The sequence below is a fragment of the Chiroxiphia lanceolata genome, chromosome 6 (genome assembly GCF_009829145.1).
Source record: "Chiroxiphia lanceolata isolate bChiLan1 chromosome 6, bChiLan1.pri, whole genome shotgun sequence".
In the NCBI taxonomy this organism is placed as follows: Eukaryota; Metazoa; Chordata; class Aves; order Passeriformes; family Pipridae; genus Chiroxiphia; species Chiroxiphia lanceolata.
Window position 1 is genome coordinate 23,905,616 of NC_045642.1, and position 72,089 is coordinate 23,977,704.

At 37.5% G+C, this 72,089-nt stretch overlaps 1 long non-coding RNA gene across 2 annotated transcripts; it reads left to right on the top strand.

The window, feature by feature from the left end:
- The first annotated feature begins 20,280 nt into the window (after nt 1-20,280).
- Nucleotides 20,281-49,355, top strand: LOC116788727. Of its 2 annotated transcripts, XR_004357746.1 has the most exons (4): nt 20,281-20,375; nt 33,550-33,629; nt 43,517-43,634; nt 49,252-49,355. It is a non-coding gene; the product is annotated as an uncharacterized LOC116788727 (long non-coding RNA). The 2 variants fall into 2 exon arrangements; XR_004357745.1 differs by lacking the exons at nt 43,517-43,634; nt 49,252-49,355 and adding an exon at nt 37,774-37,882.
- Nucleotides 49,356-72,089: the final 22,734 nt, after the last annotated feature.

Below are 72,089 nucleotides of genomic sequence, written 5' to 3' on the forward strand. Positions count from 1 at the left end.
AGCCCAGACCCCTGTGCCCCCAAATCTTAACACTGTCCAGTGTTGAGGAATTCACAATTTCCCTGGGGAGATTATTCCCATAACTGATAGTGAAAAGTTTTTCTCCTGTGTCCAGGAGTAATTTTTACCCATTATTCCTTATCTTTTCCATGCAACTCCTTGTAAAAATGGAGTCTCTATTCTTTTTGTATCCACCCTTTAAATATTGGAACATGGTGATAAGAGATCCCTTAAGTCTTATTTTCTCAAGGCTGAACAAGCCTAGTCCTCTCAGCCTTTCCTCACATGACAGGCTTCCCAGTCCTTTGATCATCTTTGTGGCCCTTCTCTGGACCCTCTCTAGCCTGTCCACAACTTTTTTTGTATAGTGGGGACCAAAACCGAACACAGTATCCCAGTGTGGCCTGACAAGCACTGAATAGAATGGGGTAATGACTGCTTTATCTCTGCTGGTAATGCAGCCCAATATCCCATTGGTTTCTCTGCTGTAGCATCACACTCTTCACCTACGTAGAGCTTGTTGTCCATAACTCCCAAGTCCCTTTCTACATAGCTTCTACTCAACCAGGTGGATCTCAGCCTGTGCTGTACTCCTGGGTTATGTTTTCCCAGGTACACAACCTTACACTTGTTTTTGTTGAACTTTGTAAGTTCTTGTTAGCCCATTCTTCCAGCCTATCCAGGTCTTTCTGCAGCAGGGCTCTCTCAGTCAAAGTGTCTACTTCTCCACTCAGTTTGAGATAATCAGCAAACTTCATCAGGGCACATTTGATCCCATCATCCAGCATTGAGCCCAGTATCGATTCTTGGGGATCCCACTTGTGACAGGATTCCAGTTTGAAATGTTGCTGTTTACCGTCACCCTCTAGGTTCCACCTGTCAGTCCATTCCCCATCCACTGCACAGACCACTTGTCTAGATTGCAAAGCATCTGCTTCTCTAGGAGGAGCCAGTGTGAAACTGTATTGGAAAACCTGGAGAAATCCAGGCAGACAATATCCACCACTTGCCCCACATCATCTGACATCTTAATATGTCTGAAAAAGTGCTGAAAAGAATGTACTTTCAAACAAAGCTTTAAGACTTGAACAGTTACCCATTAGATCAAGGACTAAGTCTCAAGTTCAAGTCAAAATTTACATACACAGCCTTACAGCTCAACAGTTACTGAAAAATATTCCTTGTATTTTCTTTCATTCCTGAGGTCTTAGCTGAACCTGTGCTTGTTGACCTTCAAGGGGCACAGCAATATCTTTTTTACTCAGGCCTTGCCTGAGGGGTGATGCAATGACAGACTGAATTGTCGTTCTGGGAATTTGGTTGGCGTTGTGTCAGTTTTGCTTCACATCAATTTAGATAACTGTGGCTTATCATGTGTCTCTAGAATGGCATAGGTATATGACAATATTAAATGAAAACTGTATATGTAAATATATCCTAGTAACTGGCAGCAAAATCATGTAAATGTCAACTGAAAAGCTCTTTCATATCATTAAAGATGAATGTGTGCGTACTGGGATTTTTAACCCTCTACCCAAGAGTCATATTTCCACATGCTTATATCATACAATCCATGTGCAATTGCTTTCTTTGTGTGCAGAAATACTCCTATAATGAGTAGAGGTTGCAGAATAGGGAATTAAGTCTTTGTACCCAAGATAGTTGGTAACCCAATTTCTGTTAATTTTATTATTTTTGTCTGATAACCATACTTGTAGTATTAAATATTTTGATAAGATGCAATACTTACCAGGCAACTATGGACTCAGACATTGGATTTATCAATAGAAAGTTTTACCAATTTCTAGAAGAAAGTTTGGGAAAAGTAAGTTATTATGCAAAGTTCAATAATTCAAAAGTATCTTCTTTTCAGAGGTTCTAGTGGGTCCATACTTCTGGTAAAGATGTAAAATTTGGAAGTAGGGTAGCCTTTATAACAGGGTATATCTGCTGTGAAATTTGTATTCAAAAGAGTCCAAACTTGGTCAAATTACAGAATATATACTTCTAAGAGTTTTACAGCCATGATCTTCAGCATGCTTAATCCCTTTATAGCTCTTACTGGTGTCCAAACCACGTGTTTATTGCTGAACAGAAGGAATACGTATGATTCATTCTCTGACATCTCTGTTACAGCACTGGAATGTGTATGTAGAGCTACACAGTCACCTTCTGCTTAGATTGAAGTACAGGGAAGTACAGAAAATGAGGAAGAAATAGGCTAGGGTTTTTTTTTTTTTGTGGGGAAAAGAACCTGTAAAACTAAAGGAAGGGGAGTGAAGATATTAGAAGCCGAAAGATGAAATTGGTACAAGCGGGAGTCTGTGCCTGGCTGGGAGAGGGGAAGCTGTGACAGCATCCTTGAGAGAAATGGAAAAAATGATGCTAATATCCCTGTTATAATAGGGAAGAGGTTGAAGGTCTCTTCAGTTAAACAGCACTGACAGGGCAAAAAAAAAATTGAGAGAGAAACCTGAATGGAATAACATGGAAAAACTGATATGATGAGGAGACAAAGCAGGAGCCTGTGATTGGTAAGAAACCATCTGGTAGAAGGAAACAAAAAGCTGAGACAGGGAATCCTAGTCTGACTGTAGCAGGGCATTGACCACAAGCATAAAGAGTTGTTTGATGGCATATTGCTGTTTTAGTTTATTAAAAAACCAAACAAGCCAAAATCAAAGCAACAGGGAGAGTCCTGTGATGAATCTGTGAATGCCCTGGCAGGAAGCAATTTGCAGGCCTGCAAAGAGGATAGGAAGCTGCTGGTATTTCTTATTCCACAAGCTCAAATGCTTGAGGTATGCATGGTGACTGTGCCAAGTCCAATGCCAGGGTTGTCAGCTGCTTTTACAGGCAGCATTTTCTGTTTTTCAGCTTGCTTTAAAAATGCAAGATATTAAAGATACTCCAGAGTCAAAGAAGGTTTTTTTATAATTAAATTTTGTTTATAATTAAACTTAATTTTCCACTTATGAAATGTATACTATGTTACTGCTTCAACTTGGTTACTGAACTTCCTTGCCATAAGATCTCCATATCTTTTAGTCTACTGGATGAATCATGCTCACTTGCTGAAAAATTACTCAATGTTTTTTTTTTACTGCTTTATTTAGTATGCGCTACAGGCCTCATAAAGGAGCATGATATTCAGCCCCACGCTATGAAAAGTAAATAGTTTTTTTCCCCTCCCTTTGTAAGCATTACAAACATATCTAAATGCATCATAAATGATAATGCATTTAGTATCATAATGGGAAGAGTTTCCCTTATTACTTTCAGTTGACTGATGGAGAGCCTATTCACAGAGACTGAGGTGAACAGTGCCACATACTTGTAGTTTTACACTATCATGTATCTGTGGTATAGTTTTTAAGAGCTCTCTGCATTATACAGTCTATTATATGTTCAAAGCACAATTCAATTCCAACTGCAAATGCTCAACTGTTGCACTGAGCAGACCTGGAATAACAACACAAGCACTCTAAAAGTGAGGGAAACAACATGTAGTAAGTGCTCAGGTGTGAAAGGCTCAGTTTGAGTGACTTGTCTGATACTGTCTAAGTATTCTGTATAAGAGACAGGGGAAGAGTCTGATTTTATAGGGAACTGTTTAGTTGGCCTAAACTTGAAACTGCTCTTTCTCCTCCTGCAATCTCGTAATTTTTTTAATTGGACTTCTTCTTTTCCATGTTTTTTCCTTCCTGTGCTCCTCCTCTCCATTAAACATTCCTACTTTTCCACAAGGTGCCTTCCTTTCAGGATTTATCACATTTAGAAAAATGTTACTTTCACTGTGTTTGAGACTCTGAGTAAATAAAGAAAACTATTGCTAAGATTTGTTAATGTCAGTGACAGTGCAAGATACTAAAATTTTTAAGATAAAACAGAAATATTGAATTAATAATCTTGGGGGAAAAAAGCTGCAAGAAATTTTAAATATAAGTAAGTGGAAAGTATTGCTAATAATCCCAAGTTTTGAACTCTGAAGTAAAAGGAAACAGCATTATGAGAGAGACACCTAAAATAAGCATTATTAATTATGTCAATGGCTTGTCAGTTCAACTGTCATAAACTTTTAGGAAATGCCATAAGAGAGGTTTATTTTTATGCCTCCAGAGAACACCAAGAGTAAAAATCTGTAAATGTTTCCTGTTACATCCTAGCAAAAATGCATAATAGATTGTTGATGTATATGTAAAACTACTAACTTACTGAAGGAAATCCTGACTATCTGATCAAAGAATTGTTTTTAGTTCATTATTACAGGAGAAGAGAAGACTAGATGGGTGGAATAATACAGTTACAATTGTTATATGCACACTTCTTACTTTCTGCTCCTTTTTCCTGCTGTTATGCTCACCCTTCTGCTCTTTTGAGTTCCAACATTAGTGGCTTCATTCCTGTGTGTAAGGACAAGGCCATGATGAGTCACCACTATGTGGAGTCCTTTACTGAACACAAATGGTGTTCACGTTTATGTTTTCTTCTTCCACCCCCCAGGATCTGCTAAGGGTCATATTTTTTTCTTAGCACACTTTTATGTTTTTGCTCACTCTTCATTCTTCTGCAGCTTCACAATACATCTGAATTTACTATATATGACACTTTATGTGGTTTAGATACAATTTCTTCTTTCTTTATTTCTAGCACCAGTTCTGTCCATTTCTAGATCTGCATTTCTATAACTTCTTTAAGCATTGGTGAGTTGTTTACAGCCATGTGATCTCCAGTGCCAAGTCTGTTGCTGTTACAACAAAATCAAGTAAAGCAAAGCCAGAGGAAGATCAGAATGAGTTCAAAGTCAGCCTAGCAAGCCATAGCCCTTAGACCTTCCAAACTTACAAAGCTTGTGGTCTATGAAAGCCTGTTAGCTATGATATAACTATGTTATAATGCTGGGCTACAAAGTAACACTAGATTGTTAAAATTCATTTAAAGAAACAGGGACAATATTGACCATGGAACTTTTTGACTGACCTGTAATTCAGATTCTAGACTGCTTTTTCTGCTCTCCATAGTATAATATAGCATTTCCTACGGTGTTTTGAATCATCCCTTTGCCTAAAGATTTATTTTAAATGCTCTTTTGGTGTTTAAAAGGTTTTCATGTGGATTTTTTTGAATAATATACTTTTTTTTAATTCTAGTCCATTTCTTTAGCAGTTAGTTTAGCATAGTTTCATTCTCCTTAAAGAATGAATTCTTTGTTAATTTACACAATTTTGTCAGTGTTGAAGGGTACTGAGAGGACAGAGAAGAAGCACAACATATTAGGTTGACCCATATTTTTGCTAGAGTGGTTATATTCTCTTTAATGTCTTTAGAAAGCATTTTTAACCAGTCTTGTTTAAAGTGTATCCATGCACAGAATCTACTGTGTGAAGTTTTGATGCAGCATTACATAGGCCGTTTCAAATCTGTTTTCTTGAAATTTGACTTGAATTCCCTGGTTTGTTTGGATCCTACTGCTTATGGTTGTCTTTAAAAATTGTGCTAAATAATTGCATCCAACTGAAGAGAAGAAGGCTCCAAGGAGACTTTATTGTGGCCTTTTGAATACAAAAAGGGGTCTCATAAGGAAGACATACACTTTTTACCAAGGCTTGTAGTGACAGGACAAAAGGCAAGAGTTTTAAACTGATAGAGGTAGATTTAGAATGGACATAAGGAAGAATTTTTTTATTGTGAGAGTAGTGAAGTACTGGAACAGGTTGTCTAGAGAAATTGTGGCTGTCCCATCTCTGGAAGTGTTTGAGGCTGGGTTGAATGCAGCTTTGAGCAACCTGGTCTAGGGGAAAGTGTCCCTGTGCCTGGCAGCGGGGTTGGAACAAAGTGATCTTTAAAGATACTGTGCTGGTTTCAGCTGGTTTCCAACCCAAACCGGTTTTGTAAGTCTACATTTTCATTTATTGCCCATATTTTCACATTTTGTCTTGTTACAAAGGAGCTATTAGTTATTTTGGATAAGCCAAAGTAGACAAACTACAGTAGGTAAATTAGTGAACCTGACCTATCAGTCTAAAACTGAGCACTGGGAGGGTTGGGAAGATCACTTTTCTTAAGTTTGTCAATTCACTTTAAAAGTGCATAAAGAATTAGGTCTTTTGCCTGCAGAAATCTATGCAGCAGACCATTTGTGGCCTGGTGCTGACTAACACTTACTTTTTTCCCCAGAACACTTCTCTCAGATTGGTCTTGGTGGAAGGGGAAGGCTGAGAAGAAAGAGTAATAGGGAAAAGGGAATGGTAAAAGCATAAAAAAAGTATCTGTTTAATTTTGCCTAAATGGGGTCTTGTCACTAAGTTTAGAATGTTTTCTACAGTGTAAAAGACCTTTTCTGTCACAATAGCCCCTGAAGACTCCATTCTTTGTTCTTGGAGAAATTTAAATATACTTGCCCTGCTTTGAGTAGAAATTTGTTCCAGATGACCTCCAGAGATTTCCTCAAAGCTGAATTGTTCCCTAACATGGGACGGTATTCAGCAGTCATTGTTCACTGGCATACCTTCAGCAACAAAATGTATTAAGTGAAATCAAAGGAGCAAAAAGTCTCTTTCTATTCTCAGCAAATCCCGTGTTAGTTGCTATACTAGGACAGTGTATTTCTCACAAATCACTAGCAACTAGTAACCTCACTAGGACTTGTGACATAACAAAATTACAGTGTCATGTAAAGATGGAAAGAAAAGTGGAGTGCTGTTGCTGTAGATGTCATTGTCAACAGGAAAAAATGGATCACGTACAACTTCTCTGTTCTTTATTGCATGCACTTTTCTCCACTGAATGGATTTTGGAATCTAAAAGCTGGTTGCAAGCTGTTTAATTTTCTGAACATAATGGGTCCTACAGAGGCAAATGGATTCAAATAGTTCAGCAAGCCTTAAAATAAAGCAGACTGAAAAAAGAGTTTTACATGAAGAGACACCTCTGTTTAAAAAGACAAGCAACCCTGTTTGAAAATTGTCTTAAAGAAAGACTTTTGAAACCTATGCCTTATGCATAAGACCCCATAATTAAAACCCTGAATTTTGTATTTAAGGTTTGGAAGATTCTGATAACAAGGGAGTAGTAAAGGTGTCATTAAAAAAAATTATTTTCTCTTTGGCTGAAATCATTTTTGTGTCACTACAGGCCTAAATTATTTTCATGAATTCGTGGTATCATCAAACTGTGTATGGTTGAGAAAGCTGAGGAAAACTTATTGCTTTAATGATAACCTTGAGTGGACTGTGTGAGTGAAAGTACGTGAGAAGGTTATTTACATGTGACTTCAAGCCTTTTTTTGGAGGGTTGAGTTATATCAATTTGTTAGGAATTAACTCCCATATTACTCCCATCTTGCAGTTTTGTTATAGATAAGTTTGTGCTAAATACCCATTCTGCTCAGTGCTTTATTGTAAGTGTACTGATGTTGAGCTAAGGGATACTAATGGATCAGAGAGTTTTGAGTGCTTCACTGCCTGGCAATACATCTGACACTAAGCCAGATTTTTGCCTGCAACTATCAGCCGGCGCATATTTGCCCCAATGAGACAGATTTCTTGTCAGATCCACGACTTAGATGTTGGGTCATCACCACATAAATCACCTGGGTAAAATAGATCAAGACAGAATCAAAATTCATTGTGCCCATTAAAGACAGATGTCATCTCATAAAATACATAACATGTCAAAGCTGACATAATGTTCACCGAGAAAGTATAGCCCATCTATTTACTAAATGGAATAAATGAAAAGAGGGAGAAGAGAATTAAACAGGCATCTCTGCTATCTTTAGCACAGGAAAGGAGAATTCAATTTTAGACAGTAGGTATAGAACTCCCCTGCACTTTCCTGGTGATTCATTGCTCTCTTACAAATTTCCGACAGCTGACAGCATCACCATGTCACAGCAATCTCTGCATCATCCAATCATGGCTCTTGAGCTATGAGTTCAGCTCCAGCTACTGAGCATTTCACAGACACCATCTAACTGCCCTAACTAGCCTACTACTAGCAGGATTGAGTAATTAACATAATAGGTATTTATAGAATAATGTATGCATTTACACATACATTTGCTCAGTCATCACTTCTCTGGAGGCACTTAAACTCTCCATTACTATAATCACTCCAAATGAAATTTATGTCATTTGAAAGAGGTTGTTGGGGGTGAAGTGGAACACTGGGAAGCCTCAACTTCCCTCCTGGGAGACTCCAAACAGAATTCCAGAGCCCACAACCCCGGAGGGTCCTTAGCAACCAACAGACAAAATGGACCATGGCACAGCCAGCATTGTGGCTCCCAGTGAGTAGCCCCTGGGCCTTCTTGATGTTCTGGCAGCATTTTGTCACATTTTGTCCATCCTGAAACCTTCTACCCTCAAGGTAGGAACCAACCCTTACCACTATGGCCTGGGGCAAGAGTGGACATGACCCATGGCAATTGTTCCTATCTCCCTTTCCCGGCTCAGGCAACCTATGCCAGCTGTCCATGCAGAAGCAGCCCTTCCCTGCAGCCTGGACAGTCCAGGCAGGGGTGGCACCCCATGCACTGGCAGCAGATGTGGCACCTCAGACATCCCTAGCACCCCTGGTCCTTGGCATTTTTGGGACAAGGGCTCATCAATCCTGTGAGAGCATACCTGCCCTCACCTGGGTGATGTATGCCCAGTAAATATAATTTACAGAAAATTTTCCAAATGTTAGGGTCATATCTCCTGTTTCACTTCCTGTAAGCAAGTCTCTCCCCAATCTGCAGCCCTGTCCTGCTGGCCAGCAGCTCACTCTGCAGGGATTGCTCCAGCCACAAGCTCTCCAGGTGTCTGGCACAGAGCCGGGGCACAACACTGATGGGGGCTGGCTCAGAGGGTGCCCTGGAGGGTCCCCTGTCCCAGCACAGCTGTAACTTATCACCCACAGAGGGTTCAGATGGCTTCATCTGGCTGCTTCTTTGATGTCTGGGTCTTCTATCTGCAATGGACAAGCACCAGCTTGCTTCCACCAGCCACCTCCACGCTCAGTCACTGCATTGCATCTCTGCCATGTGCTGTCCTGTGGGGCTCCTGGGCTGCAGGACCACTCTGGCCTGGGCAGTCCCCGGGAGCCCCAGGACCAACTGCAAGGCTTCAGGCTTCAGAGAAGAAAGCTGTCCTAAGCCTCTGCAGTGCTGCCACTGTGCTTTCTGGGCGCCAAGACATGGAGAGACAGTTGATTTCTCTTTCTTTTTACCATTTGTATTTCTGCTTTTCTACAACTGGTTGGTATCCGGTCCCAGGAGATAATGAGCATCCCTAAGTCTTAGTGTTCATAACTGCCCCTTGAAAAAGCTTTCCAGGATTTGTTTTTTGTTTGGGTTATAAAATCAACTGAAATTAAAGAAGTCCTAATTTTATCTGGTGACTCTGACTATCAAAAGCACGTTAGTAAATTTTGATAAACAGCTTCAACTCTTCAGCTAAGCAGAGATTTTATGTTATGCAGCTGAGGATCTGGTATATAACTTCATGCAGATTTCCTTACAATATATTTCAAAGCATGTAGTAAGAGTTGAAGTAACTATTTGATACTTTGCTTTTAATAATGTGTGCCTTTTCTCCCAGTCATGGCTTCTCATTAACTGTCCCTGATCTCACTAAAATTTTTGTTTTCTTATATTGTGTCCAGCAATCTGCACAGTTTTTGCTTCTGACAAATACCTTCAGGGTCCTTGTTTCAGCTGCTGGTGCCATACAACAGATCACTTAAGTGACCTGGAATGTTGTTTCTGTCCTTTCTAAAGAAAAGTGCCTTATTAAAAATCTGAACCTTTATAAGCAGGAAAAGGGAGAGGATTAAAATAAGTGAAAAATATAATGAATTCCCATGTTTCTGAATGGGTAAATCCCTTGCTCTTCTTGCAAACAGACATTCACCAAAGAATCATATGAATAATAAACATTTGCCCTCACATTTTGGAGCATAAGGAAACCATAGCTGTGCTCTGACATGTTATATGTAGAACCCATCACAGCCTAGTTTTGTTCCCCCTCTGTGATTCAGAGCAGAGATATTCTGCAGTCCAAATTGCAGATCTGGCACTGTGGCAACAGGTAATCATGGAACGATTACCAGGGTATAGGAAACAACTACTGCATAGGCTATAGATGTAGTGTTGAAAACACTTGAGTTTGTGCATGGAAAACACTTGAAAAAATGACATATATGAAGGTATCCATAAAAGACAGTGGAAAAGAACTGTAGAAGGATTTTGGGGGAAGATAAGATTCATCTGTAAAAGTTAATGTTATTGTGGTTGCTCATGCAGAGTAACAATTTTTATGGAGTTCCGTGTTAAAGGATAAAAGGATATTGCATCTTTGTCAGCCTGTTCTGTATGGATATTACTTGAGGCTGAAGCAGGTACCATGCCTGATCACTAATGGAAGGACAACATGTACTGATTAAAAAAAAGTCCAGTTCATGTGTCCTGAGTGGGAGGGCAATAGTGAATAATTCTTTCCTGTTTAAGGATATTTTTGGTTTATGAACCTAAGGACTCCTTAAAGACTCTGATCTGGTTTCTGGGAGCCAGTGCTGTTTATGCCACACAAGCCTGCAGGATTTTATGCAGGAAGACACTGCTGGTGAAGGAGGCACAAAATGCTATCCTTCTACTGTCCCAGTAAGGTCAACAAAAGTGAATGTCAAATAGCTCAGATGATTACTTATCCTGGGGAGCCATTACAGGCAGTAGCCAGGATTAGACTTTCAGCTGAGACACTGCTCCTGAGAACTGCAAAATGAGGGATTATTTAGGTGAAAAGATAATGACTGAAAAAGCATTATGAAACCTCAGAGTGGGAGGAAAAAGGCCAAGGCTAGAGTCAGAACAGAATAGATTAAAGGAGAATTGCTGAGATAAAAATGACAGTGTAAAAAATATATACCTGTGTCACTAAAAACATATGGGATTATTAAAATGGAAGGCCTTTCAGAAATCTAATTTATCCTTCCACTCTCTGGTTTTCAGATAACACTATTCTCTATTTCCTTTTGAGAACAGCAGACTGTGTTTTTAATAACCGTTTAAATTTAAACTTTCTAATTTAAATGAAAAAAATACATTTGGTTTGTGATGCTTTAAGGCATCTCATGATTGAGCTTCAAGTAATGATTGGGGTCTATATTACATGCCTCCAAATATGTCTTGTTATAAACTAGGTACACAAGCTGATTTGAACAGCCAACATTTCCAGCTCTCTTTGCACTGTGAATGGAAAATGAGTTAGTGATCAGCCTATAAGGTTATTTAAGAAAGGAATTTTTAGAGTTATTTTTGTAGTATTAAAAAACCTATAAAAGGGAAGGAAAAGGGAAGGGGAGGGGAAGGAAAAGGGAAAGGGAAGGAAAGGGAAAGGGAAAGGGAAAGGGAAAGGGAAAGGGAAAGGGAAAGGGAAAGGGAAAGGGAAAGGGAAAGGGAAAGGGAAAGGGAAAGGGAAAGGGAAAGGGAAAGGGAAAGGGAAAGGGAAAGGGAAAGGGAAAGGGAAAGGGACCCCCCAAGTAAAATAAACTCCCTTACAGAATATGTGAAAAATAATTACTTACTCTAGCTAGCATTGATAAAAGAGTAAAGCCAACATAAATTAAGCAGCAAATAAAATATTCACCTTATCAAAATGTATGTTAGTAACCTGTTTCTCCTGCATTTGTGATTATTCAAAAACAAATACCCTTAATGCATCAATTTTTGATGCCAATTTTTTGCATCACACTTCCAAATTCATGTCAGTATTATAAGTTCCAGGTTCTGAGGTTCCCAGGGCAAACGCATTTCCAATTCTCTGGAAATTACAGTTCTGAGTCTCCTCTGCCCAATATTCCTGAAATGACCTCTATCATTGAGTAGCAGAGTAGGAAAGACCTTGCATTAGTACAATATCCAGTCACTTTGTGCTGCACTCAGGAATTCTCACCTTCATTCTCATCTGCTCTGCACTAGTGGCTAAGGAGATCTGAACTACCTCAGATTGATTATCACTCATTTTGGGTGAATACTTTACAAGGTCATCCTGATCCTGCAGGAGGGGGCAAAGAATGAAGAAAAAATACATGATCATGATGAACACTGAAAAAGCTGCATTTTTCTTTTATTTTCCATGTCACAACAGATGGTCGTGAATGTTCATTCTTGCAGAATCAGTTTTCATGAATATTCCATATGGCTACATTGAACAATTACTGTTTACCTGTATTTATGCTCACTACTGAGAATCGGAACCGAATTACAGTGACATCCAGGAGTGAATTGCACAAGAGGCCAACATTTAGGAAATAAAAAGCATTCATTGTTCTGTGAAATACTTACTGGGTATCAGTATGAAGATTCATGGAAAAAAATCACTTTAGCCTTGGATATGGTTTGTGGAGGACAATGCAACAGATTCCACAACAAAATAGGATTTTGTGAGCCATGAGGTATCTTTATAAGCCATAAAGGAGACAGCAAAGAGGCAATTTCATTGAAGTATGTAGACTTAATGGTATCTGTAATGTCAGTGTGAATTATTAGAGCAATTCTGGCCCTGATGGCAATGTGGAAGTTAGAGGGGGGGAGCATGAAAATAGCAATGTTATAAGAATTAAAAAATAAAGAGTTGGAAGGCTTATCACATAGTGTAATCATTGAAATGCTATTCTGTAGAAATGTTATTCCAGTTTGAAAACATCTGTTGGAGTCCAAAAGACATAGTTAGACCATTAAAGGCAGGAAAGAAAAGGTGCTTTGGGGTCACACAAGGTGCTTTCAGAACAGGACTTTGATTCCTTCGAAAGGCAGTGGGGGATTTAGCAGCCAAAGAAAAATTCTGCCAAATTTTCCTCCGTTGGAAGTCCTGGAAATGAAAACTTTATTTGAGTTCTTTACTGACAGGTCAGTATTTAAGGTCAATACCTCTGATATTGAGGTCATAAGTAGTTTTTAAGTTACTTTTATAATTACATTTAGAAATTATGTAGAAGATGCAAAGTGAAGTGACCCATTTAGGATCCAAGAGAAATCAATGTCAATGCTGGCAATAGATACCATATTAGGGAATTAGCAGTTGTTGGCTTTAATTTAGGATATGGGTTTGAATCCAAAATTATAATGATAAATGCTTGGACTGTAGAATTAAGAAATAGTCTTCCAGCATTTATTCATGGTTTTACCTCCATGAGAAAAGACCTGAAATAGGATGGTAAAGGATAGTACTCTGGCAAGTTGTGCAACTGGCAGTGTCCAGATACACACATTGCAGATTTTTCCTTCTTCAGACTTGGAAGAAATTTCCCTATGACAGCGAGCAGCTAGGACTTTTCTCATTGCCTGCAGAAGAATAAACTTTGAGAAATTCATGTGCTGCCATTATGTGAGCCTTGGTTCTAGATTTACTTTAAGTTGTGTAGTCAATTTGTTCCATCTTTACTGTGCATGAGCAGCATACTAGGAAGCATTCATTACATGATACATACTCTATATAATAATGCACTGAGCAGCATGACATTATTTTACTTCCTAATGAGTTGGAGGCTCTAGCCTTGTGATCAAGCTTCTTTTAGGGGAGGAGATATTTGATCATGTCTAGATTTTACACCTTTAACATTGTTTTGTTTAATCAAGAAAGAGGGAAAGCCGAAAAAGTGATTCTTCAAGCTTCAAGTAAAGAATTAGAATGAGTGGAGAATTCTCAGGTTGGTCAAGGTGATGAGAAGACAACCACATTGTGCAGTCTGGTTTGAAAGCAATAATTGGTAGAAACATTTTGCTTGGGATCAGGGAGCTTGGGACAACAAAGGGTTGTGTGCTCTTTTGAAGACAATGGCAAGGCAGAAAAAAGACACTGTGAAAAATTCGTATGTGAGTTATTGGTTTTGTTCTTCCCCCCCCCCCCCCATGATTCAGTAAGACAATTCTGCCACATCTCTGGTCTGGTTTTGCCCTTGCATGCCCAAGTCTGACACAATATAATGGCAGATGTCATAGAATCTAAGACTTTATGTGGAAATGTTTCTGTAATGCCTTTGTGAGCTGGTACTGTAGGGCAGCTTCCTGATACAAGTATTTTTAGAATTATAATAATTACATATTTGAAAAATGCCACAGTAAACTCTGATCTCATAACAAGATGAGTTTAGCTCACAGAGAAACTTGATTGCTTAATTTTTACTGTATTAGGAAGAAATTCATTGTAATATTAGGGATTCAACATCTATACTAAATGAGTAAGTAACTATAGTCCTGTCCAGGTGAAAAGAGTAATACGTCTACACTTTGGACACTTAAGTATAAAGAAGTGATTAGGAATATGGAGTTAGAGGCCAAAACCAAGGGGATGTGTGGTAGGAGAGAGGTGTAAGGAGAAGCACATGTTTCAGGCTGGCATAATTTAGGGAAGATCAGAGGTGTTACATGTGTAACCTTGGTCTTGCTGTTAAATAAATTATTTTATGGGATTCTCTGATGTACTTTTTAACAGGACAATAGAGTAGAAATTAAGAACAGAAAAGTGGAGAACTATACAAACTATGTGAACACATTGATTACTGGAAAATTTCAACATAATTTCTAATGTGAAAAGGCTCCACACCTAAAGCACTTTTCATAAAGTATTTCTTAACTTGAAAGAGTTGTTGATTTTGGTTTTCTGTTGCTTCCTTCCCATACCCCAAGGGAAACAAACTAAGATTTCCATATCTTTCTGGCAAAACTTCTTGGTTTCATTTTTCAATTTGTCTCCTAGCTTTGGAAAAGAATTGTTTTGAAAATCAGCCTTTTTTTTTAATAAAAAAAATTCCCCCAATGGGAAAAAACAAAACAACTTCAAAGTATTTTTCAAAGATCTTTGATAATTTCTCAGACTATGCTTTTGGAGAACATAAAAAGTAATACAAAATTAGAAAATAATAATCCAAATTGTCTAAAGTAAATGGGGACTGACTTATCTGAATTTTTGGGACATTGTTTTTACTGTTTTTCACAACAGCCTTCTGAAAATGAAGCTTCATTTTGCTATCAGCTTGTATACCAAAAAGGTATAGAACTTGCCAATAATCTGAAAGTTTACCATTGCTAGAGATAAAGTTGATTTTCATTTGGACTTCAGCTTTTTTAATGCCATTTGATAAATGGCTGACAGAACATGCTCTCAAATGTATGTACTGTTCGGTAGATCTTATATATGCCCGTGGAATGTCATTTTTAGAGCCAGAGAACATAACACTTTGACACTGATTGCAATGATTTAATTTTTAACCTCAAAGTATAGACACAAAACTTCATAGTTAGGATTTTAATTGGTGGCTGTTTCATATACTTATTACTATAATTTTTAGTAGGGCTGCAGGAAATTCAGCAGCTACGTGTTTCTGTCATATTGCAGTGTTTTATTTCATTTTTTTTAAACTGTCCATATTGCACACTGCACTGTAGTATGGTGATATGCAATTCTGTCTTTAATGAGGTAGCCTAGATATTGGAACCAAACTGTGCAGTGCATCAGAATTCTGTAAATTAACTGATGCATAATTCTGTCACATGGTTAGACTGCAGTATAACTGCAAATGCAGTAAAAAGACCTACAATTGAAAGTAATAGATCACAGAAGGCAAAAACTCTATGGAATGAACAATGCAGCTCTGAAATCTGTGAATGTTGGTGGATGTGAAGGTAAGTGGCATTAATAGCAACAATACTTGTCAGGATGGTCCTGGCAATGTTGCTGTTAATGGTTTGCAAGAACAATTACTTCTGATTACAGTTACAACAGCAATACTGTTTGTCTACGCCATAGAATAGATTGCACAAGGATGCTTGGACACAAGGAAGCTTTGAAGGAAATTCAAAGTCGAGGTGTGCTGAATGTACTGGTACTAGATTGGGAGAGCTGGACCGATGGATACACTAGCATGATGATGGCAGTTTCTTGGAGGGTGTTAGCAGTGACAGGCATTGCTACTACTGTGGCACTAACATGTCAAGACACCATGCGTAAAGATACCATGACAATTTTTCTGTGCACTTTTGCTGCACTGTCCTCCACCTGGCCCCTGCATCAGTAGAAGAGACTATACATTTCTCATTAATCACCTCTGACATGCACTTGGCTTCTCATCTCTGAGAATAGGTTTCTTAGAGGATGCACCAACTCCCAACTGCAGGAGATTTCAAAGTATATTCAGCAAGTATCTTTCAGATAAGAGAGAAATTTGACAGCCTAAAAGAGTAGCTACTTAAGGCTTATAATCTCTATAGTAGGGAAATATTTAAAACATTTTAATCATCACTGTGATCCTCCTTTTATTTTCAGTTTGTGATTGTCTTATCCCCATACTTCTGTCACAAGAATATATCATTAAAATAGAAGGATTTTCTTGCACAGTGTGAGAAATATATTTCTCTTAAAAACATTTGCCTTACTTGACTAAGGCAAACATCTTATCGCCTTCTTGTACATTCTAGGATACCAAAATATCCACTCCTAAAAACATGGACAGCCTTACTAAAGACTTATTTTACTGTAGAAATGTAGTTCAATGTCTTCTGTCAAAAGTTTTTGTTGTGTTGTCACAACCCACACGATACAGGGCACAACGTTCATTCTTGTCAGACTGAACAAAGACGCCAGTCCACCTGTCAAGGAACTCACTCTTTTATTGTATAATCATCTTAACTCTGGCAACTAACCCACTATTTAGTCTCAAAAGTGTTGGCTAAGAGGCCCTTGACTTTTACAACACACTTCAACAAACTCCCAATCAACAAACTTCTCAATTGTCAGCTAACAAGCCCTTAACTTTTACAACACACTTCAACAAGCTCTCAACTCCCACAACAAACTTCAGTTCAGAGTAGAGAGTAGAATAGGATAGCCTCACTTTGCCAAGACACAGCAAGGGAGAGGGAGAAATAAAAGCAGGAAAGGGAGAAAGAGAAGAAAGAAATTACCAGTCCTTAGATCCCACATGGAATGGGGCTGGGGGAGAAGTTGGTGCAGGCATACTAAGCCTGAGTCTCAAGGCACAAAATGAAATTTGCTCAGAGTAGCACTGCTCCACCTCCAATAACAACTTTCCTGTCGCAACAGTCAAAATCCTTGAGACAAAACCTGCTTATGCCTGGTCCTCCACATGTGTGGTTTGAACTGGGTTAATTGAAGTAAAGACAAAAAGTAAGTCCCACAGTATTGTTTGACAATATTGAACTGAAAATATTTGGAAGTTATCTTTCTGCCAATGTGTTTTAAGTGAACTTGATTAAAGTTAAAGAAAAAACCCCAATGCAATAACTGGAACTAAAATCACCCTGTGAAGTCTATATAACATTAGTAAGGGAAGAATAAAAAAAAATTCTGTGACCTATCAAGAGCTTTGTTGGAGATCTGTAGCATTTTTTTGTCATAAATTCACAATTCCTGATATCCTACAATTGCAGCAAGAATGTCAGACTATGTTTTCTAAAAGGATGTTTCTAGTCTTGTAAAGAAATGCTTGAAAATCTGGATCTCAAAAGCCAAAGAAAAGTAGCACATCAAAAACCCCAAAGTAAATCTATACTTTCCTTTCTATTAGATTCTGTAGAACTTTAAAATTTCTAAACTTCCAAGACCTATGTTATTACATTCAATGATAATGACAATAAAAATTATACTGGTGACTAAGATGTTACTTCTTAGGCAACAATGAGACAATAAATAAGCACATAGAAGTATGTTGTTGGGAAGACAATAATTTTAAAAGTAAAGGTTCCCCATTTAGCTATGCAGGAGTCCATATAAATAGATAGATTCTAAGGCTAGAAGGGCATGTGCTATTTTTTCTAGCCAGATTTTCAGGTATACGAGCTGTAGAACTTTTCCAAAAGTGGGAAGTAAACCAGTTTTTAGAAAAGTATTGAATCTGACTTTAACATTTTATGCAGTCACAAATTCCCATCCTCTGATAAATTACTTCAGCTTTTAATTACCCTTATTGTCAAAAAAAATGTATCTCATTTCAAGAATTTATCTCACTTTGGTTTCCTGGTATTGGATGTTGTTCCTTTGAGAGAAAGCTTTAAAAGCACTACCCTGCCCAGCTATTTACCAGTACTTGATGCATAAGTGACAAATTTAAAGCCAAGGCATGAAAACTTGCAAAGGTTGTAAGCTACAGTAAGAAGCAGAAGTAGGCAGATGGAACAATAACTAGGCAAGTGTAGCTTGTTTGCACACGTAGTGAAGGGTAGGGAAATAGAACCCTTTCTAGACAACATGTTCTCACTGATAGCTCTTAGCTAAACAAACATTAAATTTTGTGGATGCTATTAAAGGACTCGGCTTAATGACCATGGAGCCAGCTGCCTTGTAATAGCTACAAAGGAGGTTTTACTTAAAGAATACCATACAGGAAAATAAAACATTCCTTAGGCTCAGCAGAAGACAGAACTTCCCAGAAAGTCCTTCTTTTGGCTACTTTTCAATTCCCATCTTCGGATTTTTATTGCTTTGGCTCTTACCTGCACAGTAGGGATGGAGGATGAAGCTCAACAGCTGTGACTTAACAGCCAGAAGCAATTTTCATTGATTTGTCCTGCTCTTTGCAGTCTTCCACTGGAAACATCCCCAGGGCACATTACTAATTGTTTGCCCTTTACTTTGGGACCATTGGATTAATGGTGTTATATAATGGTCATTTCTTCATCATTAATACAATAACAGTGTGATGAATTTTACAGTCAAACAGTCTTTGGTTCTTGCTATGGGGGTAGAAAAAAATCCTTCCATTCTAAAATGAAATTATTTTTCTTTTCTCTGTCCTATCAAATAGTTTTGCTTCTACATTTCTGCAGCCTAGTTATGACCCTCAGAGTTTGGACAAGAGAGAAAATACAGCAACCTAATAAAATGGCAAGTGTTTTTGTGACTGTTCCATGAACAATACAAGTCTTGTATAGATCAACCAGCAGACAATGCCCACCTAGGTCAGATCAGAAGGATCCATGTTTTCATATTTGAGACTACAATTATATTACTACTTAGGTTCTTTGGGCATTGTCTTGTTACCATCCATACATCTAAACTGTTGTCAGATTAGTATTAAGAGTTTGGTAGTGCTATCCCATGCTGACTAGTTGCAGTGCTGAGGCCTGAAAAATAGGCTCTGAGCCAAAGTTGACCTCTAGATGAACCTTCCAACCTGATGTCATATTTAGCCATGTATCTACTTATTAGCCAGAATTCTGTATAATCCTTAGTAAAACATGTAATATAAGACTACACCTGTGTAAACATGTATGTTTATTAGTAAGATATATTGGTATTCGCTTATTAGTGAAGATTAGTATCTGTTCATTAATGAGGTATGAATGTGTCTATCTTTCTGTGTTTAGAGACTAGTCAAGGCAATGGAAATAGATGGCTGGCCTTGTTTGACAGTAGATGGACCAAACTGACTCCCTTGATTTTCCTCTGAGCCCTGGCCAGGCTTTGGGTTAAACCCTAGGAGAGAAGAGAACCAGATATTTTCCACACTAAATAGTGATGTAAGTTCACACCCAGAATTTACCACTGAGAATTAACAAGTGGTTATCCTTAGACGCAGCCCAGAGAGGGGCTCCAGCTAGTACAGTGTAGAGTTAGTGTAGTAGACCACACTAAAGATAACTCCTGCCCAACAAATCTGTTTTGTAACTTCCCACACCTGCAACATGGTTGTGAATGGTAGTGGAGAGTTGGTCTTAATTAGAGAAAGGAAGTGATGCATAAAAGAAGTTGTTCTCTTATTTATTATTATCATTTCCTTGTGCAGAATTATCGATCTTACGCCTAAGCAAGATGATTTCTGGTCCTCTTATTTAAAGTTGCAGTATTACAGGAAATAGATATGTTGCCAACTCTGCAGAGGTGTCAGGATAATTTGTCAATTAGGAATAATCAGTTCTAGAATGACATTTATGTCTGTGCTATTTCTGAAATCTCTTTAATTAGATCTGAGTTCATCTGTGTGTCAGCTGAAGCAACAGATATTAATTGTCCCATGTGTAGATCTTGGAAAGAGAAGAAATGCAGTTTGTCTTGGACTGTAAGCAGTGGGGAATCCTGAATTTTACCGTCAAAACATGCCAGTGAAGAAGTTTTATTTTTTATTATTTTTAATCTTGTATTTAAATATAAATTTGTTGCTATGATGCCAGGCTTGAATACAGAAGCTCTCTGTTTATCTCCTGGGTGGGTATTACTTGGCTTGACAGTTTCAGCCCTTGCCAGTATGCCTCAGTTTCGATGAGAGGAGATCACATCTGGTCCTGAGTTGGTTAAACACCTTTACTGTGGCCAGCCTACTTTCTAAAGGGAGAAAATCCAGAGCTTTGCTGTCTTGGTCCCCAAAAGCAGGACCAAGTGGGTATTTGTTTAAGTAGGAGTGCTAAATCTGCCACTTTTATCACATTACATTTTTTTTCTTATTTAAGAATAAGACTGAGAAGGAAAATACTTTTCCCTTATATTTTAAAAACCAAAATATATGAAATATTAAAACCTCATATTTCTTAAATGTTTATATTTAATTATTGCATGTTTTCTATGAGTTATCATTTATTATTAAATGAGTTAAAATTATGTAGCAACTAAAATTAAGTCAAATTCAAAGACAGGAATATAGGAATTGAAAGACTTTCTTAGCAGACAGGCATTTTCTGAGCTAGTTACTTTATTCCTGATTGTTCTGTCTGTCACTAAAAAGAAAGTTTACTGACTCTCTCTTAGAGCTGGCTTGTCATGCTTATACTTTCCTGAACATCTTACTATAAGTTATTTTGCCATATTCATCCACACGTTGCAAGCAATCCTAAAAGTAAAATAATATGTAGAAGGATTTTCAAAAGTAGCCTTCTGAGTTAATAACCCAGTGAGAATAGGACATTTTAAAGAAGACTCAGAAGTATTTTCAACAAGACATTAGAGAGCCTAAAGGTAAATTATCAGTTTACAAGTACTGCCACATTTACTCTCTCGCGATTACCATGAAGTTAAAACTAACACAGGAAGTTTCTAAAGTTTTGAAAGCTTCCCCATTACCCATAAACATAGAATATCAGCAGAACACTAGGAATGTAATAAGTCCCGTATGGCATTTTTTCATTTGAATGGTGAGCAGTTCTTAATCTCTGTTTACTGGTTCCCTGGGGCCAAGGGGAAGAAAGTCAGCCTACCAAGTTACGTTTCTTGATCTCTCTAACTCACTGTAAAGCCTTCACCAGGTTATCAATTTTTTTTCTTTTCCACCTGTGTAATGGAGATAGTCATTAACTACTACTTATTTGATTTACTGAGATTATGACATTTGTGATAATGAATATTCATAAACCATACCAAGTTCACTGAAATGAGGTACTGTAAAAGGGTAGTGTGTATTAACAAATCTGATGTATTTACCTTCATATAAGCTGCCTAAACCAGCCTCAAAGACTGCATTATGTTCTCACTCAGCTTTGCCTTTTAGTTTGGAAACGTATAATGACTGGAGGGGAGTAACTACTGGTTTCGTTAACATTAAACCTACTAAAAACTTTTGGAAGAGAAGGGAGACTAAGGCTATAGGCTTGAGCATTCCTGCCCAGCATATCAAGGGCCATATCTGTACTTCTATGGGCTACTGTTCAGACAGATAAGGCTTTAAAATATTTAACTTTTAAAATCAATATTTTGTATCAGTCTCAATCTCTCTTCCCTCAATTTGTTTTCCTACATCTCTGTGTTTTCTCCTTTAGTGTGTGTGTTGACTTTTTTCTGTTGTTTTTTTTTCCCCTCCAGTAGCACAAGAATTTTTTTTCGTTTGGGGCTTGAAATACTGATTCAGGATGACCTTAGGACCTTTTCTGCCAAAGGATCTGTGAGACTAACATGTGTTCTAGGGAGACATTCACGTCACCAGTGAAATTCTGATGAGATTATGTAAGATAGTGTGTGAAAACTGAGATAGGGATGACAGAGTCCTGCAGTACAACTGAAACAAGAGAAAAGGGAGTCTGAAAGATAGAAATGCAGTTACACAGCACTGCACCAGAACCTAAGAAATGTTGATGGGGAGAAACATGCTTAACTGGGGAAGAGATTATGGAATCGCAGGCGCTTTTCCCTAACTTGTAACTACAATGAAACATGTTCCAGCCTCCCTTTTTCCAACTCAGTTCTTGTTCAACAAATCAAAAGTAGATTTGTCTTAAAATGTTCTGCAGATATTAGATCCTGTCTACAGTGAAAGCTGCACAGACAACTAAAATATAAGAAGTTTCCTAATTGTGGCAGTGGTCTAGAATGGCAGTGGTGGAAGGAAGTTTCTTCTCCTTTTCCCCAATCTAATCCAAGTGACATTTTTCTTTAGGCACAAGAAACATTTTCTTCTTTTAGAAGTTGGAGAGTCTCCAGAGATTTTTTTGCCCACTCACTCTGACCTGTATGGTCATAATAGGGCTGTGACTAAGAATTCAGAAACTGCGGCCTGTTTTGTATCCCATGTTGCAGCTACACGGATAAAGAATTACGTCCTTCTGTCTTTTCTTGGAATAAGAGATTGTGTACAAAAATTGATGAGTTTAAATAGCCAGATATATAAATATCAGAACATGGCTCAGCAGTTAATCCAAAACCATTATCGTATAATACATATGTTCTCAGAAGGATATCCTAGCAACCTCCTTTGCAGTAGAAAATTTGTTTCTTTTATTCACTTTGAAGCCATAATTTTTGCATTTATTAGAAGGGCAGATATATTTCTGTGTACTCTGTTTACATACACCAACCTACTGTATACCTCCACTATAACAGAGTTTTCCAGCTATCTCAAATCTGCACTTTTTGGGTCCCTCGTGACCTTTGTAGATTTATTATAGGATTTTCATTTAATAGGGTAAGGCTGACTCTCCTTTTTTTCTGCTTCACCTGCATCTGAGATCTTCTCACTGAAATTTTATCTTGGTTAGAACACTTATTCAGTATAGCCTGTTTTCAAGAGCTTTTCAAGAGCATACATATGAGTTACTCTGTTTTGCTATTCTGTTGTATTCTCCATAGGAATTCTCATTCATTATCTGCAAGTCACAGTCTACAGTGTCTTTTAGAAAAAGTATAAGGAGGTGGAGACAGACAAAGTGGGTGATTTTGCACATAACATACAATTTACTGACAGTTGAATCTCTTTTGTAAAAAATACAAAAACCACTACTTCTAATAAATGGAATTTCTGAACTTCGTTTTGTGTACCAGCTTATAATGTTAAGTAAAGGGAACAGTACAAGGGTATGGAACTGCACTTAAATCTGTAATAGACTTATTTTGTACTAGTTGTTTTTGTCCTCTTTAAAGGATCATAAATTGTACTATGAGGTATAATTTAGACTACTGTGTTCATTTTGATGTTCAGGAGGCATAATTTGTGGTATATTACAAGTTAGTACTACATGGGAAGTTTATTAAAATTCTTAGAATCCTTAGCAAGAAATTGTGTTTTTAAAGAAGGATAAAATAGGATAAAATATGATATGATATGAAATACGTTATCCCTCTTATTCACTGTCACAAGGAAGACAGAGTAAAACACAGCCAGTAGCAAATCCGGATTTTAAGAACCATTAAGTTTAGAGCTTTTATTCGGCTTGATTATCTCACTTGCTCACTCCCACCTCAGCATTATTTTCCCTAGGGCTTCACTTCCCTTTTCTAGCAGGGACATCACTGCCAATCAGTGAAGTTGTGTCAGTTTGTACTTTGCAGCTGCTCACAGTTATCAGTATTTGATATTGTTGACCGAGGTCCTTCAGCATCTCCCATTTGTCTCCATGTGCTCCCTGATCTGCAGGGTCTTTTCCCACTTCTAGGACCTTTCCTCCAGGCAGGATTTTTACATTCTTCTCCTTCAAAATTTAATTATATTTGTCTATCACCTGCACCTGCTTCTGAAACATTCAGATGGTGCCATTCTAGTTTAGTGTTGTGCATTGTCTGAAATTCTACAAATATAACCCAGTTAGTAGGTATTATGCACCAGCCTCAGAGGAGCTTTAGATGCATGCAGATTAAAACTGTTTCCAGATAGAGTGTGTCTATAATTTTTTTGGGTAAATCCAGGCAGAATATGTTCTGAATGTGATCTTTAGGAAGTTATCACCATGATATAAAGACAGTAGTGACAGCAGCAGCCAGACAATTAAATCTTTCCTCGTACAATGCAAATACACCTGTGGGAGATTATACATAAGGTCAGATCTTGTTTTAATTCCTTCAGATGAGATTACTGAAGTATAAAGTGAGAGAGAACAGAGCCCAGATAAATGGAAAGATGGATTATGAGCATGAAGTAGAATAAGAAAATTATTATTTGAGATGAAAAGATAAGTGTCAAATACTAATTTATACTAGCTCTTCACTTGCATCGATACTATTTTCAACAAAGCAGAAGACGATTAGTATATAAAGAAAAAGAATTGAGATTATGAAGTGACTTTTCACAGCACAAAATAAACATTAATAGTCTTTCTGAGATAGATAAGTTAGTGAAACAAGGATGGTGAGTAGTTAAAAAGACATTATATACTGCCCTAGGAAAGTCTGTTAGCAAAAGAACAAAGTCAAACTAGCAATGACTTCACATGAGACTGCTTTGTTGAAACTTCCACTATCACGTGCCCTTGAAAACAGCCAGTGGGATTACCCTTCTACAGTACTGCTGAATGGTGCGTCTCAAAAGTCCTGAGGATGCCCTAAAATGAAATTATTCCTGCCTTTGAAGTGCAACTTAAAGCAAAATACACACATACACACATAACACCCCCTTAAATAAATAAATAAATAAATACCCTATTTTTAAATTGCTTTATTTTTTTCTTTGATGAGCAGGGATAGATGGTATTAGAATTGAGGGATGGTTCTATGTTTGAGGGATGCATAACTCTTCTTTTACTAATCTGTGTTTCCTAAAATTCTGGTTTTTTCCTCTTCGGTGTTTTCCCTTCCTCTTCTACCACTGTGCTCCTTCTTATCAGAATTGCCTCAATCATTCTCTTAATTTCTAATGATGTCTGTCTTCCTGTTATATAGATAACTTCCTATTCCTTTTTCCTGGAGTTATTTCCTTATTTTTGCTCTCCTTGACTGAACCCTTTTAGACTCCCTCATCCAGTTTTTCATCCTCATTACTTCCTTTTCTCTAGCCTCTGGCTTCCTCATCACATCTTTTGTCAAAAATGCTCCATATTTTTGATATATCACCACTTACTTCTTTCTTAATCCTATCCTGTTATTTTATTGCTGACTGAGATTGGCTTTCAGCTCACTTACCATCATCATGAAGTGATTTGCTCTAGGGCCTGAGCTCATAGAAAGTGCCATCCCAGGCAGAAAAATGGCTGTGTTGAAATGACACCTTCTTGCTAGCAAAGCTGCTTCCTTCCTTTGTCAGCTTCCTGTGTTGATTTTAGGTGTAAGTATGTTACTTTATATTATACCTGCAGAGCTATCACCAGCGATATTCAATAGAACTTTCTGCAGTAAACAGCTCTGGAATCACTGGGTTTGGCCTGTTCAGACAGACCTAAGAATAAATTCTGGTGTGATAGGATGATACCTGTGTTGCTAAAGGCTTATTTTGGCCAGTTAGTAGTAATGCAGAAAATTAAGAAAGGACCTTATCTTGATTCTGATTCACATTAGCTTGGCAAAAGAGACAAGTTAAGAAAGAAAATCTTTTAGCTGCAAACTGTGTACATCTGGAGTCAAAGAAGCATAATAAACACAGAAGCATACAGCAGCATTTTTATACTGTCACTTTTCTGCACAGAACTGCAATTTAATTACTGCTATACCCTTTTGACCTAGGGTGACTGTGTTTCTGCAGTGTTGCTTTTGTGCCAGCTGTAACTGCAAAAGCTCTGGTTGTCCTTCAGGCCCTTAGAGAGCAGCAGTGATAGAGGGCCTGGGACCTGTTGGAGAGTTTCTGTCTTTGGAAAAGGGTGCGCTGGTAAGATACTGATAGAATCACAGGAGCACAAACTAATTCCTGTGACTCCTCCATTAAACCCTCCAGACCATAAAGGAATGTTGAGAGTTCATGATCCAGAGGAACTAGCAAAATGATAGAAGAGTAGAAAAGAAGGTGAGAAACCGCCAACAATTTCTAAGAGGAGCATTGCTTATGCAGGGAGACAGAACTGCTGTGGGATGCATTTTCTGAATTCATCTAAAAGAGATGAAAATATTTTAACCTCTGAACTTCAAATGCATCCCTGTAATACCACATCTTGCTTGGTGGTCAGCTCTGGTGAAACAATGTCCTTTCCAATAGTCAGTAAAACAAACAGATGGCTTTTTCTTTCATTTCCCTCAGAGGGTACAGTTCCAAGCCCCAGACTGTTTGAAAGGGGTCCTACAGCCAAAGCGTAGCAGACCTGAATCCAAACAGTTCAGACAGGTTTCTCACAACTGACACAACTTTACAGTGATCTGCACATGCACATGCACAGCACTGAGCATGGATGCATAATGTCCAATATCTCCAGCACCTTTACAGCAGCTCTGCAGAGATACCATTCAAAGACAGGACAGAGGAAACTGAAAGATCAAACAGAGCAAGCAAGCACCTGGTTGTGCTATTGTGGAGGTCTATAATGTCAATTACTCTCATCAGACTTTAATTAGCTTCTCCTCTATATATGTAATGCGTGAAATTCTCTGAACTTCTAGATGAACAGGATATAAGTAATAGCTCCCAGTTATAATGTGCTGCTTTTCTTTGGAAATGCACAATACTGGGAAAGATGTATTAGCATTACATGGAAGTAGCTGCATCTCTCCACGTATTCTGCAACACCATAAGAAGCAAAAAGGGCTGAGTGAATAACTGAAAGTATTTCATCATTTTGTATCTAGTACCTATCCTGCTTTGGATTAGGCTGAGCTGGATCTGCTGTGATTTTCAAAGTTAACTAGGGATACCTGATATTCATCTATTTTTCCTGCTGAGCATCTTTCTCAGCTGCAAACCTTCAGGTATGAAATTACCTCCAAAATGGGCTTCATGAGTGTCTGTTGCTGGCTGATTTTAGAGTATACAGCAAGTTGCTTCAGGAACAGAGAAATTTCATTCATAACAATTAGGGCTCTTCCACTGCATGTTTGTCTGCTCTTGGCTGTTCTACCATTCATTCTTTGGAGTACATTAGCTGACAGCAACTGTATGCAACTCTAATTGTATGCAAGATTTGCTTTTATTCTCAAATGTTGTATCTTGTTATCTTTGTTTTTAACATCACGATTTTACTATTATTGCTTTGTACTTGGAATCATAACTGGTTTTATGAATAGGCTAAATAAATTGTGTCCCTGACTCCTGTTTCATTTTTGTGGGCAGAAGTAACCTTGGCACAGAATGTTCCAAGGATTATTGATTACTGGAGCTGTGCCTCAGGCAATCAGCTCCTTCAAGCCAATCATTAATGCCCTATATGTCAACAATTATTGAAGAAGTGGTGAATGCATTTACTCTGTTCTCCAAACACTTTTTCAAAATAGTAAGATGCTTAATAGTTGCTAACTAAATTACAGAGTTTAGGGAGAGAGTTCTGGTTGAAAAGTCACCCTCTAGGCCAGGCAAGGAGGAAAGTGGCTTAGACCTTCACCTGTAAGGCTAAGGCACAATGAAGTGCAGAGTAGCAATCCTTAAAGACAGTATAAAAGAGTTCCTTTCGTGTTCCCTGAACACTCCAACATCCCCTACCTCTTTGCCTGAAAGAGTGGCAGCATGTACTGTCTGCTACAGGACAGAGTTTGAGTCTTTCTTCTGTATACAGCTACACTCTGGCAAATTTGGCTGAAATTAGTGAATTGGGAAAAACATAATTTGGGGAAACTAATAACTGAATGGTCAGTTGGGCAGACAGCACAAGTATGTGAACTGCACTTTCTTGGAAAGGCAGGCCAAACAAAAAAAATTAAGTTGCATTACACAATTGCCAGAGGTATCTATCATTCTATAATCCTATCAAAGCTAGCAATAAAATCAAAGATGTTTTCACTTTGTAAATAGCAGAACTCTGAAAAGAAACAGCCTTGGGTTGTGAATGAGGAAAACAGTCTCTGAAGGCACGTGTGGCAAGTCTGTAGGACTTCAGTGTAGCTGTGATAGGGGAGCAAAACCAACTCTAGAGCCCTGTTCCTCTTGTGTCTGTTCCATACACAGACTGTTATCTCACTGTTGTTATTCTCCAGACATTAAAGCCCGAGCATCAGTAATAAGCGCCCTGGGTCAGAAGTTACAATTCCCTGCAAGCTGCTGCTGAAGAGATAAGGATATGGACCAAGGAAAATGAAAGCATGGCTGCAAGACACCCCTAGCCTGGTTTCCCTGGAGGAGCTCTTGCCTGGATGGTGTGCTACTGCACAAGTTCTTTGAAAATGAGGATGGCATAAATTATTTAGGCATGACAGTACTGCCCACAGCCATGACATGACTTGCATACAAATTCTAAGTTCAGGCTCATAATGCTTTTCTGGGAAGAAGTTGTCTTTGAGGTGCTCGCAACCACCAAGATCAACTGACATGGAAACACAAATGGGGTTTCAGTCACCCTTTTATTTATTTGTTTGTTCGTTTGTTTGTTTTTGTTATCATGTGAGTTTGTGCTACTGGGTCTTCACTACACTAAGTGTACCAAAATACATACTGTTCTTGGTCCTCAGTTTAGCTTTTTCATCAATACAGCCTCTGTAGCTTTGTTTTAGTCCACTACTTTCTCTGTCATGTGTGGTAGGATATAGCACTAAGCAGCCAGAACTCTACAAAAATTATAAATTCTCTTATCAGTTTCTGGTTATACACTGTACTAAAATAAATATCTGTTTTTAAAAATCCGCAGTGTGAACTTACTGCAGCAAACCTGAGGGTAAAGTTGTGTTATGGGTATATGTGGCAAATATCTACTGAATAAACAATAGAAAACACTAAAATGGGTGGTCTGGGAGTATCAGTCGTTTGTTCTTCATGACTCTGTTTTACCTGATTGTGGGTGCAAGTGCTTACAGAGTGTGTAAAAAGACAACCTGCCACATGCAGTTTTGGGAAAACATATGCCATTCTCTTTGATAATCTGTGATTTTTTTTAGTACATGGAAATGAATCTTTGTTGAAGTAACTTTAGGACAAGCTAGCAGGTCCAAGCTCCTCCTCAGTGTTTTCCAGCTTCTGGAGAGAGAAGCTGTCTGTTCATTCCTGTATCTCATGCTTCCTCCTATGCCTGGTCATACACAGGTGTATACAGCTGGCAAGGTAAAGGAGTTGTCATGCCCTCCTTGTACTCTTTTGTGTAATGGTCAGTAAGAACTGCAGTCCCTGCTGTCTTTTGGAAAATAGCTGCTACTCAGCTCAGATGTGAATGGAGATGAGAAAGCAAGAGCTTGGTTATAGGTGTTATAGTTTCTATGTTTTCTATCAAAGACAAATTGAGAAGACAGCAAATGCAGAAACAACTACATTGCACAGGCAGCTACTGTGCAGGCAAGATTTAGACTTTCTGGAAAAGACAGATTTGCTGTAAATGAACAATCTACTTAGAGTTCTTTCTCCTGCTTTGACCAAGATATTGGCTATTCATAAATCATGGATGGCCAATTATCTTTTGTCCCATGGCCAGAATGTCCTAGAAATGAGTTCAGACAGTGTGTCTCAGGTACAGTGAATCTGATTCACTAGTGTCCTCTTGGTCTCCACATCGTTTAGACATTTAGGAGAAGACTGTACCATAGTCTTGCTGCTCGCTCTCTTGGTGCACTATATGTCTACACAAACACAGTAAACTGTTTCAGGGATAGTTCTTTTCTATGAGCTTCCTTCCCTCTCACTAATTAATAGAAACGTAAATGAAAGACCGAATTACAAGCAAGAGAGTCTGTTCGCAGTCTATGCTTCACAAGCATCCCAAAAGTAATAAAATAAAAAGGCCTGAGCAGAGCACATTCATTCCAAAACAACTTGAAGATGTACAGTGTAAGTAAAGATAACAGAAACAGAAGAGGCAGCTGCCTTGAGTCATTAAATAAAAACAACAAATGTATTCTTGCCTCAGGGATATCTTCACAGACAGAAAAATCTGAACTGTTTGTTTTGGAGAATCCTATCATTATACTCTTAGCACATATTTGAACAGGCACAGTGAATCTCTCTTCCTCATTGCTATATCACAGGGTCTTTTGGATGTAGTTGACGGTGATTTACACAAAATATTTACCTCCTTCTGTGCTGAAGTAGATGTGCTTATACACTTGACAGTTGGTATGCAAAGCCTTTGTCCTGTCTTCCACGGACCTAAGTCTTACTGGTTCCTCTGTAGACTAAATCATATCTGCTCTTGTGTGTAACTGTCATATTTGTTAAAGCTGGAAGAAAAAGGGCCTTGCATACATAATATCTGCATCAAGAGCAATACAATAAAACCTGTTTCAACGCTCTTACTTCAGGTTGCTGTGAAAGTTTTGTATTTCGCTTGCCATCACTATCAGTGGTGGCCCAAGAAAAGTGTCCTGAGATGAAAAGTCTGTTTAAGCACTTGAGATTTGATTCTGTGAAAGGATATAAATCAAGGACTGATTTGCCCTGCTGGCACTTACCGGTTTATGGGGGAAACATATGGTTGAGCCAGGAATTCTCAATAGTCAAGGTGATGTAGAATACAATGTCATTCTGTGAGGACAGCAGGCCTCCATGTGGGAAGTAGGACTGCTCAAAATAAACACATTGCTGGTATACACCTGAAAACTCCATCCTGACACATAAAATATATTTATCTTGCATTCCATAAGTACCTTGTTTACCCTGGTTACTTAGTATTAGTTATACTGTTTGCAGTTCTGTGACCTTTCACTCAGGCTGCTGTAGCAGAAATATTATTTCCACAGAGGCTCAGTTTTCCTGTGGGAATATTTTTCCTTTATTGTTCTCCAATCTTATTCACATGCTGGTTTTGTCATGGCCTGACACCTGCAACCCCAGTAGTGCTGCTACAGTAGGTTCTCTCTTGGGAAGGAACTATCACTGGAAAGAGAATCAACCCCCATTCCCCTCCTTTCCTGACTTCTTGTTTAGTAGATTTCAGTTCATATTAGAGAAAATCTACATGGCAAAGTAGGTAGAAGTCACTCAATAAATATTATCACAGCAGGAATCTAAGGATGGAAATTAATACAAGGAGTGGCATTTCAATCCCAGTGAATTTTAAAGGAATTTTTTCTCTACTGATATACTTTTTCTGGTTTGCAGTTGAAGTCATTAGACTCCAATGGATTCTAAATAATTTTAATTCAAATTTATAAATTCAGCAAAAGTTATTTATAACTCAGCTTCAGGTTTAGGCAAAAACATGGGCTAGGTTAGCTAAAAATTTGCACACGGAAGATAAGGAGCCTCTCTAACCACTTCAGGTGGCTTTCATCTTAAAATAACTTCAGATCTAAGGCAATACATAAAATCAGGTATCTTGATGCAATTTGAAGCATATTAAAATAGCAAATTAGATTCCTTTCAGTTTATTATCCTTTCTCTACTTGATGAAATGATCACCTACATGCCTTTAATAGTTCCTATTGGAACCTTAAACAAACTTACTCTGAAACCAAAACACTTTGTCATCTTAAAAACATGTGGACTTGTTTCTTTCTCAGATAAAAGGCGAGTCTTCAAAACCTAACTTACTCTGTATTGAATGCAACCATGAACTTTATGTTTAGGCAAGGGTTTGAGATTGTTGTCAGGGATATTGGAATACAGGGGAATCTAGGTTCAGAAAAAAACCTGTGACAACTAACTTACTTCCAAATTTGCTTTCTGCTACTCTATAGGCACTAAGTAAAGGTATTTTGAGGATTGGTTTAGGTCTTATTTAATCAAGATAATGAAACTTTACCTATAAAATGGGATAGAAACAACATCCATAAAACTTCTAAGGAAATGAGCCGTAATTTGAACCAAAAAAGCACCATTATGTATAAATAGCCATACTTTCAGCCATAAAATCGTGCAATTTAATTCCGGAATAAAACTCTGAAACTTCTGCTTTGAATTACTGAATTTCTCTTGGAAATACAATCAAATTCAGCAACTGGAAATGGGCCCCACTTGAACTGAAAGGCATCAGTACACAGTTACCGTTAAAACAGAATGTTACCTTATTTCCAGGTAATAGTTTCATTGCCAATGACTGGATTTTAGCCACAAAGTATTTCTCTTTGATTAAAGAATTTCGTGATGAGTTCTAATCTTTGCCCAGGTTTCTCACTCATCTACTCTGGGTCACCTTTTTAACATGGTTGTTTTTGGGGTTTTTTTATGTCTTCCTATCTTCAAATTATTCTTTTGAAGGGAAGTGAGGAATGAGAACACTGTTATATTTTCATAACCCTGACTACTGTTTCAGCTCTGGGATTTTCTAAATAATTCCCGGCCTAGAAATTAATAACTGCCTAAGGGAGCAAATTATCTATAAATACCCACCGGAGAATACTCTGAGTTCCATATGTCACTGGTCACTTCCTCACCACACATTTTGAAACTTCATGTAGAATTGAATAAGACAATGCCACACAACCGGAAATTATATAAGCAAGAAAGAGTAAGACTCCTTTCACTGGGCTCTTTGCATTTCTGGACAGAGTCTATTTCTTTTTCATATTTTTTAGCAAGTTCACTAGGTGGTTTTCAGAAAACAAATAGCATTCCACTGAATTTTCAGGGCTCAGAATTTTTATATGAACTACTAAATTGAAAAAACATAACATAAAATTCAAATGTTGAATAATACTTAAGTGTCAAACATACATCAGTTGTAATTCTATTCTGTTTGTTGCTGTAATGCAAGACAATAGCACAAAAAACTTTAAGATCAAAAATACTTATTCCAACTGGCTTATATAGAGGTGATGTACTATATATAATATATATATAATATATATATAATATATATATAATTTGAAAAAGCCTCCTTTCAATATTTAATCCAGAAAAAAGTTTTAGCATAATTTTTCAAATCTGAATTGCTAAATAGAACCTTTTAAAGAAGTAGATGGAAGAATGGGCACCCTTACATAGGAATGAACACTCTCAAAATTGTTTCAAGAACTGTGCAAATTACTACAAACAAAAACTTTGTCAATTTAATAGTAAGGGAAAATAAAAATGAGGTAGAAATCTGAGAATGTAGATTTTTCACTTTTAGCTTTTTTGTATATATTCTTTATTCTCTGGGCATTTTGTTTAACTAGAAGACAGCAGTGGATTAGTTTGTTAACTGTGTGTTTTGGCTTTAAATAAATATGTGGGATCTGATGTGTGGAAATCTCAGTATAGTAAAACTGTTTCCAACAGACCAAGTGGTCTCTTTAGACTCTTTGAGTACTCAAGGGGCCCAGGCTGTGTTTCAGCTCAAAACAAACAGGATATTAAGTAATTAGAGGCCTGTGTAGTGCTGACTCATCCTTGTATTGGCTTTTGCAACATAAATTGCTGACAATTTCTATTCCTTTCTCTTTATTCCAGGTATTTTCTGACCAAAGAGATATTCTGACTGTCACATCCCTAACTGTGTTTGACTCATTATTCTGTCTACTACTTCCCATGTAAGTAAAGATGAGTATAAGGTTTTCTATACCACGAGTAGTAAGTTTCAACATTCTCGGTACTCCTAAAAGTTCAAAGTCACTAAGTGTCCTATAGGAATCTGCCAACATAAGATGTAATATGGTGTTTGTGCTGAAATAAGCTAGAATAGAGGTATTCTAATTGGTATTCTATTTGAGGTAATTTGATTTCCAGTATTCCACCAGCACTAGTGATGAAAGGTAATCACAGCAAAATAGTTGGACTAATGTGATAAACACAATAGGAGCATTACTACAGGCTCTAGTAAACGTAAATGAACTCCAGAATCTATAATTACTAATCCCTTTGCGATACTTAATTTTCTAATTATTTCCCAGAGAGTAGTTTTCATCTTAGCTGTGTAAAGTACTGTTCAAAAATTAGAATTTTCTACTCATCTTTTTACACAAGAAGATATACTAATTGCATTTTATGCTATTCCCATACCAAAAACTCAAACAGTATGGCCTCCAAGTTTTCATCTAAGGATTGGCTACCAATAAGGTGCACAGGCTTTTTCTCTACCTGGGCTTGCTGTGGCTGAGCAGCCAATTGCAGGCTTGCCATAAGTACCATGAAGCCACAATGAAGCACAAAACAACGTAAACACATAAAAATGAAAAAATCTGCAGATCATGTGTATATCTAATTCATATTCTTCATTGTCCTCTTCAGGAATCCTCCTGGACATTAAAAAATTTTACTTGTAATGTTAGCATCCTCTGTCCTCTAAGTGCATAATCAAAACCCTACTTGTTCAAATATAAAAAAATATAATGCAGTTAGAAGTTGTATGTAATTTTTCATCACTTTAAGTACCTGTTTCTGATAAGACATTAATACAAATCCATCAGTTTTAAGTATGTATCAAAATTGGCATTAAGTGTGAGTCTTTCACATTTAAAAATATATTGGCTAAAATCAAGAAATAAGTGTGCTCTTTAGATCAAGATCTAACTATTTTCTCTTCTACCAACAGAAACTGAGTGTTGCTCTTAACAAAAGAAAGGGAACTGAACAAAATTCTTCCAACTGTGATTTTCATATGCTCACTTTAGTTGTGAAATCTACCCAGAAAAACTCTACAAGTCCAAGACAGCTGTAGAGGAGTGTAGGGCAATTTTGTAGCTGTACTGACTGCCATACAGAAAACCTGGTTGGAGATCTTTTAACAGAAAATTCTTTTGGAGAAGAACACATTTATCAAAATGCACTCATGAACTTAATATATTAAAATTATTAAAATACAGGATTCCCTATTATCCAGATGAGCATTTTATTTTTTTTTCAAACTGGAATCATGATTTGTAACTTGGCCAAAAAAATCCTGGATATCAGATTTTCTTGATGGTATGTAATGGACTTTTTTGTGCTCTTTCTGTACAGCTTCATGCTCTTCCAATATGAAGAAAAGTCTCTCTGGACTCCAGATTTTGGCACAAAATGTATTTCTAGACAGACTATAATACTATTATTCAATATTTATGTACGGAATAGTGTGTTTTAAAGTAAGTTGGGAAACACAGAAAAAAATAATTACATCTTTTATGTGTGGGTTTTTTTAGTCAGCTCTCAATAGCTTAGGATTCTTTGGAACTAGTGTTTCCCAATGATACAGGCTTTTGGATTGTATCACTAAAAACAGACAAAAGGAAGAAAGCTGCATTCCACTGTGTCTGATTTGAAATTCTCTGAAGTTCCAGATGCAGAACTTAAAATATAATTTCCAATAAAATGTAAATATCCCTTCTCCCTACATGGGTAACCAAAATCAAAGCGCTGGAAGGACTCTGGATATCAGAACTGTTTTCTCAAATGTTCATAGATTTCACCACTATTCTGCTGACATGGCACATTTTGAAAGCATGGATTGTATACCAAATTTTTCTTGTGATCAAAGTCTGAAAGCAGATACTACAGCTTCTGCTGCAAGTCCCTCTACCGTATAGGTAACTCAGTTGCAGTCCTGAAACCCAGGATATCATGTTAGTGTAATTTTTTTCTTAATTTTCAGTTGTCTCTTAGGAAAATAGCACTTAGTCTGCATGAGCTAGTTTCTCATTCGTGTCATTCATTCTTAATGTTCTTTTTCACAGTGTTTGGGTTTTTTTGGTTTGTATTTTTTTTTTTGGTTTGTTGGTTTGGTTCGGGTTTGGGTTTTTTGTGTGTTTGCTTTGTTGGTTTTTGGGTTTGTTTTTGTTACTTTGTTTTATGCAGGCTTTTAAACTATTATTTTTAATTAATTAATAATATCTTGGTGGAGAGGCCCATGTTGTCCCTAAGTGAAATTTCTACTCTGCCACTATTTCTTATACTTCTCTTTGGTTCCCTTCTCAGTAATTTATGCTTTTACCTAAACCAATTTAATCAGATTTCTGACACATTTGTCCCATTCAACATCAGAACAAACACCAATCAATTAAACACCATTACTACTGGCTTCCAGAGGTTAGATCAGATTTTGCCTCTTATCGCTAAAGCGCAACCTGAGAAGACATCCTTCCCTGGATGTCATGAAAGAAATATCTCACTGAATATTTTGATTAAAAGTTAATTCAATATAATATTGAAAACCTAAATGACAAAGACAGATATCTCAAAATCTTACATCTCTCATAAGCGTTGAAGTAATTTTGCCTAATTTATCCAGGAGTATTTAAATAAATTTAATGTTCATTGGCACCTAAATTGAGACTCTTAAAAAAATTTTATACGTGCATTTCTGTAGGATTATGGTTGTTATTATGTCATTCATTGACATGCAGGGTAAAGAAACTAAATTTCATCACTGAAGTTTTATAATCACTAATTATTAGTGTCTGTTTTGCTCAGGACACAGATAATGGGATGCAGAACCTTGCCCTCCAGAATTGTTGGGTTTTATCTATTCCAGGTTCTTGCTTACCAAAATTTGTTAACTTTCTGACAGTTATTTAAATATATTGTTTAAAATCCAAGGCAAGGTCCTTCAAGTTAAGCCCAAGTTCAGTTCAAGTTCAGTAGCCAAACAAACTTCTTTTTCTAGAATTATCCTGCAGTAAAACGCAGTGTAGCACCCTCGTAGAGAGACAGTGGCCTCTGCCTCAGTTCCCTACCTTCACTTACCTGGAGGCCCTCACATTTTCTTCTTAGCTAAAGTATTGATAGATTAAATCTGTGAAAGGTTTTGTCTCTCCTCCTGTGAAATAGAGATCTTGAGGTTTTTGCCACTATACATTCACCAAAAAAAAGTAAAAATATTTTGTTGGTTTAATCATAAGCAGACAGGGCATTTTCCAGGACAGCTAGGAGTGGATTTATTAGGACATTCTCTAATAATATGAGAATTCTGAGTTATATAAGAAATAATTCTGAGAATTGAGTTCGCTCTGTCTGTCTCAGACTCCAAATCCCAAACTGGAGCTGAAAGGCCTTTATTGAAGGATTTGTTAAAACTCATGTGCATCATTGAAAAGGTTTTTTAAAGAAATAACATTTTCAGACAAGAATATTTTTGTGTAAGCCAACTTTCAGACTTTCTGTTATATTCTTTACAGGCAACTACAAAAGATTTATATTTTCAATATTTCTGATTAACTTGAAAGATGACTGAAAGTTAGAATAAAATGTCGTTATCTGACATATCCATAGTGGTGGTAGAACAAAAGAAATGTTAAAAATGGAACAATATAAAGCAAATAGTTGATTAAAGACATGCTAGCCAACAAATTTCCATGTTTCCAGTCACAACTGAATTCCAGTTCCACTAGAAACCAGAACAGTTCCCTGGTAGTGCAGTGCAGTAGATTATATATATGGAAGAGCGCTTGACAATTTGAAAACCTCTCTTTCTTCAGTTTATTCATTCTCAATTCCTATGGTCTAAAGTATCGATGCATGCAAGTTTCCTTCCTGCCTATACATTGCCAAGGACTTTAACAACATCCTGCTTATCAGTGCTGTCTTCTTACCTAATAAGTGTTCTTACCTAATAAGTGTTCTCACTGCTGATTTCATGTAGAAACAGCCATATCGGGTCAAGTCACAGTTCAATCTTACTTCCATTCTTGGCTCTAGCAGTGGTCAAATCCTGGATTTTCAGATAGTCAGTCCCCACTGAAAATATTCTTGCTTAGTTTACAGCATTATGCATGGAAGAAAGATTACTTAGAATGAGTTTGGATCTTTTCAGCGTCTGTGGTGATCAGCTTATGACGAATATCCGTTCACCAAACAGTGAATAAACTTCGCTTGTTCATAGTATGTCACTCTTCTCCATTCTCTGATGCTGATTTAATTCTTCATCCATAACAAGTAAATATATATGTTATATAATAAATTAGATAGAAGGTGCATAGGATTTAACAAGTGCCCTCCCTTTCCCACCTCACTGCACTGTGTTTTTCTCTGTGGTTATTCTAAACTGCCAGTGCTCTGAGGCTTTAACGTCTGTGTTGTGGAACACAAATTCTGGTGCTTAACATATAAAAAGGTAATATTGTCTCAATCTGATATTAAAATGTGTGATTTGAAGTAGTACAAAGTGCTACAGGCTGAAATTAAAATGCATGATTATTTGCTGTTGCTGGTTTTAAGTAGACTCTGTTTTACTTCTTATGAAACACACTTATTTCTCTTGTTATGGGACAAGACACCAAAACTAAGTAATACTGTGTAAACCAGTTATTCGTTCAGACATGCTAACTAGCAAGCCTGGAATTTTTCCAGAGCATAAAATTTGACATACCCCTAGGAAAAGGTCACATGCAATGAACTGTTTAGGCAGAAGGGAAAAAAACCCTTCCCAACAAACAAACCACAAATTTCAGAAAAATAAAAAAAAAATAGTCTAACACTTCAAAAATTGTTTTTCCAAATTTTGGTGTTGATTAATATGGGAAATAAAAGCTGTTTAATAACACTATTTAGGCACCCATATGCTAGCTGGAATCATTGCTTTTAAGTTCTTACTTGCCCTATTTGCCCATTACAGCGGGAATTAATAAATCAACCAGAAAACTTGTGTAAATCAGTGTTGCTTTAGTTCACCTTAAGATACAGAAAAGCTGAGTTCAAATGTCCTCTTTCCAATTTATAGTGGGGTTGACAGCTATATCCATGAGATATTCTGATTCTCACCTTGTTCAGTCTTTCTGATGAATTAGGGTTTTTTCCAATAAATTGGGGCAAAATGAAAACTATTTGTCTTTTTAGTAATATACCTCAAGTTTTTTCATGTGTCATATGGTGCTGTCCATCTCCAGGTCTCACACTAGTATAATTCAGTTCCATTGTGGAAATTGACTCATTCTCAGTTCATTGCTTAATTATAGTGTATTCAAGCTCTGTGAACATTCAAAGTATGCTCAAACTTAATTTTGACTTCTGTAGGTGCTTCCCAGGCAGGCTGAGATGTTTCCTTCTCTGCAATGAAATATAAAGATTGTCTTGCATTATTTTACTGCTGTGATTTGGAAACTGCAGGTTTAAAGAACTCTAAAAGATGTTGCTGACAATGCTGTCTAACCACATTTGATGCATTATCAAAAATTCTGGTTCTAATTTGCTTGTTTCCATTTAGACAATAAACTCAAGAATGGGCAGGGGACACACACACACACCACCACCACCACCGCTACACTCCCCTGCAAAGATATGCAAAGTAAAGCAGGCATCAGTAATACACACATTTTTAATAAGTCAGCCTCAGTCAGTGTAACCAGTCAGCAATCCATGGCACTGCAAGCTTGGGCTACAACCTACACATACTACTGACCTCTCACTCCAGTCACTCCAGCTGATTCTCCATTCAGACATATCTAACCCTACTTCTAGCCCTTTGGGGCTGCCTAGGCTGAATAGCTAGTAACAAATCCTGAAAAACACAGAGTAAATGTAATATAATATAGTGTAATATAATATACAATATATGTGCAGAGCAACATAGAGTTTAGCATAGATAAGCGTGCATGGTGAAGGGGGAAGATAGCCAGAGATAGCCAGAATGACCATTTCCTGCTATTTCGCATAAACCCCTGCAAAATCAGAACCTGACTCTGCTCTTTCCTCTTGTTTCAAGGAATTTTTTATCTCCCCACTTCTCACATTGCTTCAGTGTACAGCGATCTGCATTCCTCCCTCTGTCTCTTTCAACCTGTAATATTTGAAGCTTACCCTTTAGACCTGTCCCTCTCTTTAATAATTCCATTACAAACTCTAGTTGTGACACAAGCTGTCAGATTAGCTCTCATTCTGGGCTGCTGAACAAACAACACCATCATTAATTTCTCTGTCAGAGAATAGTGTAAGCACAGAGATGGGAAAATAGTGGGCGTAAAGCTATTTGCCTGTTTCATGTGGAATTCACACAATATAGAAGGATGGTGCTGACAGCACATAGGGGCAACACTTCATTTAATGCATCAGTGCTTCAAATGAACATGACCCACAGCTTTACCCACACAAAGATGTTTAAGATTTTTAAAATGGTTGACTTGTGCTATCTAGTTCATTCTAGGCCATATTAATCTACGCTATTTTTTAACAATATATCCATTCCTATGTGCTTCACATCTCCTATCAGCTTACTTACATAAGACAGAGATGGAGGAAACCTTCAGCTTCCTTGTCTACTAATAAGGGTTCAGAGATAATCTGAGAATAGTGATGTGCAAATTGCATTTCAATTCCTTGCAGATCCCATAAATAATAGGAAGGGAAAACCTCCCCTACAAGGGCTTTTAGCAATAGGACAAGGAGTGATGACTTTGTATTGAAAGAGGTAAGGTTTAGGTCAGATATTTAGAAGAAATTCTTACTGAGAGAGTGCTGCTAAGACACTGGAAAAGGTTGCCCAGAGAGGTTGTAGATGCCCCATCTCTCAAGACCAGGTTGGATGGGACATTACACAACCTGCTCTAGTAGAAGGTGTCCCTGCCCATGGCAGAGAGGTGGACTAGGTGATCTTTAAAGGTCCCTTCAAATCCAAACCATTATATGATTCTATGACTTGATGATCATACTCTTATGACGTGTTCTAATTTTGCTCTCTTTTTGTGTCCTGAACAGCTAGGTCTAGGCTTAGAAATTTTCAACTCCTTTTCATGCACTATTCTCTCATTCTGTAAAAGCCTTTTTCAGCATCTGCCCTGCCAAATTTTGCTGCGTTATTGAAATAGCTAGTTATTTTTAAACAAAAATTCCATGAGAGTTTAAAGCTGTTGTTTTAATTGGAAATATTAAATGTACAGTTGGAATTGAAATTGGAAAAGCTCTTTCCAGAAAAGGTTTAACTCATTCCATGTTCTAACAACTCCTTTGGATTTTAGACTATCTCCAATAAAGTGATTAGCAAGTAGGAGTGAGATTTCCATGAAATAAAGAAAGAGGAATTCCAGGAGTGGTTTCAGTCTGCTGTTCTGTAACTGTATTGGTTTTAGGTACTCTAAATTCCTAATTTAGAATTTGCACATATGTAGGTGTCTAATGACGAATTTGTATCCTGAATGAAATCTTCCTTCTTGGACTTTCTCTCCAAAATAAGACTCAGGAGTAGAAGACTAGAACTTAAGGCACCCTGACAGACTGAATGTCAGAAAAGACACCATGTTATTTTCATTTTTTATTTTTAGCCCAGGGCTTTTCCCCTCCTTATGCTAAGAGATCTGCAGATGGTTATATGCTGATTTTTTTTTTCCTTAGGGGAAAAAAAGACACTGTAGAATATAGACTGTAGAATTTAATTCTAGGTTAGAATATTATTGCTCTGTTAATGGGCCTTTCCTGTATGTGCAAACAACCATCCTGCTGTGCATTTTGCCAACAGACTAGGCCTGCTGTCTGTGCTCTCCTGGACTGATGGTCATGCACCTGGGTAAGGGCTGCAGCCTTTGTCTGCACAAGGTTTTAGTTCTCCAGACTTGTACTCCCTTGAAAGGATGCACTGGCCAGTGAAACGTCTGTCAGTGGGGAGAAAGGAGTGGCCCCCAAAGTAAAAAGCTCACAGTGAGGCTCTTAGAGGATGCACTCTGATTGTGGGGAGGAGATAATAATAGGGTGGACTGTAAGCACCCTGCAGGACTCCATTTAATGTTCTCTTCATTTACCAAGCCATTAAACTGGAGCTGATTTTATTATCATAATTTTTTCCACTGGCATCTGAAGAAGTTTTATGGCTTTCAATAAAGCCTTTTCTCTACTCAGAATCCTGTTTGATTATATTATAACATCTTCTAGTGAGATTTATGTTCTTGTTTTGCTTAAGATTCACATTTTAATGTAGTCATAAAAACAAGTTAGATTTGCTTGTTTGAGGGAATCTTATTTAGTTAATTATCAGACACCACGTGGCAAATCATTTAATTTGGCTTCTATTATACAATGACTATTACTTATTTTCTTGACTTCACAATGGAGAGAAGGAAGAGACAAATCAGAATGCAGTAGGAATCCTTGCCTAACAAAAGAACTTATTTCAGAAATGGGAAGGTTCTTTTGGACTAAGTAAGGAGTCTCTCTCAAATTGGGAATTAATATTGCCAACCCAGACCTTTTTAATGTTAACTTTGTCTTCTTTCTATTTTAGATTTAAATTTGTTCTTCTAGCCAGTAAAATCTCCTGTGATATTCTCATGGCACTATGGACATTAAAGCTTTGGTCATCCTAGAGATTTCCTTCCAAGACTGTTTGATTGTATGAGGTTTCCTCACAGCCTAGCTTTGAGGTTCCTAACTACTTAAAAGATTGGACTAAGCCTATGATGATTTAAACAAAACAAAACAACAAAAACAAACAATCAAACAAACAAAACCCCAAAAAGATAAATGTATGTGTTCCTCCTCCGTTAATGGAACAGAAAATATTTTTTGAGGGGTGTTAGTGATTCTTATAATCTCTTAGTGCTAGATTCACTAAATGAGTCCTAAAGCCACAGAATCACAGAGAATGCTGAATTGGAAGGGATCCACAAGGATCATCGAGTCCGGTTCCTAGCCCTGCACAGGACCATGTCCAAGAATCACACCATGTGCCTGAGAGTATCATCCAAATGCTTCCTGAATTCTACCAGGCTTGGTGCTGTGACCACTTCCCTGGGGAGCCTGTTCCGGTGACCAACCACGTCTTGGGGAAGAACCTTTTTCTAATATCTGACCTAAACCTCCCATGACACAATTTCAGACCATTCCATTGGTTCCTGTCACTGGTCACCACAGAGAAGAGATCAGTGCCTGCCTCTCCTCTTCCCCTCACAAGGAAGTTGTAACTGCAATGAGGTCTCCCCTCAGCCTCCTCTTCTCTGGGCTCAACAGACCAAGTGACCTCAGCTGCTCCTCATACAGCTTCCAATCAAGGCCCTTCACCATGCTCATTGCCCTCCTTCGGACACTCTCTAACAGCTTAATATCTTTCTTATGTTGTGATGCCCAAAACTGCCACAATATTCAAGGTGAGGCCACACCAGTGCCGAGCAAAGCAGGACAATCCCCTCCCTCGACCGGCTGGTGATGTTTTGCCTGATGCCCTCCAGGACACAGTTGACCCTCCTGGCTGCCAGGGCCAATAAAACCAAAGTAGGATCTCCATACTACAAAAAGTAATATTTTCTGTTCTGTTCTACCATGAAGCAAGTCACAATGTATGTTTTCATCAACAGTAAATATAGCCTATATCTGCCATTCTCACTGAGAGTATTAACAAGTGATATAAGTTTTAGAGGTGATAGAAGTTGATCCTCCATTTTCCTTCTCGCATGAAGGTCAGCACTGAGTTATTCTGTGAAATGAGAATCTCCTATTATGAAAGTGCATTGAAACTTTGGTATTTCACAGCTTCAGACTGTTTCATTTGTTCACTAGAAATGTCACTGGATTATTTTTTATTACTTAGGTAATCTTGGAGGATAATACTCTTATGATAACCAAAGGAGGCCTGGAGATAAGTCTGGCATCCAAGACAATCATGAATCAAAAAACAGATGGGAGAAAATCAGGGGTTTGCTCATCAGGTAAAGATTGAAGCCAATGCAGAATTTTCTTTCCAGAAAGTTCAATGTTGATGGCTGAAGACTGTCACCTTTTTATTGATCTCCCAATTAAAATTCAAAGACCTTTTTTATAAATACTTGGTTTATACATTTTTTTAATTTCTGAAAGAAGCATGGCATTTAGTTGTCTTTGTGTTTGGGTTTTTTTTTATTATTAAAGACAATTTATTCTTTCTCAGCTCAATACATCTTGCTGTGTTCCTGGCAGGAGAAAGTGTCTAAGCTAGGAAAGAGAATTCCTTGATCTGAATTCACTTTCAGCACAGTTACAAATACTATTAGTACAAATTATGTTTTTAAAAAATTCATAATTTTATTGAATTTAAATTTGAATATATGGTTATTTATACTTTCTAAAAAATAAATTGAATCAACTTCAAAGCAAAAAATAATTTTAAAGTAATTTTTCAATTACCTGGAATTCCAATAATTAAGCTTTTTTAAAATTCCTCTCCATTCCACTAATTTCAAACTATTTCACAAGGTGAACATTTATTATGTATATAATTAAATATGTCCATTGACCCAAATCTACATACGTTGGATATAAAAATTATTTGGTCTAAAAGTTTCACCTTGCCCTATGGCTGAACTGCAGTGACTGTCAGTATGAGTTTTATGTTCCTTAAAAAGTTGTGACAGTAATATTGTACCCTTGTGAGAAATTACTTAATTAGTGCCTTCCAATTATCGAGGTCACTGAATGGAAAACTCTTAAAGTTAATATCCTGCTGAATAAGAAGTGGAATAGTAGACTAGAATTGATCATTGCTCCAATCTTATCTATCATCCTCTGACCTGTGCCATGGTGTCCCCATGGGCACCAGATGATCGCAAACAATAGATTGCAGAGCACACCACATTGCAACAGCTGGTGACCGCCAAATGCCCTGATGAATGTGCTGTGGCAACTTGCTATAAGGACCTCTTTTCATAAGCAGCAAAATGACCAACTCTAATCCCAGTCATTCCCAGAACATTGTCTTATTATGATTCTCTCTGCCTTCAGTATAAAATTTATGGTCCACATATTTCATCCTCCTCAAGATCTTTAGAAAGAGCAGAAAGATGCAGAAGAAAATTTCTCTCATAAAGACTAGACCAGAATCACAGCTGCAGCTTTTAAGTACTTGTTAAGTGGGTACCAAGCTCTCAAAGTGATGCTAGCAGTGGATGATTCATTATATAATGGTTGATGGTCCATTATATAAATGGTCAAACTGAGTATACAGAGTTAAGTGATTTGCACATTTCACTCCAGAAGTCAGAAGGAGAACTCTTAGTAAAACATGATATTCTTGATTCTTAAAACCCAGGTCATAATGTATTCTGTAGTACACTTTGTTGGAAATAAGTGTCTAAAGCAGATGAGGGAAATGACAAATTAGAGAGGGCACGCACAACAAAGTGAAGGACTTCTAAAGTAGTTATATCAGCAGCATCTGCACAAAATTACTCCTTTTTTATTTTGTTATTTTTGTCTTGATTTGTATCTTCTTTGTATCATTAACTATAACAGTGCATTTAGAATACAAAATTATTGTAATATCTAGAGGCCTCGATCATCTAGATGGTCTAGACATTGAAAAATGTGTTTGGGGTATTTTTTATTTAAACGACTGTACCTAATCCAAAATGTTTCAGGCTCAATTCTCAGAAGTAGTTAGTATCTTGCCTCTGTTGAAATCAGTTATATGCCTGCAGACCAGATAGAGAAGAGCTGTAGAGTCTAGAGAATATGGCATAATAAAATAATAGGACAAGCAAATATAGGAAAAGTTTTATTTCTTTTTTTCTTGTTCTTAATTTTCCTTAAGAATTTAGCAAAGATTATTCTGGGTCACTTTGGCCTCCTGTAGCGGTAACTGCAGTGCTGACTTAAGCTGTCTATGTGTGATATTAAGTGCTAGCTTTCATGGCTTTTTGCTGACTTATACGAACTGGCAAAATTTATATTAGCACCACAGCTACTCAGAAAATTAACAGTCAATGAATATTTACTGGAACCGAAATGTTGTCTACCAGAGAAATATAATGCTCTCTGTCTTCTGGCTGGTAGTATATCAGAAACCATTGAAGTCAGTTGTTCTGATTTTGTCATGTGGCTGGGTATTTGTCTTAGAACTCTGATTCATGACATGGATTTAGTGTATAATGTAACTGCTTATTGATAGCAGTCTTTATTTTACACATTTATTACTTGACATACAAGTAAAATTTAAATGTTCATAACAATGCGTTCTGAAGCCCTTCCCCTCAAGAGATTTGCGAAGATCTAAAGGAAGATGAAAAATATTTCCAGGCATCCCTCAAAGGTTGTGATATGAAACTACAGAAGAAGAAATCTATGATACTCAACATGAGGAAGAACTACTTTATATCGAGGGTGGCAGAGAACTGGAACAGGCTGTCTGGAGTCTCTCTCTAGAGACATTCAAAACCCACCTGGATGAGTTCCTATGTCACCTGCTCTAGGTGGCCCTGTATTGGAAAGGGGGTTGGACTAGATGATCTCCAGAGATCCCTTCCAACCTGAATGATTCCATGATTCTGTGATACAGTAGGCTCAGATTTCCCAACTTGATAATACCATAAATGTCATAAACTACAAACTATTGGACAAAGAGTAAAATTTACAAAGATATCTAAGTCCCATTTTACAATGAGGCTTGGAGATTTAGATTGCCAAATGCCATAAAAAACCAAAAGGCTTCAAGTCACATTGGAAAATAGAACATAGGCTCCTGATTTACAAGGACACTTCAAAATATTTTAAAATTGTAGTCCTTTATTGGCTGTTTTGAGAATACAAAGACTCAGACATGACTGTCAATTTGGAAAAGCGCAGCCTTTTTACATTAAATACATACTAGATGAAATGTTTGGTCTTTATTTCATACATTATTGATTTAGGTTATGCTATATGTTAAGCTAAACGATTATAGATAAGCTAATTGATGGCGATACTCTATGCAGTGTAATTAAGAGCTAAGTCAAAGCAAGTTTACTGCTAGAAAGGCTTTGTCTCTGCAAGCTGTGAGTTCTTGCAAGGTTAATATGAACTATATTTCCCAAACAGGTGCAGTAACAAGCTGTAAGTGACTTCATGTATTCCACCACTAAAACACATACCTAGGCATGAGTTTGATTCTAAATTTAAGAAGTTAATGGGGGTGTGTCCATTGAATTATTCAGAAACTGGTCATCAGAGATCAAATTTGTCTGCAATGACTGTGTAAATGTATGGTGAGACACACTGAAGATGAATCCTGTGCTAGAAGTACATATTTTTACTTTCAATGAAATAGGTAATTATTTTTTTTCCCTAGGATTATTTTGCTTCCTCTTTTTTCCGTCTTTCTCCCACTCTTACACCCATACAGAGTAAACCTGTATGGGTTCCACCTTCGAAACTGGCTTTGACACTTGTGAAATGGTCTAGTGAACTCTGCGATGACTGCAAGAGAAAAGTCTGTTGTTTCAAGCTTTAATAAAAATTCCATTATCATCTATGCATAGAGGCTCTTATATAATCAGTATGAATTAGGCACCTAGGGATGTCAGAACAAGAATGTCCAATCCATGTCCTACCAGAAAAATTACTTAGACTCACAGCTCAGTCTTAGCAATGTTTGTCCTAGAGCTGCAGGACCCTAAAGGATGATGGGGCCTGAATACTGGCTGCTCCAGTCAGGAGTTGATTGTACTGCCCCTGTGCAGGAGAAGTTGTCCTGGTAGGGAGCACATACAGCAGAGAGTCCTCCCCTGGAACTAGGATAAGTGTAATCCACCTTGCTAGAATGACCACTGTCCTTTTCAGTGTGGGCCATGCTTATTCTTGTTGGGTCTGGATGCGGCCCAGCCCAGGTCTCCTTCTGCATTGCATATTGGTGTACATAAATATCAGTCGAAGTCTTTTTGCCCTTTAAGCTTGTTGTGGATTAGTAGTAGCTGGCAACTAAGTACCACTAAGTGCTCACTCACTCCCCACACCCCCAGCACCCCCAGTGGCATGGGGAGAGAATTGAAAGTGTGAAAGTGAGAAAAAGCATGGGTTGACACAAAACCAGTTGTATATTGCTATACTTAACAACAACAAAAATATTGTAAGTAAAAGTAAAATAATAATAAAAAACCAAACAAACAGAGGTAATAAAACCCAAGATAGACTAGTGGTGCAAGTGTAAACGGTTGCTCACCACCAATCATTGACGCCCAGCCAGCCGCCAAGCAGCAGGGCAGTGTGAGAAGCACAAAAGTCCTTGAATCTCTCTAAGCACAATTAAAACATTCCTTTCTAATCAACACAGTTTCCGGCACAAATCCAAAACATAGCCCACTACTAGCTACTATGAAGAAAATTAACTCTATTACAGCCCAAAGCAGCACACAGGTAAACACAGTTTCTGTCGTGACCTGAGTTTAGTAAGCATACCTTTTTTCTTCATCAACCCCTAAAGTGCTGACAGCACTGAGCTAAAGAATATATTATTCATTATAGTTATTCATATTTGCCCCAAAATAATTTTTAGATATTCAAAGAGTATGTTTTTGAATCAGTAAGGCTTCTGAAAACACACCAGTTATTGCAGTACAAGGAAAGAGCCTGAGTCTGTTCAGGGCTTTTCTTTTGTTAATTATATGTATGTAAATTGTTTATTTATTGAAAACACCACATGATATTCCCAGAAATCATCATCTTGGACATAGAGATTTGATTTTCTCTCTTTCTGACACTAAAATCCAACTTTTCTTAGGAGTAAGAACAAAAAATATTTACAGTACTTAAACAGACAATTCCATTTATCGATGACATTTTGTCAAAATGGGGGCAAGATGAATTGGGAATAAAGGAAGTGATATTTTAAGTGATATAGCATAAGTCATTCACCCTTTGGCTTAGAGGTTCTTTATGAATAATGGCAGAATGGAATAAACATCTCAGTCCTTTGTTAGAGGTGATTCATCTCTTTATAAAGAAAGTATATTGTCATTGTAAAACACAGTTAAAGACTAGACTTTTCCAAAGTAAGATTTCTGTTGTTTTACATAGAATCTAGCTTTGACTGAAGGAATAGGTTTTGTTCAGTCAAGTAAAAAAAAGCTGATAATAATGTGTGTTATTAGTTTTATACAGTGATAACGAAAAAATGGGAATATACAGAAAGGACTAAAAAGCAGCATTAATAGGGTTACTTTGTGCTTCCTGAATGTTTTATTTATTTGAAACACAATGTATTCAAGGTAGAAAATCCACTGGAAGGATTCATTAGAAGGGTAACTATCCATGTGAAATAACATTTAGAATCTCCAGTTTCTAGAGCTATCCTTACTTTAGCGGCAAAGTTTAATTTTATATTTTATTGCTTTGTTTATTTGGCTGTTTACAATCAACATGCTGTCACTGCTCAGAAACTCAGCTGTCTTAGCTCTGACTGGTTAGAAATGTCACATAATACATTCAAATTCACGATTGCCATCAGAACAAGCTTTGATCCACAGGCAGTCTTAGATCTGTGTAAAGCAAATGGATTCTAAGTGCTTAAATTCCATTAAAAGCAATTACCCTTCTTTTTAGAGGGAGACAAGTGTAAATACTAAAAACATCAGCACAGAGTCAAGAGATGTGGCCAAAAGAGAAGCAACTTTGCCAGGTATTCTCCTATCACAAAATAAGGAGGTTGTTTAATATGCTGGGGCAGGAAGAGAGGCAAAAAGGAAGACGGCAAGCAGGACAAGTAGTTGTAAATGTAATTCTTGAGTAGTAGAAGAGAAGAAGAGCTTCTTAAAGTACAGAAATCATCAGAAGGGCAAGACTGGAAACTAATCCATGACACTGTGTTCAGGATGGTGGTATTCATTTCTTTACCACTGAGAGCTGCAAGATTTTCTCATATTCTTTGAAAATTAAAAAATGGCATAAGAGAATCTCTCTTGTTTCATCTATTCCTAATAAGCTGTGAATTGACTATAAGGAGCCTTACAGATCAAAACAGTAAGTTGCAAAGCAAAGCATCTACAGTGTATAGACACTGATGAGGTGCCTCTCTATTTGCTGATACCCTATTGCTTCTGAAAGCAACAACTCTTTCTGCTTCCTGGAACTTCTCTAGTCATTACTGCTCCTCTTGTAACAGGTGTGGTGATTCCAGGACCTTGTGTAAGGTCATAGTGATATTATACTACAGAAGCATGCTCTGTCTGCGTCCTTGTCTGTTTATGGGGCACTCCTTATTTCACTCTTACCTTCTTCAGAAAAAACAAGGTCCCATGCAGCACTTCAAAAAGGCTCCCAAATAAATGGGGTTTGAACACTGTTGTTCAATGCTATTATCTGCAGCAACATTTTTTTTTATGTGAATGAAATTTATCCTTAGGACACAAACAACAATTTTGAGTTTAGTTAAGATGGACGAAGGGACTATTTGTATAACAATTCACGGGCAATCATTAGCTAGGAGAAGATGCTGGTTTGATAAGTGTTCCTTTGTATCTGTTTGGACTTTAAAAGCTTCAGTCTGGAAGATAAAGTCTGCCTTCTTTTGCTTTGGGTGCTTTTATTCTTTGGGTACTGATGACTGATAAAATAAGTTAGAATATCTTGTTCAGATGTCTGTTTAACAAAGTAAAGACCTGACTACACCTTTGTTGTTTAGGAACTCGAACTTCCAAACATGCATACACACAGCTGCAACAAGGGGAAAATAAATTTAAATATTTCACCTACCTAATAAATCACATGGAAACTTTGTTTTTTTAAGAATGAAAAAATGAACAACTTTATGGTTACGCTGTACTGATATTTCCACCTAGGCAAGATTCAAATTATTCTGCTTACGACTTTCAGAAAATGGACTACAAATTAATTAGATCTTGAAATATGGCACAATAATTCTCCAGTAAACATTTGAACTATCTGGGTAGTATTTTAGATGAAAAATTTCTATAACAAAAAAATATTTAAAATCATATATTAATACCTGTCCTAAAGTGGTATTTCTCCCTGATCTCATATATTAACTTTTAAATCAAAAACTGTGTTTTATTCCATTATCTGTGTAACTCTACACTTCTGTACTTTAAAAAATATCTACATAAATACCATATGTGTAAAAAATGTCATGTTACTGCTTCTTTTTTTTTTCCTTCTAAATTCATGAGGACACTACAGGGTTTGTAATCCCTAGTTCAATGTAGTTGTCTTCTTGTAAGAATTCTGAGGAAACAGAGAATTGCCCAGTAATGTTGCAGAAGATTTTCTTGAAAAAAAGCTACTTTTCCTCTAACATTTAATGTTAGCAAAATATGTCTTCAGTGTAATGACCTTTACGAAATCGTAATAAAGTCACCATGATCAGCATTGCACATGCATCCTGTCTGAAAAGCTAATGTTTTATACTTACTTTAAAGGCATATTGAAAACTAAGGAAGGTCATGAGGAAAAGGTTAAAAGAATTAGGTGTGTGTAAAATAACTACAAACTAAGGAGGCAGAAGTAGGAAATCTGCCTGAAAGTACTGAAAGGACAATATTAAAGAAATTAAAAGTATTGCTTGTGAATATAGGAAAGAAAGTATCTTTGAAGCAAAGAAAGGGGAAACTAAGGCTGAAAAGCTAGAATTATTTGCCAAATTAACTAATTACAGTGTTATCAACCTCTTAGGGGAAGCATTAGAAATCTCTTCACTCAAACTATTCGAATTTAGGCTTTGGCAAAGCTTCAGGTGATATTCTGCAAAGAACAATGCTTCTCTGGTGAGGTGAACAAGCTGGAGAGCGGTTGATAAAGTGACAGAATTAGCCTGGTGCACAGCTGTGTGAGAGAGACACAGTAAATGCTGAAATCAAAAGTAAGCATTTTTGTTTGAAAAGGACATAGGCAATTACTGGTACTAGAATTTAGAAAGTCTTGGTGACATTTCGCATGGTTAAAGAAAGAGGACACTTCTAAAGCTTTCCTCTATTACCTCTAGAATAACCCTTCTTGGTTCATTATGACCAAATTATTTAATAGTTAAATCATCTTTCTTAAGGGCTACAGACTGTGAAGCACTACAAAGAACAGTACTCCACACCCTAAGAAATTCACCTAATACAATTAAAAATACCATCTATGCAAAATGCAGATACCCTGGTTCATGAGATGTGATAAGAGCTACTTCATATTCTCACAAATAGTCTGAGGACCACTGATGGATTTAAAGATTGAAGAAAATTATGATAGTGCTGTGGTTGGTTTTCTTGAGTCTGTCTTCTTGTAGCTTTGTTGGGAGCACGTTGGCATAACCAATTTTTTTCTTATGTTCCTTGCCTGTACCTCTCCCTCTGCTATCATTTATCTACTTCTAGTTTATATAGTCATTTTGGGGTGCCAGTTTTCATTAAAGATGGAAAATGAAAGTTGTTCTGGGTTATTTTACTATCCATGTTTTTGTTATTATTTCTTAAATTTTTGATCAGATGAAACTTGTCAAGTTCTAGTATATACCATATTTATCTTGTTTTGTTTTAGTTTTACAGTTTTAAAACCCAAGAGATTTTTAAATGGTAGGATAACAGCAACTTAACTATTTCAGCTAGTAACTCTTCACATAATTTAGTGTTTGTATAAAGTAGAATAGGAAATACATAAAAAAACCAGAAGTATTTAATACTTCTATAATTTCACTCTTTGTTTCTGTGGAGATGATCAATACTGAGTTGTTGCATGGCTACAGTATTTCAGAATCCATTATTTGACATACAGCATGTGAACAGTTTCTCATTGGAAAGCTAGAGTTGAAAGGTTTTGTGCAGACATTTCAGGAAAAGTATAAAATGAAATGAGTGAACCTGGCTAAGATGGGAGCAACTATTTTCTAATTCTTTAAAACACCAACTCACTCATGTAGTCAAATTTGACAAAACCAAAATGTCCAGGTTTTGTGGGAATTCTCGTGATATTACAAATATAGAAGCAAACACCCTTATGCTAACATGAAGGTAGGATAACCTACCATTTGCAAATGTACATCTATTCAGTGGTGAAGGATTTACAAAAGAAAAGGCAAAAGATTATATCTTTTATAATAACACCATGTAACTGAGCAATGTAGAATGTGAAATGGCTATCTTATAAGAAAATAAAACCCTTTGGAAATAATTTAGGAAAAACATAATGTAAAAAAAACTATACTTCAAAAGAAATATCTCATACTGGTAGTAAAATGAACATTGGTGAAGTTATAATTGTTGCTTCCTTTTGTTATTCTAACAGTATTATTACTGGTAAGCTCACATTCTGTAGGAGTATACTTCTCTCAAGTAGAAATATATGAAAGAGAAAGAACAAACAAGGAAGAATAGATGTGGGTGAGTATCCCACAGTTCCCAGACAAGGGCCAGGCTTGCATTCTTGCTGTTGAAGTCTTCTGACCTGTTGGGATGGAAAGGTTGCTTCCCTGTTACACACCAGCATGAGTACACCATAGCAATGGAGCTGTAAACAGTCTTTTGCATCTCAACAACACACACTTCTTTGGGCTGCAGCCCACTCCGCTCTGTCCATCTCATGCACAAGGCATTAACTGCTCCAATAGGCTCTGTGTAAATGCCCAGAGACAGTGACTCATGTTCTCCTTAGCACTGACTAACTAGCCTTGCTTGGTGTCACTACTGCCGCCATTACTGATAAAGGTGACAGATGAGACCATGGAATGGCACTTCATGAAATAACACATTCCATAGGATGGTCTACAAATTCTACCTATGGGATAGAATTTAGGACTATAATTATACCACACAAACGTACTGTACACTGTGGAAAGTCAGGTCTGTCCCCAAAGGGATGCTGCCCTTTGCTTCCTCAGCAAATATTGGCAAGCCATGACTGCAAAGTTTGATTTCCCAAGTGCCAGATATGTTAAGCAGACAATGTCTTCTACCATAGATGAAAGTTCTCAGTTTAGGGAATATTTAGCTCTTCTGAGAGTAAATCCTAAATTGAAAATAATTTACAGAATGATCAGAGAATTAAAACTGTTACACCCCACCATAAATGATCTAAGAGAACCCTCAGTCTCGGTTCGATAAGAGAATGAAAGGTGTTAAAACAGATTTTTAGTTGTTCTGAAATCAGGTCCACTAATCTGATTTGTCCCACAGAACTAAGTTTCTACTTTTCTTTAGTCTCATGATTCACGACCTTCATTTCCCTCAGCTTTCTGATGTCAGATATTGTACCCAGTTAGGTGCAGTTAGAGACTTCACTTCTGATCTCAGCAAACCTCTGCTATTAGCATTATTTTTATCTCTAAAAACCTGCTGCTTTTAAACCCGAGCTTTCTACAGTAGCAGACCATTGCATAAGCCCAAAATACTACCATTTGTCTAAATACTAGGCTTCCTAGTGAAGCCAGCAGAATTTTAACTTAAATCATACACACATGTAGTACACAGTCTGAACTGGTACATAAAATAAACTTCACTGCAGATCAGTGTTGTTGCTAGTCTCTACGTAGCCAGTATGGGGTTAAGTCAGCTCCGGAGAACACAGTGGGATTAGGGTATTAGGAGTTCTGCAGATATGACTCTACTGCCAGTAGAAGCACTATGAAATACAGTGCAGTCATGGATCACTTGAACATTCTGATTTGAGAATCCTAGGATTTGATTATTAAGCTGCTCTACAGCTTAGACAGACACTTCTAACTAACTGGAAAAATCAATGTGAAGGCCATAATTCTAATTTGACACCCTTTTATGCTCTCTTTCCATGAGTTTTGCAGAAATGGAAATGACTCCACAGGAATTGTGTCAGCAGAGGATACAAATAAAGAATCCCACCTTAAATACACAGAAGACGGTGGTAGTCAAAAGGATACAAATTGCACCAAATAAACACAACATCAATCTCAAACCTAAGAAGAGGTAGCTGAAGATCTGCAGAAAAAAAAAATTAGTGATATTTCACTAAAATACATGTAGAGCTTAGACTTCTAGGGAAATGAAGGCAAATTAGAGATCTAGCCTTTTCAGCAATTCTTGTTTACCAAGGGCTTTCCTTAACTGTTTATGATTTCAAAGGTTGTCATATTACTCAGTTAGTGATAATATGTCCCTGGAAGACCAGCATTTTTAGCAAAGAAATATGTAGTAACTGAAGTTGAAACTTCATTCTAAAATGGCAGAATAATCTTCATGTTCAGAGTGTTCTATGCCTTGAAGAGAGTTTGCCATTGAAACACCAAAAGCTTTTCTCTGGCCTTCCTAAGGTACAAAGAACAGTTTTGATAAGTTACTGCATGATTCCACAGCATATGTGTCTGAGGCAAGTGAGCTACCACAGAGTTGTCTTTGGTTTTGATGCATGCATAAATCAACTTCAGAAAGAGGTGAAACACAGAAACTACAAGGCCAAATAGGTAACATTTACTTAAGTTACATTCAGCTGTAGAAAGGGGGTTTGCAACAGAGAATGTCAGACAACCTTTGTGCCAGACAGCACATCTGCTATATTTCTATCAATTTACTAAATAAACTTGTATTTTTGAGAGTCATTCAGAAGAATGATCAGTAACTGAACGAATGGCTGCAAAATATTCACGGAAGAAATATGAAGATATCACTGCAGCTTGGCTTTTTAATTTTTTTTTTAAACAGCATTTAACTAAGACCTGCAAAAACAGAGGGTCAGATTCATTCCTAATGAGCAACCAGGTGGTGGGTTTGGCCAGGAATGACACAGAGTAAGCAAGGAAATGTAATCCTGACATGAATCTTCTCCTCTTTTATTCTTTGGGTGTTCCTAACCCTATCATAAAATTTAAAGCAACCTACAGTAGGCTGGAAATTTTGAAAGTATCTAAGAATGGAAAAACTTATATGTAAATATATAATGCACATGCACATACACAGAGGTTTCCTTACCTATTTATTTAATCAAAAGATGTTCACTTAAATGCAGCCAGTTTCATTTAATGCCTTTCTGCTAGGGATGAAAACATTTGGCTATTGGCCAATTCCATTCAGTACTTTTTGCCAGGCTCCAGCACAGTATATCCCATTTCATCTCCTCTTCTCTTCCCGAAGAACCCCAGGAACTCCTCATGGTAATGAGGTTTCAGATATAGACAGAGCCAATGCCAGATCAAATATTCACGGGCAAGCAGACTTTCTCTCAAAGTTGAGGAGATTATTTTAAACCGTGCAATTAAAATACATAGGGGGTAAGGGGTAGGGACAAGGCTGTTTTGATTGCTGTCCAAATTCATCTATCCTCATGCTGGTTTTCTTTCCCCTTGCTCTCATTTGGGCTGTCTCCCTCTGGGCCCAGTTCTCTCTGCTTCTGTAGCATATAGAGAGAACTGGGAGTTGGCATACTGGAGGTCATACACAAAAGAAACATTTAAGTTAGGCTTTTCTTCTGAAACTGAACTTAAGGGTGTACCCATGCACATAACACGCAGTGGGTGCTAAATTTTGTCTACCAAAAAAAGCAGGATTCAGGGCTACAGCATCAATATTATTCATCTCCCCTGTGGCCACTTTCTAGACTTGAAAAGTATGAGTTTCACTGTCAGATCATGTCCCTTTTTGTCCTTGAATAGGGATGTGAGGTTAAACATGTGCAGACAACAAAAGAAAACTGCAGTTTGGAGGACCTGGCTGATTGCTTGCTCAAAGGGAAAATGGCAAATATGAATGTTTGAACCCGCAGATGTGCTTATTTCCGCTCTCCAGACAGGTTTCAGCCATGTAGGTTATCATGCCCTTTGGCTACAAAACAAGGATATAGAAAACTGGCAGAAGCCTATTTAAATCAGCAGGCATCCTGCAGGCAGCACTAATCACCAAACGCTTAAATGGAGATTTCACATGAGGGACAGCGAAGTTGTGGAAGAAATGAATGATTTGTTTTGACTCCAGTGCCTATACTACAAATTTACAAGACACAGTTAAGGGTCAAGTGTGAATATTCAGCTCTTGCAGTGCTCATAGCTGGGCACAATTCAGAATTCTGTGCTCATGAGAATCCACTGGGCCAAGCATTTATATACCCATATTCTGAAATATGGTTGTTTATATCACATGCTAAGGCAGAACTTTAAGTGAAATAAATAAGCAACACAGAAGTCACACATGAGCATTTAGTTTGTTCTGTTACCAAACAAGGACTACCTGCAGGTATGTTGCAGGTGCGAGAAGTTAAATGCATATTTCTTTGTTCTCAGTAGCAAAATGATAATATGGCACCATGCTCAGATCCTGGCCTCAGAGTTCAGCAATAGCAGCAGCAGTGAATGCAGAGATCCAATTTAAATGCAGTTGATCATTGTCAAGTCCTGGAATACATTTTTACAGTGGAAGGACTCCTGGTGCATGCTTGCTGAGTCAGCACATGTGCATTCCTCTCTGTGATTCTTCTGTTAGTCTCTGGGCAAAGACAGCAGAGGTGCTCGAGGCTGTCTAAACAGGGTGTTAGCAAGTGCTGTCATGTATAACCAACATTTTCAGAACAAACTCTACCGCTTACTTCACAGAGCAGCATTTTATAAATTTGCCCTTACTCTCCTTAATGACTAGTTCTAATATATGAATTGTTAATGTGCTTATGTGGGCACACTGTACAAAATACCCTTATTTTCAGCTTTCTGGTCAGCATCGCACCAAAACCAAGTGGTGTTGCCCTCTGCATCTGTAGTGGAGGATTTACGATTCAGCAGAGTCCTCACAGGTCCCTTGGGAGTTTTTTGGTAACCCCCAAGGCAGTACTGATGGAAAGGCTGAGCAGTGGGCCAAGCTAGGGAAAGAAGCAACCAGGAAAATTGATGTTTTTTAATTTCTGCTTCAGAAATATCTTAGTAAATAGTAGAATCTGAAATGCTCTGCAAAAATAAGCTGGAGGTTTCTTTTATCTTTATTTTCCTTTTTTTTTTTCTGTCTTTTTTGTTTGTTCTTTAAAACAGTGACTAAACAGGCAAGATGACAGCAAAGGATGAGGAACAGCTGACATTGTTGGGCCAGTTATTCCAGAGGAGTCATTTGATGAATCAGAACATGTCCCCTTTAAAGCAAAGTGCTGTAGAAGTGTGAGAGCCTGGACATTAGACAATTTGTTTCTCCGTGATCAAAACAAGTATTTACACAGTCATGGCCAGTGTGTTGAGGAATTAACTCCTTACTCCCCGTACTTGTCTCCCGTGTAACCCTTCAATTCTTGTAACTGCTTTCCAGCAAATATCCTTGGAGAGAGGTCACCTTTTAAGAGAGACAAAAAAGTAGATGAGAGGGAGAAAAGATGTTTGTACTCTGTCTGAGCCTCTTGACTTTCCAAAAGCTTTTCCTGCAAATGCATTTCATTCTACAGGTATCTTTGTTACAGCCAGTCTACAACCGTTCTTTAACATCATTTCATCATTCTTATCCAAAGGATGTTCATCACCTTGGACTCCAAGAATAATGGTGTGCTCTCTCCCCTTCTGCTGTGTGCTTCTTCATAAACCCCAGCCTCATGCTGCTGTTCAATTTTTTTTTTCTGGACACATGGAACTGCTTATAATTAACATGCAACAAGGTCTCTCAGACTTTGGTATTGATCTCAGTCAATGGATAGCTGTAAATTGAGCATACTGCTTTTCTTGGATGAGCCATCTGTAACCCTAAAACTATGAGAATCACAATAGCTGTTTGGGTAATACAGACTTATGGTTTGGGTTATTGGAAATTTGAAATGAGTAGGTTTCATGCAAATCTGCTAGAGAATTTACAATGAGAAGCATTGACAGCAATCTCACACATTACTGCAATAGGCAAGAATAGGGAAATGTAAGGTGAGATAAATTAGTCATTCCCCTCACTCCTTCACATCTGCTGCATCTGGACTCACAGGATTCATCATCTATCAGTAATTTTTTTAAAATACTTTGAATACCTTCACACTCCAGGAGCCTAAATCACCAGTTTTGCTTTTGTGAGTGTTTCAAAAGTTAAGCCCTAGTAATAAAGCTAAATTCTCCAAAGGAAAACTAGCTCTTAGCTTACTATTCCTGTCACTCAAAATTTCTAAAGCTACACTATGACCAGAAATGGAGTGCCCTCAGACCTCAAAAGGAGTAAAAACTGGAGCAACTGCTCTCTGAAGCCCTGCTACAACTTCTGCTGAGGCAGATGCTGAAACAGTCATGATGCAAAAGTTGCTTGACTCCTTATTGCTAAAATCAGATTTTTTCTCCTGCTATTCACGAACAGCTCATCCTGTGAAGAAAATGGGGGAAAAGATTTCAGTCTGGAGCAGGAGAAAAAAATGGTTTTTGACGTTTCCTGAATTCTTTTAAGAAGGTTACTGTTGTTTCAACAGAAAGGAAAATATTGCATAGCTGCTGCTTGACAGCATGATTCTCTCTGGATTTCAAAGGCAAGATATTTTTGTTTATTAAGAATTTGTTTTGATTGGCATACAAGAGTCTCAGAGTATCCATGGTCTCTTCTAGCTGTGAAAAACCAAAAGTAGCCAAGTGAATCAGCCTGTAACCTTAAGCAGCTGTGGGACAGCCTTTGAATGAACAGGGATAGCTCTCTTCATTTTTTTGTGTGTCTCTGATTCATTGCAATAACTTTCCAAGCACTGCAATAACAATCTGTGTGAGCTGGGATTTTTGGTTTCTGATAGCTACATATTATAAAAGGGCCCAGAGGTATTATGCAAAGAGCAAGAATGATAGAATGTTCTCCTTCGAAGATTTGTGTGTGCATGCTAAAAGGTAAACAACCCTTGATTTAGATTCTAGATGGGTTGTTTTATTTTGTGTTTTTTCCCCTTATTTTTCAAAAATTCCAGAAGCATCATTGTCTGCCTGTCTTGCAGATATTTATGTGACTCTTGTGACTTTGCAGCTGACACACGGACTGCTTAGATTCATCACCAAAGGAGAATAGGAAAAATGTAGTAGAACTGTGTGGCGTATTGGGGAGCATATACTGCTCAGGAGTAAGGGAAGGCTGGATTCAAATTCCAGAGCTAGAGGTAAGGTTTTGAACTGGATTTTTAAGCTACCGACTCTTTGATGTGAAATACAGAAACTCTTATGAGCAGGCTGGTGAAAGACATTCTTGCTGAGATATTTACTCCATATGTATCATAAAATGATTTATGTGGATTTTATCTTTGACAGAGTAGTAGACACAAATAAATTGTGATGTTCATGTTTACTGTTCTAAAAAATTGACATTTAAATGTTTTCATTCCAAGTAGTGTATTATAACACAAGATTTGGTGTGCTATAACTTAGAAGTAACAGCTATGCATGAACTGATGAAAATTGAATAAGCTACTTTAATTTTGACACCTCTGGCTTCTTGAGTGCCTCAATATTCAGTGCCACAGTCAATATTGTCTTAATGTGATATTTAAATAGTTACCTAAAGGAATCAGTCTATGAAGTCACAGAGAAAACTAAGGGGGTTTGCAGAAGAACTAACAAACACTTAAGTTAATATTCCCAGGCTTATAGAGCACAGTGGGCTTTTTAGTGTATTCAGAACCATGCCTTTCCATTTAATTTCAAGGAGGTTATTTCAGGTCCTGCCTCGAGAGTGACTGGTTAAAGTTTTACGCTAGAGATCCTGATGTGTCAAGTCATCAATATTATTTTCCATATTAAGCTAGTTTTCTGGCAGTGCTGTCCTAATCACATAAATGATTGGGCCAAATCCTAATAGACTGTGATTCTGGTAGAGCTGTAATATTCAGAGATATGCTAGAATATTTTAGAAAAGTAGGACAAGTTTTACTAGTCTGAGGAAGGCACTATCAATATATGCAGCCGCACCAAAAAGAGCAATGATCATATCAACCACTTCTCTTCTAAATGACACTTTTCTTATCCTCAGTCTATTTGTTAATTTATTGTCATTCTCCTTGAATAATAAGGTTCTTGGGAAAAAAAAAAACCAACTAAATTTATGCATGTCTTTGAACTGTACTTTACAAAATGTGCTATTGAGAAATAGACGTAAGAATAACAACATAGATAATTTTTTAAAATTCACCCTTTAAAATATGTTCTGCTAGGATGTATCAAATTCAAGCCGGTGTTTTTTGGGAGCAAAATGAGGAATTTAGGCCTCATTCACTTTTGGTCCAACATGTTATGTTTCCCTCAGCTTGCCAAGACAAAGAGATATGGGTCACAGCTAAATGGAACTGATTTCCATCAAAGAAAACCTGAAGTCAAATGTCATTGTCATTGTATATAAATATTCAGCATTTGTGCAGTTCCTCCCAGGCAACTTTTCTTTCCCTTTCAGGGCACTGGCTTGAGTTAAATTTCTCAACAGAAAAGTAAAAATCAAAAGCAAAAAAAGCAAAGGTAGAAATTATATAAATGGTTCCAAAAATGCATATTCCAGCATTTTCCCAGTGGAAGGCTTAACAGCGTTCACTTAACAATTATTCACTGAGGATTGGTTAAATTCACAATATTTTTGCTGTCACAAGACAATAGCTTTGTCTGAAATGTTATTGTTTTACTGTAGGACCTTTCACAGCATTTTTAAGAAAAAAATAAGACATAGAGGAACAGAACCCAATACCAACACTAAAAGTACCTCCACAGTACCTTGTGTACCTCAACATACTATGTACTCATGGTATGTATGGTTCCCCAGTGGCAGCTGTCATGACTCAAATGATCTGGTCTTGCTGGAATCCAGCTTCTCATCCCCAAGCACAAAAGTGGTGAAGGTGTCATAGCACTGAGATCACGGTTGTATCAAGGTTAACCCCATGTTCTGTTAACCACACAAATGCCCCTGGGCTTCCTTCACACTGAGGAGAGGAACCTCAACCGTACTATGTGTCTTACTGTTTGAAACACAAAGTTTTTCTGTTAATTTTGACCACTAATGGTTCCCTTTGTTTTGCTTCAGTATTCCTCCAGGAATGTTTCAGGAACCAGTTATTAAAGTCAGAGCTCCAGTGTAATGACAGTCCAATGATAAAAATCCATGTGGTTCCTACAGAAACTTGCAGGGTGTATTCATAGTTTCTCTCCAATATGGATGCACATTACTGCCTTTGGTGGTCTTCATGCCCTGCTATTTTGAACAGTAATTCTGGATCTCTGGGCATCTAACAGACACAGTCCTAACTGATGGATACCCCAGCTTCCAAGACAAACTGCTGCTATTGGTGTGCGTAGACGCTTTGCACATGGTGAGGAAGTCCAGCACTAAAATAGTTTGTGTTTCCTCCTTTTAGTCTTGTTTGTAATGGTTGGTTTATATCTAACAACAACACAACAGGTATTCTAAGTTTGTTGCTTGAGCTAAGCTGGTGAGGACATTTGTATATTGACCATTTGCAATGTCATCCATGTTAAGTGAGTACTATTTTTGTGCTAAGGGACCTAAAGAGAACATGAGAGCAAGTCAATGAGAAGAGAATGTGAGAGTATTTCTCTCCCCTTTTTCCTTTTCCTTTCCTATATTCACTTGTCATCACAAACAAAGTCTTCAGCTTTGGCATTTAAATTAATCCTGCTGGTTTTAAGCCCTTAAAGAAGGCTAGAGATTAATAATTTTTCATATACACACGCCCAGTTGCATCCTTCAGAATCCCACATATTTTTTTTACCTGTCCAGGGCAACGGCCATTTTTGTATATTCTTTCACAGACTGCAGTTTGTACGTCCACCATAAGATGGCATTGTCAGTTCCTACATTTGTTCCACCGTCCTGGTGTGGTCAGGAGCCAAAGCTGCAACTGCACTTCTAATGAAGTGAGTGGTGTGTCAGCACTTACCCCATCGAAGACACTTGTGGCTGCTGGGATCATTAGAGGAGGAGCACAGTGTAACCATGGAAAGAGACAATTTTTCTTTTCTCCAAGAAAGTATCAGGAATAAAAATATCTTCTTTAGCAATAAATGTAAAGATCAAAAGAAAAAAATCTCTGTTCCCAGAGAGACTGATGCTCTGAAATTTATAATAAAAAAATTTTAGTTTGAAGTACCTCAGAGTACGAAAAAAAAAAGTCAGAATTTAACATTTTAAAAAGGACTGGGAAGGTATTCTTCATGCTGCTCAAAATGAGGACCTTGATCCTCAGCTAGAGCTAGAAAATTGTCAGGGCAGCTAAGAATCAGGTGTTGATTTTGTCAGTAGCCTGTTCCGAGTTTATCTTCAAAACCAGATTAGAACAACCATGTTCACATCTTAAGTGTTCTGAGACACAGACCATTGTGACAATCCAAACTCCAGTAATAGATATCCCAGTCATGTCACCTTCTCTCTGCCAGGTGCAAGGAACTGGTTTGGCATAAAGACCTAGACTACCAAGGAACTCCTAAGCTCATCTCTTGCTCTGGAGTGTGAATTACAGAAGTATTTAAGCACAAACACATACTCTTTCCTGTTTTTTTAAAAGAACACCATGTTTTCAGATCAATCCAAGGCCTTAGATTAAAGGAACAGGAATTATATGTCCTCTCTATTGTGCAAACTACCAGAATCTTAATGCCTCAATGTCTCTGTTCTGTCTACCCTGACTTGACAAAAATCTTCATATGTGCCTCATCTTGCTCATTCCCAAGCACTGTTTTGAATGTCTGTATATGTTGTCTCAGCTGAAAGATTGTTATTGTTTCTATTTTTTCTTCTTTCAAATTTTTCATTTATGTATCTTAATTCTTATTTCATTAGCTATGTTGGGCTCCTTGCAGTATCACCTTCCATTTTTCAGCAAGGACATTTATTCTAGTATTATTTCTGACAATAGCACAGGCCAGCTTATTGATCCCAGTGGGAACATTCACATGATTCAGGTCATTCATTTGCTTACATGTTTGGCTGAATTGATGTTTCTCAGCATTAAGTTCATCTTCAAAATTTCCATAAATTTGAGTACACAGTCCTGGTTTCATTAGTTTGACGAACAAGCTGATGAGAGTGTTTTCTCTGTTCTCTTAGCCCCTTCAATTGTTTCCAAATTCACCTGGCAATGTTTCTGAACGAAATGGATCTACACTGTGATGTACAGGTCTTGCAGCTTTAACATAAGATATGTGCTAGTATCTACATTCCTGGAAGTTTACAGAATTAGTATTTATTTCTGACCATCAAAGATTAAGAAAGATAAGAAAAAAATTTATTTATGCTGGTACATTCTGACCCATGGTCTCATTAATAAAAAGTGCTTTATTTTAATCATTTTGCCTTGGCTGGTTAGCCTGTGATGGAGGTGTTAAACCAGTACAGACACACATATATATATCTGTAATTATTCTCCAATATCCCCCTCATAAACTCCAGCCTCATAATAGTAGACTTGACATCCATTACAGGGAGAGGGGAGAAAACTTTGGTAAGAAAGTGTTAACAAACAGCAGAGAATGTCCTAACATGGCATTGCCCCAAAAGAGAAAATTTCTATTCAGTTAGCTACTTCTTCCTTCTTGCACACCCATCATCTGCTCTCCTCCTCCCCAAAGCCACTTCTTGCCTTCTCCAGGGAGGGTCCTCCCCCTCATTTTTACAAATGTTAATGAATTGCCATACATAAGTAACAGGGGTGAAGAAGGGACTGGGAACTTCTTAAAATGGTTACAAGAGATTAAACACTTGTCACTCATAAAAAATTAGCAATGTAGTCTAAAATAAAATGTAATTGCTTAGAAAAAAAAGACAAATGCATACAAGTCTGGCATTTGTGAAGTGTAATCAACATGTTGTTTTCTTTTTTACTAATCAATGATTTTATTGTTTATTTTGACAATCAACTACACTTTTATCTTGGAAAATCAATAAAAAGTTTCAATATATTTCACAACAGTACTTCAAATGGTCAGATAGTGTATTTTTAAGTCTACCTTTATTTCAGGTAACACAGTACTGACTAATAACACATTCCTTTGATAAGTCTTCGTGGTTACCAGTGGGAGATCTGAAATGCAATTGCAGTGTTCTAACCAAGCATTTTAGGTCTGAAAGTAATTTTTTAAAATATCTGATTGTAGCAAATTGAGTTTCAGAGTTCATTTTTCTCGTTACATTTCCTTCTGTTACACCATCTCTGATGACTGTAGTGCAGATTCCTCATTCAAGGTGTAACCATCTATAAGAACCACCTATAAGTCAAACCCTACAGATGATAGGTGCACACTAAAAGCATTACTCTATTGTTGCTTTTTTCCAGTTTGGATGGATCAATCTAGTAACATATCAGTTAAAGGTATTTTTATCCCTCAAGGATATTTTTATGTTCATTAGACGTTATTACAGGTTATGAAATACAACTACAAGCTTATTCTAGCTTTTCTTAGTCCATTTTATTCTTGAAGATAGAGACAAACTTTCCACCTGAAGATTTTTTGATCTGTGATAGCAAAAGAGACCAGCTGTGTATGAGTTTCTTCCCTGGCTTTCTGAAGAGATGTTACCACTGTGGGAATTATTCTGTATTTGAACGGCTTTATCCACAGAATGGAATATTTTATGCTATAGAGAAATGCTTAGAAGACACAGTGCTTAAACATTTTTATGGTGGCAGCATGAGAACCAAGAGGTAGGCAGACTGTTGGTTTTTCACTTTTTATTTTAACAGCCTCTAAGGGAAAGCTCAGGAATACAACTGATTGATATATCTTCAGCAGCATTTTGTTTAAATCTTTATTGGATATGAAATGTTTCAAATAAAACATTTTGATGGATGTCTCTAGCATGGAAACACACCTTAATTTCCAGCAGGCTCCTGACATCCTGCTATACACCAACTGTATGCACTGCTACTCAGCTTCCAAATACAGATCTGACATGTGAAGTCTGCAAGTGTTGTAAGAACTTCCCAGAGTCTGCAGATCCAGGGCATACTAGCCAACCAGAGGGAGAGGAGTCCAGTATTTCCAAGACACTCAATTCATGAGCAGTTGACAAAAATCCTGAGTGCAGAGTTAAAAAATGTGGGAATCTGCAGAAATTGACAGGTACTAGAACAAAACTCTTGTACTAGTGTTTAAATGTCTTGCTGTTTGGCTGAGGTCAGTGAACATAGCGCTCAGGGTCAAGTTCTTAATTTTTTTTTTATCATCATCATGATGTATCATCACTTGTGCTGTTAAGGCCTGTCCTTATCCTGCCTTCAGTGAACATCCAAAGCAGGGTCAAAGAAAGCATGTGCAGAGCAGTTTTCAGCGTGAATCCTGTTCTTATGTTGTACTGAACTAGAAAGGACTTGTTTCACGCTAGGAGCAAGACACAGAAATGTGGTGTTCCATCAGGAATGTCTAAGATATTTTCAGTACTTGTATAGTTTAAGATATTTAATCCTTAATTTGACTACTTCTCTTTCTTCTACAAAAATTTTGTAACTTCAGTCATGTCAAACACCCAATGTGTAACCTTTGTATGCTAACATGGTGTGGTTACAAACACTGCATATACCGCTCCACATTGCTGACACTGAGAGCTCCTATCTTGTGTAGGAACTCAGTCTGAGAGTTCAACCGTGAGAGCACTGAGAACATTGCAGCGTGGTGATGTCAAGCACCAAATACTGGTAAATGGATGTAGCTCATCTTTACCCGAATTATCCAGAATTAACAAGCAAAAACGGAGAACTTGTGACTTCTTGTACTCAGTGAGTCAATGAGGAAAGATGCCCTCTTAGACTTCTTATTTGTAAATGGAGGAGGACTCCATGGTGCCTTACAACATCCTTCTCTCTAGGTAGGAGACATAGAGACTTGTTGGATGCACTATGAAGTGGATAAGGAATTGTCTGAATGATTCCATCTAGAGAGAGTAGTGGTGAAGGGCTCAATGTCCAGAAGAAAATCAGTGACACATGGTGTCCCTCAAGGGTCTGTTTTGGGACCAGTACTGTTTAATATCTTCAGCAACAGTGGGATCGAATGCACCCTCAGCATATTGCAGATGACACCAAGATGAGTGGTGTGGTTGACACGCTCGAGGGATGGGATGTCATCCAGAGGGACCTGGACAAGCTGGAGAAGTGGGACCATGGGAACCTCAGGAGGTTCAACAAGGCCAAGTGCAAGGTGCTGCACCTGGGTCAAAGCAAGGCTTGGTGTCAATACAGGCTGGGGCATGAAGGGATTGAAAGCAGCCCTAGAGAGAAGGACTGGAGGTACTGATGGATGAAAAGCTGGACATGACCCGGCAATGTGTACTCACAGCCCTGTATCCTGGGCTGCATCAGAAGCAGTGGGGCCAGCAGGTTGAGGGAGGTGATTCTCTCCCTCTGCTTCCCTCTGGGACTGTATCTGGAGTACTTTGCCCAGCTCTGGAGTCCTCAGCACAGGAAAGACAAAGACCTATTGGAGTGAGCCCAGAGGAGGGCCACAAAATGATCCAAGGGGTGGAGCACCTTTCCTATGAAGACAGGACGAGAGTTGGGGTTGTTCACAATAAAGGCTCCTAGAAGACCCTATTAAGGCCTTTTTAGTAGGGTCTGTAGCAACAGGACAGGGGCTAAATGTTTTAAACTAAAACACTAGAACTGGTTGCCTAGAGAGGTGGTGGATAACCCATCCCTGGAAACAGTCAGGGTCAGGTTGGATGGGTCTCTGAGCAACTTAATTTATTTGAAGATGTTCCTGCTTATTGCAGAAGGTTTGGACTAAATGACCTTTTAAAGGTCCCTCCCAACCCAAACCATTCTGGGATTCTGGGATTTTTCATCTCATTGTTGCTATCTAACCAAATACACAATAATTTAAAAATAAATAAAGTCCTCAGTGAACAGTTGTGATGACCTGACCACTCAAGGTCTCCTGAGCAGAAGCTTTTTCCAAGTCAACAGTAAAAGTCCATGGTTCCAGAGGAAGTGAAGGTATAGCTGAAGTTGAAGAGGAATTTGACTCAGGAGTTATCTGGTTGAAAATCTTATATAGTATGGTTGTGGCTTTCCTGGTAGTTATTTTGTCACCCTGCCAGACCCTTCCCTCAGGTCATCTGTGGTTATCTAAGGAGAGTCTAGTACAGGCAACAGTAGGAACAGTGTTTAAATAATCAGTGTATGTGCTTAGAACCATCTATTTCCAAATACAGCTCAGAAGAAAGTATGGAATAACAAGGAATAGGTGACACTTTCAAAAGATCAAGGAAATAGCCTCTTATGTGTCGTGTTTCTCTTTACACAATGCTTTAATGTGACAGAAATGGGATTTATCCTCTACTATTGTTTAAATTGTTTAATGGTTGGTTTGTATGTCTCAGATGGGTCATTAAGAAATTAGGCTGAAACACTGTATGGCAATACTATCAGTTGGCAATCTCCACTTGTGATTGTGAATGTTGATTTGATTTATAAATTACACTGTATCCTGGATTCTGTCTGGGCGTTTCTCCCTGCTAACACATTTCAGGAGTTAGTTTGAAATGCAGTCTGCTTCCCTGTCCTTGACTTACAAGTTAGCTGCAGCTTATGTCAAATAGTTAGGATTTTAGGTGGGCTACAAACAAATGAAAGTCTTGACTGGCTTGTTCTAGGGGTAGGAGAAAAGGTAACTAAGAGAATGTGAAACAGTAAATAAGGGTAGCTTTAATAATAGGTATTTATGGGAAACAAGGAGGCTTGCCCAGGAAAATGAGGGAAGACCTGAAGGAATGAACAGACTGACTAAAATAGATAAAGGTCTTGAAAGGCACATTTGTTTGGCTGTGTATTTCCGTAACTGATTATATTGTGTGTGGTGTTCATAATTATTTTAGGACCCTCACTGAGAGTATTGCCAAGGCCTTACTCTATCTGTTGCATCATTTTTAACCAGTGAGAAACTAAGCCCCCATAACGAGAATTTTGGGGATTGTGCTGTTTATGAAACATATTTATGAAACATGTAAAAATTTGATATTGTTTTGATGAAAGGCACACTGGAGGGAAGAGACTGAGCTTATATTTTGCTTCTCTGCCTCTGCTTGATTATTTGGGAAGGTTTTCCCTGAATCCCTGACATTGATGAGAGCCATATAAGAAGTTCCCCTTAACCAGGCCAAGCCTGGGCTCACAAGCACAATTCCATTATTTCATCTGGATTTTATTACTGCAAGCAGCTTACCCAGCTGCATAGCGGAAATGTTTAACCAGGAACAAGACAAACTTCCATAAGCTGCTTAATTCAGACTTGGGACTCTTGCTTCAAATCGATTGATATTGAAATAATTACTTCTCAGAATCTGTAGAGGGAAAGGATGTAAAAAGAAAATTAAAATCTAATTAAATGGAGGTAGAAAGCGGTGTCTGGGTAGACAAATCTTAAGCCTTAGCAGATTTTCAAAGGTTACATTATCCTTTTTGTCCCCAGAAGTCAGTCTTTTTACTTTTCTCTCTCCTCCATTTGCACTTCTATCACTATTTTTTAAGTAACCGGGAAAGCTTTTTTGTTTACAAAAAAAAAAAGGAAATAAAAAAATATCTATATAAAAGTCATTTAAAATTATTTATATATAATTTTTCCTTTTTTTTGTATATATAAAGAAAGTGTGGTCCAACAGAACTGACTGAGCTACCATGACAGTGTCAGTGTCCTGAACATAAGACCATTTTACTGTTTCCCCAAGAGCAAGGGTCTTTATTTGTAGTGTTTGCAGCCAAATTTCAGCTTAGCAACTGTTCTACTTTCTCTAATTCCCTCTTTATAAACTGTGTAGTTGTTCTCCTCTTCATCTACCATGGTGAATTTATAATGTAGCCTGCAATTTAATAGTGAAGTAATTCATGAATAACATGGACTAAGCTCCCTTCTTCTTTTCATTAATTTTATACTGATTTAACTGCCCACCTCGATGGAAAAAACAACTATCCCTATTCAACCTTTCCATGTCATTTATGATTTTGCACACCTGTCATATTCTACCTAAATCCCTGCCACAGACTGAAATATTTTGCCTATCTGTTGCCCCTCATAGAGAAGCCACTCATTTTTTTGATTATTCTTGTAGCCTCCTTCTGAAGGTTTTTGGTTTTTTAATAACAGATGATTTTCAAGCCAAAGGGTTCAGCAATGCATGCATATTTATGTTCAGTAAGGCAAACTGTTGATTAAAACAGTGGCATAGTGACCAGTTTTGTTTACCCTTCTTTTGCTAATTCCAGAGGTTTCCTTAGTTTTTTTCACTATTGAGCACTGGCTTGTTACTTTGTGGAACCAAATACTGGGATCTTCAGTTCTTTCTCAGTAGCGGTCATGATTTCATGTATAAATCTAGGATTCATTTTTCTCGCAAACATTGTGTTAAACTTATTTCTATTGGGTTTCACCTGCAATTTTATTGGACAGTTTTATGAGGTCATTCAGGTTTCACAGTCCTTTCTCACCCTTACTCCTTTAAACGTTCTTTCTATCATTGGCCTATTTCCTTGCTTTACCACTAACATAATTTTTAGGGTTAAGATTTAATAACGTGAACTGCACAAACTCAATAGTTTCCTCTAATTATTTTCCTCCACTGCGATACTGACCAGTTATCCGTATCCCACCCCCTCCACCTTCCATCTTTTAGCCACTTGCTTACTCATTCTTGGACCTTCCCACTTACTCCACTGCTGCTTATTTGTTTTAATTTTTTTTAAATCAAACCTTTTGATTGTATAAACTGTTTTTCTGTTCTTGCTGATTTCTTCAAATACTTCCATAATTTGAATTACAAGACTTCCCTCTAGAGAGCCTGTCTGATACACAGATATATGAATGTTGTATTATTGTAGTTGCCTACTAATTCTGTCCAGTGGAAATTGTTTTCTGTTTCTGATTTGATTTTCTTCCTTTGTCGTGTGATTTACATAAGGTAAAGAATTTTCATATTTGCATACTAAGAAACAGTACTTTGCAAAGTGTGTTTTTGCACTTAGCTTTTTCTCACTCAGTTTCAAAGTTCACTCGTGGTCTTTGTTTAAATACTAGCAGTTTGTTCCTCCTGCAGTTCAGATTAAGTCCATCTCTATTGTGCAGGCTTTTTTTCAGATGAGTACCTAGGTATTCTTGCAAATTGAAGAAAATAGCTGTTTGGAGTTCCGTGCTTCAGATAAATTTGTACTGGCTTCACACTCCATCTATATCAAATAGACATGTCCTAGGAAAAGACACGTTTTAATCATAAAAGATTGGCTTTTGCTTTAACATTTGAAAGAGATAAATTGTCACAGTTGAAAACATTTGAAAGTGAGTTTCAAGTCTAATATTTTGCTGAAGAGATCTCATATAGCAAAAACGTCCTCAGTTCTATGTTGTTTGTGGAAACATGGGATATTTTTTTCTTCTCAAAAATAGGATTATAATGGACCAACAAATTTATCCAACTTCTGCTTCTGAGTATTCCAAATATTAATGAATCTATTGAGCTGATGATGGGGTTAGTGATGCATTGTAGAAACATTAAAAATTCACATAGTCTTGCTTCATTCCTATAGCTATAATGAAGGAGGCTGTATTGTGGATAATTTAGATAATCTGCAGGGGAACTAAAGCAATAACTGTGAAGGAGAATGTGGCATGTTGTCCCCCTAGGCCATGGAGCACTCCATTTGCTGGAATAGCTTCTAACTGCTATTTAGTGGGCAGCTAGTGGAAAATAAAATTGCTTCAGGCAAGTGAGAATCTTATTCTGTATTATTAATGTTTGCAGTTGGGGTGAGGAATAGGGTAAACTAACTCCATTTCTACTAAGGGGAGAAAACTCAAGGCAAAAGAAAAGGGAGGAAAAGACCAATATCTTTTTTAAGCAAGATTTCTTTTGGAGATTGAGATTGCTTGTATTGTGCTGAGTTTTTGTTGATGGTGGAGGGAGGTAGAAGTAGTAGATTAGACACCTGTTGCAGCTTCTGGAGACAGCATTTTTTGTTATCTAATGGTCATCCACAAGTGACTTGTTGATGAAGATGATAATCTCTGGTTTGTAGGAACTCAGACATTTATGAAAAACTGGAAGTAACAGAAGAGCATTATGTAAGAGAAACATTTCACACACTGGAAGCTGGATGAGTTCACCATACTGTGCTGAAATCCTCTGTGGAAATGAGAGCACAGATTGTGCATGCTAAAATTGATAAGACTAACTGGATAGATTTCCACTAGGAAAATCTGAAAGCTTTCAAATTCTCTGGGTTTATGTTTTGTTTGTTTAGTGGGTTTTGGTTTGTTCAGGTTGGGTTTTTTGGGGTTTTTTTTGAGTAAATAAGCTAAAGAAAAGATTTATGGTATTGAGATGATACAATGTTATTAATCTGTGTAAATTGGATCCAGAGAAACTTGTTGATCTGGGAATCTGTGTGTCTATACCTAAATCAATTGCAGGCATATGTACTATTGTTAAACATGATGGTGAGAGGAAAAAACAAAATGTTAATGTATAAAAGATTCTGTAGTCTAGGAGGGCTGTGGAAGGAGTCCATCACAAAACCTTTTCTTCCAAGTTTCCCAC